This window comes from Diceros bicornis, chromosome 9 (assembly GCF_020826845.1).
Source record: "Diceros bicornis minor isolate mBicDic1 chromosome 9, mDicBic1.mat.cur, whole genome shotgun sequence".
Lineage (NCBI taxonomy): Eukaryota > Metazoa > Chordata > Mammalia > Perissodactyla > Rhinocerotidae > Diceros > Diceros bicornis.
This window is the reverse complement of record NC_080748.1, coordinates 20,651,086-20,723,174: the sequence shown is the minus strand read 5'-3', so window position 1 is coordinate 20,723,174 and position 72,089 is coordinate 20,651,086. Positions and strand designations below refer to the sequence as shown.

The 72,089-nt window shown below is 36.4% G+C and overlaps 1 protein-coding gene across 1 annotated transcript; it reads right to left on the bottom strand.

Annotated features, from left to right (window-relative positions):
* Positions 1-39,830: 39,830 nt before the first annotated feature.
* Positions 39,831-53,338, bottom strand: UFM1 (ubiquitin fold modifier 1). Its single transcript, XM_058548053.1, has 6 exons — positions 53,064-53,338; positions 52,932-52,988; positions 48,566-48,623; positions 44,545-44,584; positions 43,449-43,481; positions 39,831-42,019 (listed from the first exon to the last, which is right to left on the bottom strand). Coding segments are annotated over exons 1-6 (258 nt in total). The 5' UTR covers positions 53,066-53,338; the 3' UTR covers positions 39,831-41,951.
* Positions 53,339-72,089: the final 18,751 nt, after the last annotated feature.

The window sequence follows — 72,089 nt, the reverse complement described above, 5'->3', positions numbered from 1 at the left end:
TTTTCTTCCATTATATCTGTCTTTTCCTGAAGACTCTTTGACATATTTGTAATAGTTATTTATAGTTCTTGTCTGTTAACTTCAATGTCTTAGCTATTTGTAGGTCTCTTTTTACTGATTAATTTTTCTCTTGATTATAGGTCATATTTTCATATTTGTTTTGCATGTCTACTAATTTCTTATTGTATACTCTACATTATGTATGACACATTGTAGCAACTCTAGATTAATTTATCCTCTTCTAAAGAGTGTTTTGTTTCATTCTAGAAGGCAATTAAATTATTGAATCACCTTAAATGTGTAGAAGTTTTGTTGTACTTGTTTGGATGAGTCTATTTTGGCTTTTCCCTTAAGTGAATATCTTGTTCTTTCGATCTAGTCTGTATTTCTATGGCATAGAGTTTCAAGTGAAATCCCAACATGTTACAAATACTCCAGGACTTGAATTCCAAACTTTGTTTCCCCTGCAATGGGCAGCAGCTGAAGTCTCTGCTCACCTCTCTCAGTCTTCTACCTTTATTTTCCCCCACTGGGATCCTTGGAGTACCATCCATGTAAGCACAGTTCAGAGATCCACCAAAAATTTGATGACTGCTTATGTGTATATTTGAGGGCTGCTTCTCTTCTAGGTTCCTTCTCACTGGGATTTCTCGTCTTAACTTCTAAATGTTCTGTCAGTCCCAAATTCCATCTCCTGACTTGATTTCTGCTTAAGCTATAGCTTTCCCACACATCAGGTCTGGAAAATTTCCTCAAGAGGAAATCCATATAAAAGAGTTATCACTCACATAAACAGAGATAAATGGTTCATGTTGTCAGTTCTTCTTTTCATTTTGTGGTCGATCATTGACCAATCTGATTATGTATGTATGTGTGAGTGAGCATGTTGAATGTTGTGAATATGGTAAATTTGACTTTAACTTTATACCAAATAAAATATATGTATTTAAAATTACATTCTATTTTAGGTTATTGATATATAGAGACACCATCAACTAGATAAAAATAAAATTGATTATTATAACTTTATGTGTTGCAGAAAGAGCATAAAGATTGGAGTCAATAAATTGTGTTTTACTTCTGGATTTTTCAAAAAAATAGCTGCATGATTTTGGGAAATCACTTAATCCATTTTTCAAATAAATATATCTTCTTGTACTCTAAAGGATTATAACTTTTCTGCAGTAGAATCATTGCCTGCATAGGAATAATTCAATTATTCATTCAAAAATATTTTCTGAATGCCTACTACATGTGCCAAGCACTGTGTAGGCACTAGAAATAAAACAGTGAACAAAATCCTGATATTTTCCTTCAGCATGGAACTAAATTTAACTTTTAATCTTAAATTCAATATGGTAGGAACATAAATTGATACGCAATTTTGTAAAGGAGTCATGCATTATGTATCAAGGATCTTTTTTAAAAAATATATTTTTGACTGAGTAATGCTTTTTTTGGGTTTAAGAAACTAATTAAAATGCATTGAAAGATTTATTAATAATAGTAAATGACAAGAAGGAACTCACATTTTCATAATAAAGTTATGATTAGTAATGAATTTTATGATCATATGACAATGAAACGCAGTCATTAAAAATATTGTTTACAAGGGATGTTTAATGATGTGAGAAAATTCTTATAATGTAATGATAATTAGAAAAAAGTAAGATGGTTTACACAGTTTGATCTCAGAGATGCAAAACAATATGTACAGAAGGCAAAAAATACACCAGAATGTTAATAGTGTTTATTGCTTGGTAGTAGAATTATTGATAATTTTATTCTCTATTTCTTATTTTTCTATATTTTCTCCAATTTTATTCAGGCATCACTATTGTTCAGACTTTTAATTATAATGTAATATTTCTTGTATAATAGATTTCTCATTTCATTTTTATTTTGAATCATTTTTAATATATCACTATGTGATTTACTCCTTTAAATTAAATAAAATAAAAGTAGCTACTGAAATATATTAGTTATTACAGTAAATGGAAATAGGGAAAACTTCCTTCTTAAGAAGCCAATACTGTCATATTGTTTTTATAAACCAAATTCAATTCTATATTTCTTACACAATAACTGTGTTGAAATAGTAAAAATAAAATAATGGGAAGAATTATTATAAGCTTCAAGCAAAATAAGGCAGCTGTAGCAAGAGTCAGTTGAAGCAAAAAAATATTCAAAAGAAAAATTAAATTGGGGCAAAGGGAGCCATTCTACACTGACAGAATATAATAATATGCCATGGAGATTTAATAACATAGCATAAAAACATGTAAAGAAAAAAACCTGTAAATGCAAAGGAAAATTAGCAGAAGCAACCACTGTGAGAAACTTTAGCACAATTATTTTAGCTCCTGGCACAGAAATAAACAATAACAAAAAATATGTATAGAGAAATGATTTGAATAATATACTTCATGAAGCTTAACATTTTAACCTTGTATCCTATGGAGAATGAATTTTCTTTTCAAGCATCCTTGAATCATTTTCAAAAGCCATCTTTATGTTACACTATAAGGAAAACTGCATTATATTCAGGGAAGCAGGAATTATAGAAGTCATATTCTCCTACATATTACACAATTAAACAACAAGTTAGTGCCTGCAGGTGACTGAAGCCTCCAGCAATGTTATAATTCCCAGCAACAGCAGACAGGGAGGCTTTTTCTCAGAGGTAATGCTTTTAGCAGCTTATCAGGAAGCACATTTACTCTAAAAGATTTGTAGATACTTGGTCATTTTATGTGGGAAAAGGATTTTAAGGGTTCTAGGCCAAGAAGGAAAGGATATAATGTTGAATCTGACTGATTTTGTTGATATCGATGAACCGATCAGAGATTCTAAATTCAACAGGCTAGTTCAAGGAGCCAGGAGTGGCACCAACAATTTGAGCAAACGATTGACTAGAACCTGGCCTGAACTGAGGACTCTATTAAATGAAGTTGAGATGCCAGTAGAGAAAGGAATCTTAAGGCTTAGGGAGGTAGAAATATTGGAGTAAACTGCTTATCAGTTTTCTAATTGGAAAAGCCCAAGGGAGGCTTCTTTCACTGAGGCATTGAGAAATACGATGACATAAAAAGTACTAACAATTCTAATTGGAAAGCTCTGTAGTAGTTGTGCTCTGCATGATGAGGAGGCAGTTCTCTGATTTCAGTGGGGATGATGGGGTCCCAGAGTGATACAGGCTGGAGAGCAGAAATTAACCACCAAAGAAAAGGTGGACATTTACATAAATGGGCAGCAGCTCCAGAGTAGTATCCGAATAATATGACCCACAAAAATCTTGGTGTTGGTATCCTATAGACTTAAAATAGATGAGTAGACTACTAAAGTTTCATTTTATATGTAAAAGAAAAAAGCTTTCTGTTAGGTGAAGATACTTGACTTAAAGCAATCTCAAGGGGTTGAAGAATCCTAGAATTCCCAGAACGGATTCAATACACACACCCAGAACCCCATGGATAAGGGGAAGATGGGATGAGTTTTCTTGAGAAAGAACATTGAGACAATGCCATAGGTGTGTAACTGAACCTTCTTCCTGTAGCCACCTATCATGGTAACTGGTGGGAAACTGGGAAAAGGAAAACATACAGATTTGTGGGAATTACTAGACACTGGTTCTAAACTGACACTGATTCCTGAGGTCCTAAAATGCCACTGAATTTCATCAGAACGATAGCTTATGGAAGTCAGTTTTGGTCTATATCTTTCTCATAGCGAATCAATTGGGTCCTTAAACCCACTCTGAATATATAGTTGGAATATACAGACTCAGTAGCCAGCAGAATCTCCAAATGGTTCTCTGATACATGCAGTGAGGGCCATTTTGTAGGAAAAGCCAAGCAGGAGCTTCTGGAGTAACTTTGCCCTATTAAAAAAAGTCAATCAAAAACAGCTGAATACCTGGGGGGACTGCGAAGTATTGAAAGATGCAGGAGTGGTGATTCTTCTCAGATTCTCATTTAACTTGCCTATTTGGCTTATGCAAAAGACAAATGGATCTTAGATAATGATGGTAGAGAACTGTAAATTTAATCAGGTGGCTACTCTGCTAGCATCAACTGAGTTTCTTTACTGGAGTAAATCATCACAGCTCCTGCAATCTGGTATGCAGCTATTACTTTGACAAATCACTTTTTCTCTATAGTAATTAGAAAAATGAAACCAAAAGTAATTTGTTTTCATCTGACAGAAACATCAGTCCATTTTCACTATGTTACTCGGGGCTATATCAGCTCTTCTCCCTGCCATAATATAGTCCACAGAAATTTTTTATCAGTTATGACATCTGACAGAACATCATGGTGGTCTGCTAGTCACTGATGGCATGCTGATTGCACCTGAAGAGAAGGTTGTAGGAAACACCCTAGATGACTTGGTAAGACATACAAATATCAAACGGTAGGTGGTAAATCCCATTAAATTCACAGCCTGCCACCTCGGTGAGATTTGTATGGTCTGTAGTCCAGGGCATACATGTCTGGTAGTCTTGGGGTCTAGTGGCCCAGTGCATTGAGTCTAGGGCCCAGTTCATCCAGTCCAATAGTCCCTCTAAGTGAAGGTCAAGTGATTACACCTTGTACAACCTGCCCCCAAGAAAGAAACACAATGCTTAGTGAGCCTCCTTGGATCGTGGAGGCAACAACACTTGAATGTGCTTCCATGACCCCTTTGCCAATTAGAAGGCTGCTGCTTTTGAGCAGATGCCAAAATGAAAGAAGGCTTTGCAACAAGTTCAGGATTCAATGCAAGCTGTTCTGCTAGTTGGGCCTCATGATCCAGTAGATCCAAACGTTCTCAAAATGCCTTCTCCTCACCAAGGCTGATTTTGCTATTGCCGCTTCTGAATGCCTAGCCAGACAGCACACTGAGCCCTCAACATGGCACCACTACCGAGGGGATGGGGGGGTGGCTAGGCAACTAGCTGCCAGCAGGTTGAGTGCCGTGAATCCCTAATATCTTCGAGTGGGACATAATTCATCTTCACTTTAATAGATACTCTAGATTCTATCCAAAATCATGCCTCCAGCTCTCTTATTTATAGCCTAACTAAATTCCTTGTTTATTTTCATGTTATCCCACATAGTATTGCTTTTGACTTCATTTTGTAGCAAATAAAGAAAATAAGTTCATTCCCAAGGTATTCATTGGTCTTACTATGTGCTCCATCATGCAAAAACTTCTAGCCTGTTAGAATAGTGGAATGGCCTACTGCAAACTCTACTTGACCAGCTGATAACATGTTCCAGGGCTGAGATCATATCCTATACAGTGTCTATGTGTTCGAAACCAGCAACAATATATGGTACCACTTCTCTCATATCCAGAATACATGAGCCCAGGAAGCAAGGTATAGAAGTAGAGTGGTTCCTCCATTAATCCTAACGTCTCAATTTCTTAAAAAAGTTTGATTCTTGTCCCCTCAACTTTATGTTTGGCTAGTAAAGAGCTCTTAGTTCTCAAGGGAGAAATGCTTCCACTTGAAGACAAAATAATGATTTCAGAGCATTGGAAGTTGGATATTTTGAGATTTTCATGCCAGTGACCTAACAGGCAAAAAAATAAAAATAAAAAAGACGACTACCATATAGGATGCAGTGATTGATTTCAAGCTTCAATAGGATGTGGGTTTGCTATTACAAAATGGGAGAAGTGAGGACTATGTCAAGAGTATCTTGTAGCGCTTAAGTGTCTAGTAGTAAAATTATTGGAAGATTATAGCACAAGCACAAAAAAAACATTTCCTTTTTAAAGACTTGAGCACTTCGAGAACGAAGCTTTGGCTCAAGCCATCAGGGAAAGAATTCTGACCAGCTGAGGGATGCTTGAGAGAAGAGGCAAAATGGAATGAGAAGAAAGAAGACATTATTAATATTAATCATGACCTTGCGACCGGTTAGAGACATGAAGATTTAGCCATTGTGCATATTTCCTCACTTGTTATGCCTACATTGGTATATGTTAACTGATATTTCCTGCCTTTCTCTCTCCTACCAAGTAATAGAAAGGAGTATTGGTGGTGATTAATATTAGAATTTAATCTTTATTAAGGATATCAAGGCAATTGACAGAACTAAAAAAAGGAAGTATTACTTAGATAAGGATACTGTGACTGGTAGGACTTTCTGTCATCCCTTTTTTGGGAAAGGATGCAATTTTCTTTAATTTTATCAGGACTAGTTGCATCATGATGTCATTGCTATTTCTGCTGTTTGGCAGTTAAATATGGATAGAAGTTAGTTTATGGATGCAGAGACAACAGAGTGGACTGTTCCACATATGGTCCTTGGTTACTCAGCTCCATTTTTCCTGTTTTCTTTTGTATTGCAAGGAGCTGGAAGCCTGAAAAGAACAATTCCAAGACTCCCTAGGCAGCTGGATTATGACGCGGTTCCACCAATGGAGGCCACAGCTCAAGTTTTAAAATACGAGGAGAAGTAAGATGTTATCCTGTTCTATAGGGAGAAGCAGCAGGCATCTGAAGGTGACTGAGGGCACCAGAAAACTTCAACTTCAATAAGTACCATCATAGCTCCTGTGCAAATGCAGAAATTGTGTCAGCAGCAGCAGCAGCAGCTACAGTTTCAATAATTTCAGCAGCAGCAGCGGCAGCAGCAGCTGCAGGTGGCTCCTGCTCTGCATCAGTAGCAGAACCTGCAGCAGCTCAGTAGGAGGCGTGGGCTCCTGAGCTCCAGCACAGGGGGGAGAGCAACTTCCTGATCTCTGGGTGATACCTTCTCCCTTTAGAACTTTCAGTCTTTCCTACATATAACTTTCTGATTTCTATGTTTCGTCTCTTTGTCCTTTACTTATTTTCAAGCACTTTTGCTGCCAGTTCCCAGAATTAATCCCTGAAGTATCTAGAGTGAATTCTGTCTTCCTGACTGAACATTGATTGATACTTACAGTTTCCAACCACAAGAGAGGACTGGGGATGGTGATGGGTAGGGAGGGAGGGATTGCAGAAGGGAAAGAAACAAGTTAAAGAGCCTATAGCAGAATTCTTCAGAAGAGCAAACTTTCTTTCTGCAGCAAGATATCTTGACGAGCCATTTGGTTATGTAATGATAGCCCTGGGCACACAGCAAGGTGGGCTAAGAGTGCGACCATAATAAATAAATTCTAGAGCACAGTAATGAATAAAAGTATTTTGGTATTTTGCCAATATCCAGAGATGGAGGCTGAGAGGAAGTCAAGAAATTGGAGAAGAGCTACTTGAGCAAGAAAATTCTGGAAAAATGGTGGAAATACAAGACCCAAGAAGGAAAGCAACCAACTAAGAAGTTTTTCATGCTGAGAATGGCAAATGGACAAAAGTGACAAGTGACAAAAGGCAAAAACAGTTCAGTGTCCCCAATATTACATATGCCAAACATTCAATGTTAAATTCTTTCTTGCTGCGCAGTAATGTAACATCATTCCCCCAGATCTGTTACATGATCCTTCCACCATTCCCACCACATTTTCAAGTAAATCTATTATCCATAACTACCTAGTGCTTTGGGAAAAACAAGGAATCAGTGCTATTTTCCACATTTGGATTGATAGCTAGAGAAAAAAGACCATTCTCATAGAGGCATAATGTGAAAGGGATTATGCATTCCAAGGAAGCAGGAAATCAGAACAACAGAGAACTAAAAGAACCATAAGCACCACCAGAAAACCACAGATACTAGGAGAAATAATAGATTTCCTATGGTGCTTGGGGAACGGAGATTCAAGTTAATTTGATTTGAATCTTAATTAATAAGTATTAGGAGATGCTGACCCTGAGGTCACACTTTCAAATAATTATTTGAAGAAAGAGAAAATAAAAATTCTACTTTCCAATTTCATAAATGATGAAAATGGTAATTATTTCTATCAACATTTAAGGGTTGCCCTACTCCTTATGTGTGGGCTGCACATAGCGATTTCCTTGCAAAGATCACAGAATGGAGAGGTGAATAAAGAGTAACTTAGTAGTGGAAAAACTTGATACACATTATTTCAGCCAGGTGATCAAAGTTAACATTAACAGTGATAAGTCATGCTGATATATTATGTACCCTGTAAATGATGTGATGACAATGGTAATTTCTCTCTCTAGTCTCTCCCAACAAAACACATAACCCCAATGCCATCATGATAAAAACATCAATTAAGAGACATTCCACAAAACATCTGACCAGTACTCCTCAAAAGTGTCAAGGACATGAAAAACAAGGAAGTCTGAGAAATTGTCACAGCCAAGAGGAATCTAAGGAGACCTGACAAGTAAATGTAATGTGGGATCCTGGAACAGAAAAAGGACATCAGGTAAAAACCAAGGAAATCTAGATAAACTATATACTTTAGTTAATAATAATGTATCAATACTGGTTCATTGATTGTGGCATATGTACCGCATTAATTTAAGATGTTAATAATAGGGGAAATTGGAATGGGTGTACGGAAGCTCCGAGAACTATTTTTTCAATTTTTCTGTAAATATAAAGCTATTCTAAAATTTAAAATAGATTATTATTTTTTAATGTATGGACTGCACTGTTCCACAGAGAAGTAGAGTAGGCACTCTAGTATGCCAGCCTGTGGAGTTAGGGGACCTCTCTTTAGAAAGATTCTGTGTGCTGGGCTCTTGGTAGACCCGCTTCCTAATTGTCATGAATCCCTGTAGCAGCTTCTAATTGTCACAGAATATTCAGGAACCCTTAAAACAAATATTGTGCCATATTCTCTGATTGTCACAGGACCCAGGGGCCTCATGAGAAAGAATGTGAATCCTGTCAGAATGTAGAGTTCAGACAAATATTGAATATTCAGGCAAATACTGAAATGTCCAACTACATGAGCTGCCCTCAATTCCCTGCCTTACCTCTTTTTCTCATCTACGACTATACGCCTGTCATGCATTCTGTGTCAACCACTCTGGCCAGCTGGATCTTTCCTCAGCTTCCTGACAAACTTGATTTGCAAGCCCAGGCTGACTTGTGGACTGGGATTTGTACTCGCTACATGGATCTCACACACAGTTAGTCATCTTGGGCATTTCTGGAAGTGATAGGATTTTCTGTTAATCACAGACTTGGGTTTCAGTGCATTGAGATTTGGGGAATTATTGTTAATAGTTAACGTGACCACTGCTGTACGTATTTATGATCCGACAGCTTCTTGGGTATTTAACTTACATCTTTACAAGACCACAGCATACTTTAGCTTCCTCTGATCCTGCACCTCATATGGTCAATCACAGATTCTCACAATTTATTGTTATTTCACTACATTATTGTACAGTTTGGTGTCTAGCACAGAAAAACTTGCCTATTTTCTCTTGTTTCTCTGAATGAGCATTCTTTTACATGAACCAAACTAGATTTTAGGGTCAGTTCTTATCCCTACTGCCTTCGAAGGTTTTCTTTTCTGCAGCATCATGCATAATACAGAATGATGCTTATATCTCAATGATCTTTTTAAAGCTAATAGTTCCTATCCATTTGTGACACCACCTAAGAAACTATTTGTCTTTGAAGCATCACAATATCAGTCTTCTAGATGAAAAATAATTAGAGGCTTTAAAATTAAATTATTTAATCCAAAATGCATAATGCAAAAAAAGTTGTTGTATACCACTGTGAAAATAAAGGTAGATACCCTCTTTGTGTGTGTGTGTGTGTGGTGTGTGTGTGTTTCATTTGATATTGACTTTAAATAAGTCACATCTCAAATCTCAAACAAACCTAAGTGCACTGAACAAATCCATTTTTCGTACTCAAAGTATGTTGCTTCTAATACCACTTGAAAAATATGTACCATTCACCAAAACTAGAATTTTTGTATTTTCTTTCGGGTAAAAGACTAGACAGATACTAGATAGAAGCATATAAAATTACTCTGACTATATTTTGTTTTATATTAATTAATTTTATATTAATGTGACTATATTTAAACACTTATTTAAAACATTTTTTCTATCTTATTTTTATTAAGCTTTCTTATTATGGCTTGAATGGTGAAAATGCTGCCTAAAATGTGACTGTTTAGATAAATCATGGTAAATTAGTTATAGTGGATGTTCTATGGTTCTATGCAAATAGAGTGCGGTCATCTAGTGTTGTACATATTCATGAAGTTCCCTTTTTTAGAATTGTAACCATGACAGGATCATTACAGGTAAAACTTCCTAAGTGGCTTCATGGATTTCTTGCTGTGAAAATTCAAACAACTAAGGAGTAGTAAGATGACAAATGAATTACTAGCTAGTAGATAACCAACTTCAAAGAGACAGAAGTGCATCAGAGATCAATGTGGCGTAGCTGTTGTATGTTGGAAAAAAACCTGCAGCAGATAGACAAGTGGGAGGGGGACAACTTCTTAGTCTGACAATTGCTCTAAGGGCAAGATTGAGTTGATATGACCCAAAATATTAGATTAGATTAGAATGTAAAAAATCAATCAAACATCCAGATGTTTAATTTACTTGAATTCGCAATTTCTGCATGTTTGGCCTTATGTAAAGTTACAGACTAAGCATTTGGATAAATGGTGCACTGTCTTTTCACCCAAGTTATTTGGTGTCCTGCCAGAGATGTGGGAGTGCCATAAACATCATCTTTCTCCCAGATGGTGAACAATCACAACATGTCTCTCTCTTGTTTCCCTTTCAGATAAGCTAGAATGTACACTATCTGGTCACAGAGCTGAAGGGAATCTCACTCGAACGGTCATATCTCAGAATATCGTGTTTATTGGTAATGAAAACATCTACTGACTGTCAACAAAAGCCAGCTTGTCTTCTATAAAACTGAAAACATTACATAGAATTTTATTCTATCTATTCCTCAGTGCAATATCAATTGTTTCCCTTCAACAATTATTTTGTATTGCGGAGGTCTTAAAGTGCAGTCCTTGGACCAATAGCATCTACATCACCTGGGAACTTGTAAGAAATTCAAATTTCAAGCCTCGTCCAATATCTACTGAATCAGAAACTGGGGATTGAGGATCAGTCATCTGTGTTTTCACAAGCTCTCCAGGTGATTCTGATGCACCCTAAAATATGAGGACCATCTCTGTAATAAAGTCTAAACTTCCAGATCTGCTTCTCATCTTTAGATTAATTGCATTTGTAACTCTTTGAACCAAGAGAAATAACTTATTTTTTATTTTCTCTTTTATGTCTCTAGGTACAGACTTTTAGGCTTTTTACCCATTTTAAACCTCTATGCCCTGCTAACAGCAATGTAATAAAGCATCTTTTTTCCCTTTCCATTCATCAAGCATTTCATTTCCTTCATTATTTTTTGTTTTCTCACATCTTCTGGACATTTGGGGAATCCAGGACTGAAAGCATAATTCCAAATGTAGGCCATTTCTACATGAAAGTGCTGAAATTCTGCCAAACACAGTTCTATTTTCAGCCAATCACTGAGCAAACTTTTAAACCAAGTTTAACATCAATATTTGGTCTATCTTAATGTAAAAATGCTCAAGAAATATCTCTCCCTCAGAGAAAGTTGAGAGTTCTAATGCTGAATTATATGCTCCAATCTTGGCTAAATTATTTGTAATTTCTAAAGTTGGCCTCAAAGGATGGTCACACCACCTGCAAGATGTAAATTCTTCCGTTGCTCTAGAATTATAGACTTATTCCTCCTTGGTAGTCGTTCCAAACGGTATTTATTCAGTCATTGAAAATAAATGAACCTTAATTTAAAATCTTGCATGGGGTAGAAGATACATGCATTTCACAACTGATTACTGATGTACTCAGTTCTTTCTTTCTTTTTTTTTTTTTTTGTGAGGAAGATCAGCCCTGAGCTAACATCCATGCCAATCCTCCTCTTTTTGCTGAGGAAGACCGGCTCAGAGCTAACATCTATTGCCAATCCTCCTCCTTTTTATTTCCCCAAAGCCCCAGTAGATAGTTGTATGTCATAGTTGCACATCCTTCTAGTTGCTGTATGTGGGATGCGGCCTCAGCATGGCCGGAGAAGCGGTGCGTCGGTGCGCGCCAGGGATCCGAACCCTGGCCACCAGTAGCGGAGCACGTGCACTTAACCTCTAAGCCACGGGGCCGGCCCTCAGTTTTTTCTTAACAAGGAAACAATTAAGAACACTAAGACTTTACATAGCACTCAGAAAAATAACTGTGGATTTTAACTCCATAAACAGGCTCTTTGTACAGACTAATCTTTCACAATAGCAGAACTGTTATTAGTGTTTCTTCAAAGATTATATTTAAACAATTCAGGCAAAATGATGACAAGCAGAAATCTTCCCATGATACCATTCCAGCTCTAAATGGTTATAAGCAAGGCTGTGTCTCAACCCCTTTTCTGCTTACTTATATGACAACACACTGCAGTTAGACCATGAGATAAGATGCACGGAAGCCTGAGTTCCAGTTTTGATTTAATTACTTACTAGATACGAGGTACTAAGTGTAGCAGAGACTGGAAGTTGATCCTCTATAGAGATTCACTCTTGTTTTCATGGTAATGAAATCCCCCATTTTCAGCTAGACACATGGAGCTCAGAACAAAAAGATTTTCCAGGCCATTTTTCAGACAGATTTGGCCATGTGTGATCTTGTCAGCAAAAGGAGTTTATGATTTCCAGAAACTACTCTTCCCTTTCTTTGTTTTTCCTTCTAACTGGGATGTGATCATAATTGCTGGAGCTGTAGCAGCCCCCTTTGATGATGAGGTGACCTTGGGAATGAAAGCCTTACCCTGTAGAACAATAAGATAAAAGGATTTTGTATGCCTGACCAGCAGCCCTGGGCTTGAGAGAGAAATATAAACGTAATGGTTTAAGAAAGAAAGACATTTCATTTTGTTTAAGCCAAAGTGTGTTGTGTTTCTCTTTCAGTAGATCCTAATCTCAACTAGACATGATATTTAATTGCTTTGAGCCTCAGCAGCCTTACTTGTAAAATGCAAATAGTATCTTATTCACAGAGTGATTTTGGGGATTTATCAAGATAATTTACGTAAAAGTACTCTAAAGCAATATACAAAGGTAAGCTCTTACAGTGAATTGCATAATATTTCGTAGTAGCAATTTGATTGTAGTAGAAATCAGAAGCACTAATGCTTTTAAAAATATATATATTAATAACCTTTTCTCCTAAGTAGAAACATATACAAGAAGATTCTTGGTCAATAATTGTTAGCATAGTTGGACACAAAACACATTTGAACAAAAGTCTTTGCATTTAATATTTTCTAGTATCTCTATGAACAGTTTTCATCAACTATTATCTAAATGTAGGTTCTGAAAACTTTATGAGCTTCATTTTCCAGATAAGTTATCCAGGAATATCATGGATGCAAGTCAGATAATCTTGTATGTCAAGGCTTTTGACTCACAATAAATGCCCTTAAGCATTTTTGGGCAAGAATGTTTATGTTATGCTAAAACTCAGAGGTTTTGATTACACACTGTTCCAAGTGCTTGAGAAGAGCCCAAGTTCATGTGGGAGGAAATCCCTGGACTTAATCAGAGGTACTCCTGTGACCCTAACTCTACCGAAGCAACGCTTCTGTAGTTGGACTCCAGTTTTCATGAAACGAAATTTTGTGGCCTGCAAAGATGCTTGTGAAACATACGAAGCTCTTAGAAATCAATAAAATAGCACATAGGCACTTATGGCATTCATCAGAGAAACCAACTTTGATTTGATTGCAAAAAATTTGTCCCACTCATTGAATATATAAAATACTTGACATTCGCATTTGGTGACTGGCATTGCTGCATTCAGTGAGAACAGGGGAGCTTAGTGTAGCTGTGTGGGAAGAGGAGGAAGACTTTCACTGAATTATGATCCAAGGTTACACTCTCTGTTTTATGAGGGGAAGTTTTTATTTGATAATTGTGTTTTGTTTTGGCCACACCATTTTTGAAGATACTGCTTATTGTTTTATCAAGGACTCATAAGAGAAATTTATTATTGAATTAAATGCTATGAAAAGTGTTTTTTTCGAGATGAAGATATATGTATGTATCCAAATATATTTTATGTTAAATATTGGTCAAATATATAGTTTCATTAGAAAAATAAAATTCAGCTATTCTATTTTTCTTTATTCTTAGAAGCCAGGAAACTCAGAATTTAGGTTTAATGCTAAACTGACAAATAACTCATTTCGGGTTCTGAATAAGATCTAATTCGCTGTTCCTTTAAATTTACTATTTTTTATCATTATGGTATTGTTTTGTACCTTAATTAATTTAATATACACTTTAAATGCCTTCTAGATATAGACAGAATGTTGATTAAAAATTATTTAAATGAGTGAAGTGGATTGGATAAAGATGTCATATGCTGATTATTGACCTAAAAAAAAAACATATTTATAAGAAAAAGGCAGAGATCATTGGGATTTAGCTTTGTCTGAGATTGAAAGGAATACAAATCTTAAAAAACAGAATTAAGTTCCTAATATAGAAACACATAAGATTGTTTTGGTTTTACACAGATAAAGCTTCAAATAGGGCTGGCCCCGTGGCCGAGTGTTAAAGGTCCACGCACTCTGCTTTGACAGCCCGGTGCAGACCTGCTCCACTTGTCAGCCATGCTGTGGAGGCATCCCACATATAGAGTGGAGGAAGATTGGCACAGATGTTAGCCCAGGGCTAATCTTCCTCAAGCAAAAAAAAAAGAAAAAAAAGTTCAAATAAAACATAAGATTCTTATCTTGGTGGAGGAAAAAAGAACTGACAAATCCTGACATATTTTCAACTAATTGGGTGACCCTGGGGAAGCTAGCTAACCCATTGGGGTCCTAGTTCCTCAGCTCCAAAATGAAGAGTTTGGACAATATGATTTCTGATTTCTCCATCACCAAAATTCTCCAACTTTATGACACTACACATTTCTGTAACTCCATGACACAACAAACTTCTACAATTTCATAATTGAACAAACTCCTCTAACCCCACCGTACAACAAAATTCTAAAACTCTATGATATAACAGCACTCTCACATATGGATCCAACCAGAGCAAATGTTAATTCCTGGAAAGACCTAATTTTCTCCTAACGAAGTGTACAGAGAAAGCTGCTTTCTCGCTCACCAGTATTTTGGATAATTGTTGTTCATTGCCTTTGCTCATGTAATGATGAAAAAGAATTTTTCACATAGAGGAAAAAATGATAATTAGGTATAGTTATTCTCTAGTTTGATCATTCCTTGGAAATAACAGTTAATTAATTAGATTGTGCAAGATTGCACACTACGAACAATTACTAGTCAGCCTGGATTAATAAATTTTTTTGTTTTTTCTCCTGAAAGGTTGACCTGTAGTCCTTTTACAACAGTTGCATAACAATTCTGTCTTTGTCTATAGGGTGGAAAATGCACTCTTAATATGTAATTCATTTATATTATTTTTTACAGAGCAGAAAGGCGAAAAAGGATAAAATAAACTCACAACCCCTCCCCCCCGCCCCCCAAAATACTGACTATAATAGAATTCATTTCAAACTTTGGGTTGAATGTTTTAAATGGAGATGTAAAGATTCATATTTAAGTCAACCTCCTCATTATATTTTCCCCAGTTGCTCCAACTCATACCCTTCTCTCTCTCTCTCTTTGTTATGCTTGTTTCCCTTAAAATCCAGTCTACAGTGTTCAGCATCTAATAACCCTCCAAATGTATCGTAAAGTTAGTTCTGATGCCATAATGTAATTAAAAGGCTCTAAAGAAAAGGCCCCTGTTTTATATATTCATTTATCATTTATCATGCACTGATTTAATAAACATTTACTAAGCACTTGTTAGGCATTTAAAATATAAATGATAACAATGAACATTTTCCATGCTCACAAGTTCATAATTTTATATGTTTTATATCTTAGAAAGTATTTAATTAATATGAAGAGCATTTACTTTTAATTTAAAAAGAAGAATACATTTATGTCATAGCGTCACAAAATGACTTAGCAAATAGAAAAGTGTTGCATATTAGCAGGGATTAGTAAGGTAGTTGGTGAAATAATGAATGAATTACGTAATAATTAGAAGAATTCTTCATCAATGAGTTCAAAGTATAGAATAATCACTTAATTAAAGGTAAAATATAGAATTATATAAATTTCTTTAGAAATTTATTTGGCAAATTTCCCATCTAGGAGTTCTATGTGTAATAAGAAATGAAGTTGAAACCTTAGTTCTTAGATGTCTTCCTTGTTCCTCCATACCCCTATTAATGAAAAAAATATCTGAATTGTTATAAGCAAAGCTTTCTCATTGTATTGAGTTCACCCTCAAAGCTACAGTCCCCAAGTGGCAGGATCTCTGAGGTTACGCATACTTGCTCTGCCCAATAGATTCTACCCAACACACACTGCTTCTCCCTCCCGTGCGCCTTCCTCTGGGGCTCCATGACAGCCTCTGCAAGGACAGCACACTCCTACAGAAGTCTAGAGCTTGGTTGACACATTTGAACAGGCAGAAATCAGTAGGCCTCACGTAAGTTCTGGTTTTCTCACTTAATTTCTCTGTAGATTTGGGTCCTGGTTTACTCATTTGTGAAATGGAAATAGTAATAGGGTTGTTGTGAAGATCAAGTGAAATTAAGCGTGTAAAGATACTTGGAAAGACTATAAACAAACCAATGAAATTTAAGATGGTGCTGCTATTAGAACTTCAGCTCCTAAGAGCCAGGGTCTATGTTTTGTTCAGTTTTTCTTTTATCCTCCACAGCATCAAGCACAATGCCTGGCCCAATGTAAATAATCAGTGAAAATTGCCTGAGTGAATTAATGACCTTTACAAGTAAAATGAATTTCTCCATCTGGAGCTTAAGTCAAGATAGATTAGGTCTTGTTGTGGTGTGATATGACCCCAAAACTCTGAAGAGTTAACCCAATATAAGTGTATTTCTTTTTCATGCAGAGTTTTCTGCTCATCCAATGACTCAAAGTCAGCCATCCTCCATGGAGTGATTAGAAATCTCTGCTGCTTACAGTTTATGATTCCTCCATCTAACGCAGTCCTCTTCCAGAGAAAGAATGGGAATCAAAGAAGGATTTTTCTACGCCTCAGTTTGGAAGTGACAATGAAACATATCATTTTTGCTTATATTCCACTAGACAGTAACTAAATCACATGGACCCACATAACAGACTGGTAATGTAGTCTCCTATACGCCAAAACAGGGAGGACTCACATTACTGATAAATTAGAAATGCTTGCCCATTGAGAATGATGTTCATGACGATTTACTAGGAGTCTTTGGAAGAAAGTATATGGAGTTGTGAGAAGGCCTTACTCTAATCAACTCTAGTTTACTATAGAACAACTATTTTGTAGATAATCATATTTCCACCATAACTGATAATGTATATTTTCTTGGATCATGAGAATAGGGGACAACATTTCAAAAAAATCAAATAGGAAAAATAAGAGGAGATAAAATAAAAATTTATTTGGCCAGGAAGATAAAAAATAGCATCCCACAAAATTTAACATGTGATTCAGAGGTTTTATGGGAGTACAGATGGTGAGGGAATGGAAGAGGTTTGTATGTTTTGAAATGAGAATACAAATGTCTGTTGTTGTATCATTTTTGTAAGAGAATAAAAATACAGCCCTTGTTCATTTTGTTGGGAGGAAGGTAGGGCAGAGAGAGATAATGGTAGGGCAAAAAAATTAAGCTAACTTTTACTGAGCACCTTTCCAGGTAATTCCATATGTACTGGTTCATGCTTGGTGTTGTTATTTTTTTAATTTATATTACTGAGAAAGAAACAAAAATAACCCAGAATTTGAATCCAAATTTGCCTGTCTTTCAATTATGCAACATTCCTTCTCCATATAAGTAACATAGGGGGACAGCTCCGGCCTGAAAAGTTAGACTGATCTGATGACAAGGATTGTTCTCCAAGTTTTGGATACAGCTGTGTCATAGTTGGCCAAAAATCAAGGATTCAATCAAAGTATAGACATCTTGAATCAACTGTACTCACTAAAATTATAAAGGAGAATCAATGTTTGGAAATGAAGGCTAATCTTTACAAAAGAAGTTGGATTTTTATATATAAAATGCATGGGCAAATAATGGAAAATCAATGTAAAGAAATTCACAAATACACACAAAAGCCCATAAATGCTCTGATAATCCCCCTTTAGTAGAAAGATAAATCCATCCCAATCTGTTACAATAAAATGTGTAAGAGGAAGAAAAGATTTACAGTAGTGACAAATAGTAACTGCTTCTGTCAAATACAACTTAATAAAAATGTGCCTTACCTCAAAAACTGAGACTGAAATCAGATGTTCTCTTCTTTTATGATAAATCTCTGTATAGACAGGTCAACTCAGATAACTTTTTACTTCTCCCTTGTCTTAATAACTGTGCTGATTAATCCCAGGATATGGACTTTAACTTGGTGAATTTATTTGGAAATACAATATAAAAAGAGAATATATAGCTAAAACTATTCAAAGATTTCCAGTATCTTTATAGGCAGAAATATGTTCCTAATATGAATGTATATGTACACACATGTATGTGTATTTGATATGTATCTGATAACATTTCCTGATCAAGGACTTAGTGGACTCCAAGTTGTCTCCTGTCAGAAGTACTAAATAACATTCTTGGCAGCATGAACCCATTTCAAAGGTCAAAGATATAGAGCTTGATTCTTTATTTAGCACTAAAAAAATGTTCTCTAGGGACATAGCCTTTCTAACACCATACATTCTCAAACAATTCTCTTGAACTTTGGCCCAGACCAAAGTGAATTTTTACTGCTGTTGGCATTCTTTGAGCAACTAGCAGAAGAAATATTTCCCTTGGAAATTACACAGAAGAGTCCCATCTGTAGTGCCATAACTGCAGATGTAAGATGTTCTGTGGAATCACCAATCTAATAGACACCTTTCTGGTAGCCTTTAAAAACATTATCAGGATTGTTCCCATCCCAGATGAGGATTGGTTCCCATTCCATCCCAGACGAAGGCGTGAGTAGTGCACCAACTGATCTTGCCAGATGAGTAAGTGAAGATGGCACACCATTGGTCTGCCAGCAGACCATTAAATTGTCTTTCTAGGAAGATTTGAGACCAGAGTTGCAGAGACCAGAGAGGGGCAATGTAGGAGCAAAGAATGTAAGCTCTGTTGTCAGATTTCATGGGTGCAAAGCTTGACTCGCAACTAACTTGTGGTGAGACCTTTAGCAAACTGTTTAACTTTCTGTTCCTTAATTTCTTCATCTGTAAACCACGGATGAATATAATATCCAGTGTGCAAACCAGATGAATTAGATAGTCAAATCAGACTCACAACAAATGGTAAATCTCAACCAGTACCAATTTTACTGATAATTTAAAAGAGAGAGGCAATATCAAGACTAGGTAAGCGTTCTTTTCGTGGAGACGTCTGAGACTGTCAATGTAGAATCCCAAATGTGCTTTCTCTTACATAAGTTTCACATTTAACATATAAGTCATCAATGATTCATCTCTTTTTCTCAACAGATTCTGCTGGTTCTACATTTAAAATATATTTAGAATAAGATTACTTCTCATCACCTTCATTTCTGATCCGAGCCGTCTTATTTTGCCTGCACTGACACAAGAGCCTCTAAACTGGCATTCTTCTTTCCTTGCACTCTTCTTCTTCTACAATTTAACCTCCACATAACAACCAACATATTCTTTAAAAATGCAAATCAGATCATATTGTTCTCCTACTAAATTCTTCCAATGACTTCCATAACACTAGAACAAATCCAAAGAACTCAGCAAACCCTCTACCATCTGGACACTCCTCTGACCTCATTTTCTCCTACTCTTGTCCTCATGCCCTCTACTCCAATTGCACTGGCCCTTTTGCTGTTCCTCTAGTATGTCAGTTTGTATCTTCCTCACGGACTTTGGACCTGCTTTTCACTCTGCCTGGCATGCTTGTCTCTCCATCATGAACGTGGTCATTCCTTTACCTCATTCATGTTTCTGCTGTATGACTTCTTCTCAAGGAAGCCATCTCTGACCCCCTTAATTAATAGCACTCTTCCCATCACTTATTATGCTCCTATCCTGCTTCACTGTTTGTTTTTAGTACTTATTACTTCTTAAGATTATTTTATGTATTTTTTTGTTATTTTTATTTGTTACTCCACTAAAATCAAAAGTTTGTAAGGGTCAGGGATATGATTATTGCCAATGTCTCCTCAGTGCCTAGAGCAGGAATTAGAATATACACATGTTCAATAAATATAATAAATATTTGTTTAAAAAAATGATAATTGTCAATTTCACACACACACAGAGAAAAGTTTGAAAAGAAACAAAACACCAATAGCAAAACAACTTGAAAATTAGTTTACAGGAAATTTCAACTTTGTTCTTTACATATTTCAAAATTTAAAAAAATTTCCATGAGCATGTATTACTTTATAGTAAAAAAAATCACTTGATTAAAGACAAAAATAATGATCAAGTGGGATTTATTCCAGGGAAGCAAGGATAGATCAACATTCACAAATCAGTCAGCATGATACACCACATTAACAAAATAAAGGATGAAAATCATATGATCATCTCAGTAGATGCAGAAAAATCATTTGACAAAATTCAACATCCTTTTATGATAAAAACTCTTTAAATAGTGAGTATAGAGGAAACATACCTCAACATAATAAAGGCCATATATGACAAGCCCACAGCTAACATCATACTCAACAGTGAAACACTGAAAGCTTTTCTTCTAAGATCAGAAGCAAGACAAGGATGCCTACTCTCACCACTTTTATTCTACATAGTACTGGAAGTCCTAACCAGAGCAATTAGTCAAGAAAAAGAAGTATCCAAATTAGAAAGGAGGAAATAAAACTGTCTCTATTTGCAGATAACATGATATTATATATAGAAAACCATAAAGACTCCACCAAAAATCTGTTAGAACTAATAAACAAATTCAGTAAAGTTGCAGGATAAAAAATTAATAGACAAAAATCAGTTGCATTTCTAAACACTAATAACAAACCATCAGAAAAAGAAATTAAGAAAACAACCCCATTTACAATTGCATCAAAAAGAATAAAAATACCTAGAAACAATAAAAAAAAGACAAAAAAATGCATCTAGAAGTAGCTTCTGACCTAGTGAAAAATATTAGCTGATTAGATACTCAAACAACTGAAGCATTGGGAACTGTGTAAGGAAGTACAAGAAAAGAGAGAACCTTTGGCATTTTCCTCGTGAATAAATACTTAAGGGTCATATATTAAACATTTTTTGTCTCTAAAATCTTAAGATACTCTCGACAACCTTTATTCCTTTGGTATTGAACATTTGATAACAGTAATTTTTAAAACTTGGAGATTAAACACACACAAACACACACAAAGGGAACACATGCTCTTTATAGGAAATTCGGATGATATAAAAATTAAAATTATCCAACCACTGTTAAAATTTAAGTACATATATATATAATATTTAGCATATTATATATACAACCTTATACCCTATTTTTATTTAATTTAATGTTATATCATGAATATTTTCCAATGGCATTACTCTATTTTTTGGTATAAAACACTTTCATACCTGAATCTCTATTGTTGAACACGTAAGTTATTTCCTTTTGTTCTGCTTTTGCTTTTGTAGATAATGCTATGATGAATATCCTCGTATAGAAACCTTTGAGTATATCTCTGATTACTCTCACTGAATAAATTCCTAGAAATGGAGATACAAGGTAAAAGGGGATATTTAAAACTTTTGATAATATTACCAGTGGCCCTCCAGAAAGATCGAATCACTTTACATTTACATGAGCCCTATGTAAGAGTGTCTATTTCTCACATCTTTGTCAGCTCCGAGTATCATCCTTTAATTTTTCTTTTTAATCAGGGCTCCGATTCTTTTTTTTTTTTTTTTTGTGAGGAAGATCAGCCCTGAGCTAACATCCATGCCAATCCTCCTCTTTTTGCAGAGGAACACGGCTCTGAGCTAACATCTATTGCCAATCCTCCTCCATATTTTCCCCAAAGCCCCAGTAGATAGTTGTATGTCATAGCTGCACATCCTTCTAGTTGCTGTAAGTGGGACGTGGCCTCAGCATGGCCGGAGAAGCGGTGCGTCTGTGCGTGCCCGGGATCTGAACCAAGGCCGCCAGTAGCGGAGCGTGCGCACTTCACCGCTAAGCCACGAGGCTGGCCCCTCATCCTTTAATTTTAATCTTTGGCATTTTGATGGATGAAATAGCATCTGTATTATTTTGCATCTCTGATTTCTGGTGAGTTTGAAAATGTTTAAGTATACTTATAAGTCATTTGAATTCCTTTTTTATGAATTTTTATTCATCAGTGAGTGCTTTTTTTTCTTACTGAATTGCAAAGACCCTTACATATTAACACCATATATATATACCACACCATATATATCTAAAACAGCTTTTTTTTTCCTGTTTGACAGAAATTCCTGGAGCAGAAGTAACTAAGATAAGAATAAGCAGGGGCCGGCCCCGTGGCTTAGTGGTTAAGTGCTCGCGCTCCGCTGCTGGTGGCCTGGGTACAGATCCCAGGCGTGCACCGACGCACGGCTTCTCCGGCCATGCTGAGGCCGCGTCCCACGTACAGCAACTAGAAGGATGTGCAACTACGACATACAACTATCTACTGGGGCTTTGGGGGGGAAAAAAAAAGGAGGAGGATTGGCAATAGATGTTAGCTCAGAGCCAGTCTTCCTCAGCAAAAGGAGGAGGATTGGCATGGATGTTAGCTCAGGGCTGATCTTCCTCACACACACACACAAAAAATAAGCAACTGCTCCAAATTAATTATCAGAATTGGGGTTGATTTGACCAGAAGTAATTCAACAAAGTTTTATCTCTTTCCGTGTGCCAAGCATCACACTGGGCACAGGGTGACAACACATGGACCTGTGCTCCACTCACACACAACACGGGGACACAGGTGCATAACCAGCTAACCATGAAAAATGTACTAAGGCTGGAGACATTGACCTGCTGTGCGGCTTCCCTGGGGAAGTAAAGGGAGCTTGTGTTGTTCCTGAATTCCCTTCCAATTTTTATTTTGCCCAGAAGATAGACACACACACACACACACACACACTACACAGACACACACACAGAACATGCACACACGCACACACACGCACACACACACCCTTGTCTCATATATCCTTTTTACAGAGATCTTTCTGCCCATTTTTTACAGAAAAGCTTGCTTGGCAGGCAAAGAGAAAAACAGAGGACCAGACAGGTCTGTTAGAGACATTATTTCCCTCATGCAGCCCCTTTGAAATTCATGTTCCGGAGACATTGTTCATGCAAATACAGCACTCGCTTCCCAAGTTCTATCTGGCTTCCTGCCGTGCTAATCACACAGGAACACAAACCAGGCTCAGCTGTTAGGTAATCATTCCACATCCCACTGACTTCCATGGAACTTCCAAAGAAGTGAAACAAGGGCACAGCTTGGGTAGTTTGCAGATTAAAAAATAAAGTAATAAAGCTTGTTTCCAGGAAAATGTAAAATGGAGGTCTCTCTGTCAAAATAAGAAAAACATTTAAATACTTTTCAGGCTTATAATAAAATATGCATTTATGTTCAGAGGATAAGCAACATTTATCTCTGGAAAAGCTATGGACACCTTCTTTTCTGATATTTTCTGGCCTTTTCAAAAGTGCTTTCCTTTATACAGATCATGAAATATATTCATAGAGGTTAAGTGACACAGGAATCAAAAGCAACACTGGAACTGAATCCAAATATTAAGATCCTGGCATCAAGCTCATCTCAGCACATGATGTTGCCTTCTCATTTGTGTATAAGAAAGATAGCCTTGATTTGCAATCTACTTATCCAAGACAAAGTATACGGGCTGTGTGGGGGGATATTAGGTGGATGCTGGAAGGAGGGGAGTGAAAGGTAGGGGATTCAGTGCGGACTGGAGAGGACATTCCACAACAGACCATGGCAGAGATGGTGGTGTCCTGGTTCAGGCAGGCCTCTGTCATCATCACCGTGGTTATCATCCTCCTCAAACACTTCTCTTGCTCTGCACTACCACAGCCTCTTGACAGCTGTCACTGTTGTAAATCTTATTCTCCTCAGATCAGCTTCACATGGATGCCAAGGTGATCTTTGTAAATCTCTTACTGGGGTCACCCTTTGCTTAAAAACCTACGACCTACAAGGTTAAGTTTAAGCTGATTGACATGGCTCCTCTATGACCTGTCCTGTCTCCTCTCCAGCCTCATTGTCCGTTGCCCCTTGCCTTGAACTTGAGGCTCCAGGTTTAGTTCATCCTCTTAGGAGGCTTCCCGTATCCCTCTTAGCTGGGTTAAGTATCCATTTTTGGAGTGCCTATCTGTTACTCCATTACTGTACTTAACAGATTTATTAATATTTTCTAAGAATCAAAGTCTTATTTTTGTGTTTGATCTGTAATAGGCACTCAGGACGCATTTGTTAAGTCAGGCCACTGAATTTGGTAGTTAAAAGCATCGGACTGTGGAGCCAGACTCTCTGGGTTTGAATCACAGCCCTGACACTTGTTAACTGTGCAATATTGTGCAAGTTACTCAACCTTGCTGTTCTTCAGTTTTTCTGTCTATAAAACGGGAATAATAAGACTCTATAGGGTTATCGGGAGAGTTAAATGAGTTAATATTTACATAAAGCACTTGAAACAGTGGCTGGCAAATACTTGTTACAGAAGCTATATAAATATTTGCTATTATGTTTGTGAGTAAAGGAACATAAAATATGTGCCTGCCCCAAGGGGCATAAAAAGAACTGTTAGAAAGACAAAGCATATATATAACAAAAAACATAACTAATAATTGAATTCAAACTACATTAGCACTAAACACACAAGCTAATAGATAAGAAGTCTTTCTGAATTTCTGAAAAGGGACAGACTATTTCAGGCCCAACGGTGGGGGACATCAAAAATTCATGGAGATGGCCGGCCTGGTGGCATGGCGGTTAAGTTCTCATGTTCCGCTTTGGTGGCCCGGAGTTCGCGGGTTTGGATCCTGGGCATGGATCTATTCACTGCTCATCAAGCCATGCTGTGGTGGTGTCCCACATAGAAGAGCCACAACTCTACAACTATGATACACAACTATGTACTGGGGCTTTGGGGAGAAAAAAAGAAAAAGAGGAAGATTGGCAACAGATGTTAGTGCAGGGCCAATCTTCCTCAAAAACAAAAAATCATGGAGGTGGCGGGGCTGGAGGGATGAGTGAGATTCAGGGTCAGCGTTCTCAGTGGGGCTCTGTGAGCATTTGGCACAGAGTAATTCTCTGTTGTATGGAGCTATCCACACAGCGTGGCCTTGCAGACTGTGAAGCAGCCCTAGCCTCCGGGCACTTACTGCCAGTAGCACTCCCATTGTGACAACCGTAAATGCTGTACACGCTTCCAAACTTCTCCTAGGAGAGTGGTATTGCACCTGGTTAAGAACCTTGCAGACGGAGAAGAGTAGAAATGGACATTCCAGGCAAGAATAGCATGACCAAAGGATAGATACAAGAACGTCCATAATAGGTTTATGGATCAGGGTGTAGGGTGAGGCGTAGCAGTGATAATTCTGATAAAGACACCAGGGACCAGAATGTGAAGAACCTTGATGACAGGTTAAGAAATTAGACTGGCAGGCTCTGCACATTCTCTTCCTATGCCTCAGTTGCTGGAACCGAATGGAAGGAAGATAAGCTTTGGAGTCAAACAAACATGGTTTTGAATCCTACTTTTACTATTTTCTTGGTGTGTAAGTCATTTCATCTCCATCATCCACAAAACAAGTACATAGATGGACCATTGTGAAGAATTAAGAGATACATTAGATAAAGCACTCAGCAAAGTGTCTAGAACATATGACATGCACCCAAAATGTGAGTTCACTTGTTGAAGCCCTCCTCTGTTCTGCCATCCTTCCAGGTTAATGACTTGCACCTGGATAACTTTCCACTTCATGTTATTTTTAACTCTCACTCAACACACCTAATTATCAAGTTTAGAGATTGGGAAAGAATGTATTTTGCTCAGAGTGTCTGGAACAAATTATAGTTTCCAGGCTCAATGGAGGATTCCTAGGGGGTGCTCTTGAGGGGGCCACCGGAGAGTGGTTTATTTAGAACACTTGTAACAAAGCATTGCGGAGAGGCAATTATCCTGTGCCTGGAATCTGGTAACAGGAAGAAAAGGATTACTTTGGCAGGCAGGATGGATGTTCTTTTTTATATATGGCCTATCATAATTTTTTCAATTTTACTGGAAAGAAAGCCTGTAGAGGCAAATTTTTAAAAACGTTCTATTTTGAAGTCTCTTCCACAAGCAGAAATGTACCTGTAATTGGCTCTGCTGCTTCCATTTCCCGTTTAATATGAAGCCTCCACGTTAACTGCTTCTCCCTGTTTACAGTTTGTTCCTTTAGAGGATACTTCGGGCGCCCACACTTTTGTATCAAATGGGTAGTTGAAGGATGGGTAGAGTTGTTCGTAGCTTTGTAAGCAGTGTAGGCAGTGGAAAGCAGTCTGGCTACTGAAAAGAAAAACAGAAAACAACTTTTCATTTGTTTGAACAATATGGTTGTCCCTAGTAAAACATCCAAGGCTAACTAGTCTCACAAACACCACCTTTAAGCCACTGTCAGAAACTCGAGCTGATACTTATAGAGGGAAGAAGATGTGAAGAGACACAGGGAAAACGCTATCATCTATAAGCCAAGGAGAGAGGCCTGGAATGGATCTTTCCTTCATAGTCATCAGAAGGAAGCAATCCTGTGACACCTTTTGTTTGGGGACTAATTATTAAGGTGTCTGAATTACTAGCCAGAACTTCTGTGCCTTTCAGCTGCCCACCTTTAGAGAATTACTCTGCACTCTGTGTTTGCAGGGGAGGACCTAAAGGAAAAAGAAACTCAGTGTCATTTGCTGCCTAGCAGCACTAGGCAATGGATTGTTGGGAGAAGTTCAAGTGAAATTTGGGTATTAATAATGCATTTCATTTTCTCTTCTATTTTCCCTTCTATTTATTCCAATTTATTCATCTGAGTTTTTAAAAAATGATGGAGCTTTATTCATAAATTTTTTTATTGGATTTGTGAATTATAATTACACATGCAAAGATTTTTTTTTAGAACACATTTTGTAATTCATATATTTCACCTTATAGCCTTATCTAGAAAGCTGCCACTGATTAATAGCATAAGGTCATCTGTTATAAGTTGAGTTGTATCCCCCCCGCAAAAAAAAGATATGTTGGAATCCTAACCCTGGTATGTCAGAAGGTGACCTTACTGGGAAATTGGGTCTTTGCAGATGTAATCAGTTTAGTTAAGATGAAGTCAGCGTGGGTCCCCATTCCAATATAACTGGTATCCTTATAAAAAGAGAAAATTGGAACAAAGAGACAGATGCATATAGGGGTAAGATGATGTGAAGAAACACAGGGAAAATACCACCATCTATAAGCCAGTGAGAGAGGCCTGGAATAGATCTCTCCTTTACAGTCATCAGAAGGAACAAATCCTGCTGAAGCCTTGATTTCAGACTTCCAGGCTCCGGAGTTGTCAGATAATAAATTTCTGTTGTGTAAGCCACTCAGTTTCTGGTACTTTGTTATGGCAGCCCTAGCAAACTAATACATAGGCTTACACTTCAAAACTGGTATGTCTTTCTTTAGAGATCGTATTTTTCATTGATATTAATTTTTAATTGATATTAATTGATATTAATTTTTAATTGATATTAATTTATTATAAGAACAATTTCAGTTGAAAATTAATTTGAAGACACTATTATTCTACTGATAGCTTATTTTCAGTGAAGTTTCTAAAAGCATAATTGTTTGCCAGCATCTGTATCTATCCTGACTGACACCACACTATACTATATTCAGCCTATTGAAGCATCTTCCTAATGTGATTTTTTAGTTCCCATGAGGAGACATTGAACAGATAGGTCCTTGAGTTTTGATTTCTTCCTGCTTTTTAGCTGGGACAGTAGTTGTCTCAAATTTATGATTTCTGAACATCTTCTGAGACACACATACACCAATTTACCTGTCTCTCTTGCCACCTCATACCCCAAAATACCCACTATGCCTCGAGCATTCTATTACTGATGAGATTCCTGATTCTTGACCAGACTTTCAGTTTAGAATTTTTAGTTCCATCTTCACTGCTGAATTCTAAGCTCTACCGATTTTTGTCCCTCTCCTTTGGTTACTACCTTGCTTCTTGGCCCTGAGTTTTTTGCTTTACTTGGTTTCTCACTCTCTCCAGATTCATTGACCTTGGCCTCAGGGATCCTCTGCTCTTTACTAGACACCATTTGAATTATCCAATGTAGGCCAAAGTTTTGTAAGTAGGAACCAGTAATGGGGGTTTGTCAGGCCTTAAACAAAGGTTGAGAACAGCCAATGAGACCAACAAAAGATGGCTGAAGTAGTTAGAAACTGCCGCCAGCACACCCTGCTCCCCAAGCCTCAGGAGGATCAACTTTTAACTCCAAAGGGCAGTGAACAGGTCTAATTCCTCTTTGTACTCTTGGTAATGAAAGAGTTTCAAATAGATAGCTATGAAGCAGTGTGAAGAAATAAAGATGAAACTGGAGAGGTTTCTGTTCATGTCACTCCCCTTTATCATTGGCTTTAAGATATACGGAAGGGGTAGAGAGTAGGTCAGGATGAATAAGGAAGCAGGACATAGAGAGAGAGGCAGAAGAGGTGACACCGTGGGAAATACCAGCTTTCTGAGTTTTGAACTAGGCTAACTTAACCAGGGCCCCTATCAGAGAGGCTGTGTAGTGTATCTGCTAAGGCCCTGGGGGCATTTGAGTTATTAGCTTTGCTGAATATTAGCTGTGTAACCTCAGAAAATTTACTAAATCTCTTTGAAAGTTCCAACTTCTTACTCTAAAGCATGATAAAAAAATTATTGACCTCATAGACTATAATGAGGATTACATAAGAATGTAAAACATAAAACATAGTGCCTGATCCTTGCAGGACATTTGGTCCTATCCAAAACGTTCATGAGCATATTTGGTCCATGCCAAATGGTCTTGAACAGGACCAAATATCAAAGACCTTTTGGTGTGGACCAAATGTCTCCATGGGCGTTTTGGACAGAACTAAATATCAAGGACCTTTTGGTGTGGAACAAGTGTCTCCATGGATGTTTTGGACAGGACCAAATATCAAGGACATTTTGGCATGGACCAAATATCTCCATGGGCATTTTGGACAGGACCAAATTTCAAGAACCTTTTGGACAAGACCAAATGTCTGCTATCAGACAACAATAGTTGTCCATGTGGGCTTTTTCAGGAAGAAAGAAGCTAATAGTGATTATTCCGTTACGAGACTTTAGATTTAAGGCTCAAAGTCCCAGATGTATCCCTCCCACATCCCAAGAAAACAAACAAACAAAATGATGTATTAGTTAAACAAATTTTTTTTTTAGGCATCTTTTAACACTATGGCAAAACTGCTAATGTTGAGTAAAACTATCTAGCAGATAATATGAATTTATGGCAGAAGTCAAAAAGGATTAAGACCTCTGTGACTCACTCATTTATTTATTCATTGACTCTTAAGTTTCATTCCCACATAATTTGCACACCTAAGGATCATTCAGAAAGCCCTAATCCGTCCACAAGTTTATCTAGAAAATCAGAGAAGCTAGTATCTCCACTTAAGACGTCAAAATGTTTGTGGCACTGACAACAAATATCACATACAATTTATTTCTAAAACAGCTCATCAGTTGTAAATTCTGCATTTAAGAATTAATTTATTAAATCCACAGTGTAACTCAGCCAAACAAATATTGACGTGATGTATCATCACAATATGCTCTCAATAACAGCTTTTACACTGCTAATGAGTTTTGCCAGAAAATCAGAGATTTATGCCAAAAACTGCTCTCTGTACTTGTCTGCCAACCTTGGCCAGTGTTTTGCATCCAGTGACAAAATTACCATGACACCCTCTATATAGCAAAGCAGATAATAGAGCCATAAACCTACTTTTCAAATGTTCACAATTCTCTGTTGTTATAAATGTATATATATATATATATATATTTACGAAGAGAGAGTCTATAAGTGTTTATGTAGATTATTGAATGTTAAAGTTTCCAAGCAAAGCGAGATCACAGAAATGTTCAATAGTAAGCTATGAGGCCCCCTCCAGAAGTGTCTTTTTTCATTTCAGAAACATATTTGAATATAATTCTAGGAAAATGATGGCAAACATATAACGATTTGCAGGGCAGACTTTGTAATCATATAGACCTAGGAGCAAATCTCATTCTAACTGTGGACACATTAACCTAAATCTTGGGTTCCTTAACAGCAAAGAGAAGAAATAACACTGGCATTTTGTAGAAAGGTTAAGTATTAAAAGAGATAATGTGTGTAAAGTGCCTAGCACTGTGCCCAGCACATTAAAAAAGGATTTGATACACAGCTTCACTTCATGTAATTATTCCTTCAGTAGATTTTGCTGTTTTTGAAATGTATACATCTGCGGAATCCCAAGAAAAGGGAATGAGTCTTAATCACATTTCATCTCCAGTATTTAGCAATGTCCATGATAAAGCTAATAATTAATATATATTTGTTAAAAAATGGGAGAATGTTTTGCACTTTTAAAAGAGTGATGAATTCATTTCTGAGATACAGTAAATTCCCTGCTACAAGAAATGGTGAGGAATCTGAGTATATTGGTTAATCAAATATTCTGGCTAAAGAAGTTATTAGGTATGAGCCACAAATACTTGCAATTTTAGAAGTTTTCATTCTTTCATGTAGCCTTTTGATTATAAAACACTTACTGAGTGTCCATTATGAGCAAGGCAATTTGGAAATCCAGTTTCAGTAACGATCTTATGCTTTTATAAAATTTGTAGTTGAAATCCAAGATAAATAGAGAAGTCACAATGGCGGCATAAGCAGACTCGGAACTCACCTCCTCCCGCAGACACAGCCAATTTACAACTACTCGTGGAAAAATTACCCCGGAGACAGAACTGAAAACTGGATAAGAGGAACTCCTGCAACCAAGGACAATCCTAATTGAGGTGGAAGAGGCAGAAACTCCCTTCTGGAGAGAAAAAACCCCGCCTTCACAAGCCGCCAGCTTCGTGGCCACTGGGGAGCAGCCCAGAGGTCCACAGCCTCCCTGGAGGAGCAGGGCCCTGAGCTGGGGAGCGGCCCCGCTGTGGGCATGTTGTGGGCCCAGCACAATCGAGACGAGTGGCATAATATCTGACTTTGCTTGCTACTAAAACATTGGGGAACACCCCCAGAAAAGCTGGGTCACAAAGAAATTACACCTGGCTTTTAAAGGGCCCACACACAAACTCACCTGTTACAAAAAGCAACCTAAAAGCACCAGAAAGAAAGGTGCATAGTGCTGTGGTGAAAAGACACTCAACTGATAGGCTCTGAGTGCATCTCGGTGAGAGGTGAGACCTCTCCAGGGACTGGGACATTGGCGGCGGACATGGTTGTGGCCTGATGTTGGTGTGCTGACACAGAAGCCATTGGAGTTCTCCCTGGGGCCTGCAAGCCCAGGATCTGCCCTACCCACTAGAGCACTGATTTAATCCAGCTCAGCCAGGGAAGGCAGCCCACCCTAGAGACTGGCCCCACCCAACATCTAGCCCTCGGGCAATTTGTGGGCCTGCATAGATTGGTGACTGGATTCTCTGCAGCCTGGCAACTGAGCCCACTTCTGTGGGGCAGGGCATGCACAAGGAGCAGGTGGAAAGTGTGGGGCAGAGGTGGAGTGTGTGGGGCTCCCGCCATGGAGAGACTGGGTCCACTTCAGGTCAGGGCATGCACACGGGGCAGGACTGTGTTGACTGTGTGTGTGGACCTCTGGGCGGCAGGGTTTGTCAGCTGCAGAAGACTTGTGCTTCTCAAAGACCCACATAGGGGGTTTGCCCCACATTCCAAAGCCTGAAACAAGTGGGAGCGCCCGTGCCTGAGGCCAGCCCCACCCAGCTGCAATCTTAAGAAAGCTGACAAGAGACCTAAAGGCTTGAGGCTTATAGCAATTGTAAGCCCCTGAGCCCAACAACCTGCAACGCCGGGGGCCTACTCACTTAAAAGAAATACTGCAACACAAATGTGCTATCAGAATTTGCAGCCAACTGTGCTGGGGCTCCCCACACCTGATAAAGAGACTGAAGGGCCCACAACAACTACAAACAGCTGAGCATTACAACAGCTGGCCAGAAGCATAACTCAGCCTCCCTGGGCGCCTACAGGGAGAGCAAACAGGCCACAACAGAAGGACACACGTAGCCCACATAGAGGTCACCCTGGAACATTGAGAACTGAGGGAAGCACCTTGAAGGCCTCCTAAGGCATCACTTATATAAGGTAACCTATCCAAGAGCAGGAGACGTAGCTGACCTACCTAATATGTAGACACAAGCACAGGGAAAGAGGCAAAATGAGGAAGCAAAGGAATACATTCCAAGTAAGGGAACAGGACAAAACCCCAGAAAAGGAACTAAGTGAAACAGAAATGAGCAACCTACCCGACAGAGAGTTCAAACTAAGAGTGTTAAGGATGCTCACTGATCTGGGGAGAAGAATAGATGAACTCAGTGAGAATGTCAACAAAGAAATGGAAGATATAAAAAAGAACCAATCAGAAATGAAGAATACAATACTGGAAATGAAGAATTCACTAGAGGGACTCAAAAGCAGAGTAGAGGATACAGAAGAACGGATCTGCGAGCTGGACGAAAGACTAGATTACCCAAGCTGAACAGGTAAAAGAGAAAAGAATTAAAAAGAGTGAGGACAGTCTAAGGGACATCTGGGACAACATCAAGCACACTAACATCTGTGTTATAGGTGTCCCAAAAGGAGAAGAGTGAGACAAAGGGGGCAGAGAATCTATTTGAAGAAATAACAGATGAAAACTTCCCTAACCTAAGGAAGGAAACAGACATCCAGGTACAGGAATCACAGAGAGCCCCCAACAAGATAAACCCAAAGAGGCCCACACCAAGACACATCATAATCAAAATGTCCACAATTAAAGATAAGGAGAGAATCCTAAAAGCTGCAAGAGAAAGACAAATTACATACAAAGGAAACACCATAAGGCTATCAGCTGACTTCTCAGCAGAAACCTTACAGGCTAAAAGAGAGTGGCATGATATATTTAAAGTGCTAAAAGGAAAAAACTTACAGCCAAGAATACTCTACCTAGCAAGGTTATCATTCAAAATGGAAGGAGAGATAAAAAATTTCCCAGACAAGCAAAAATTAAAGGAGTTTGACACCAAGAAACCAATGCTACAAGAAATGTTAAAGGAACTGATTTAAGGGGAAAAGAGAAGACCACAAAGAGGAAAAATTATCTATTTCCATGATAAGAGGGTAATGGATACAAATGCACAAAAAAGAGGTTAGATATGATATCAAAAACATAAAAGGAGGGAGGAGGGGAGTTAAAGAGTACAGCTTTCAGACAGAGGTCAAACTAAAGAGACCATCAATTCTGTATAGAAGGAGAAAGGAACAGAGAAGGACTAATAAAACATTGAGGAAAAAAAAAGTTAAAAAATGGCAGTAAGTACATACTTATCAATAACTACGTTAAATGTCAATGGACTAAATGCTCTAATTAAAAGGCATAGGATGACTCATTGGATAAAACAACAAGACCCATATATATGCTGCGTTCAAGAGACACACTTCAGACCTAAAGACACTCACAAACTGAAAGTGAAGGGATGGTAAAAGATACTCCACGCAAATGGCAATGAAAAGAGAGCTGGGGTAGCAGTACTCATATCAGACATAATAGACTTTAAAACAAAAACTGTAAAAAGAGAGAAAGAAGGACATTACATAATGATCAAGGGAACAATCCAACAAGAGGATATAACACTTGTAAATATCTACGCACCCAATGTAGGTGCACCTAAATATATAAAGCAATTATTAACAGACATAAAAACAGAAATAGACAGTAACACAATAATAGTAGGGGACTTTAACACTCCACTTACACCAATGGATAGATCATCCAAACAGAAGATCAATAAAGAAACATTGGCCTTAAATGATACACTAGAACAGATGGACCTAGTACAGATATACAGAGCATTCCATCCAAAAACGGAGGAATACACGTTCTTTTCAAATGCACATGGAACATTCTCCAGTACTGATCACATATTATCCTACAAAACAAATCTCCATAAATTTAAGAAGATTGAAATAATACCAAGCATCTTTTCTGACCACAACGGTATGAAACTAGAAATCAACTATAGGAAGAAAATCAGAAAAGCCACAAATATGTGGAGATTAAACAAAATGCTACTGAACAACGACTGGGTCAACGAAGAAATCAAGAAGAAATAAAAAAATACCTGGAGACAAATGAAAATGAAAATACGACATGCCAGAATTTATGGGATACAGCAAAAGCGGTTCTTAGAGGGAAGTTTATAGCAATACAGGCCTATCTCAACAAACAAGAAAAATCTCAAATAAACAATCTAACAATGCACCTAAAGGAACTGGAAAAAGAAGAACAAACAAAGCCCCAAATCAGTAGAAGAAGGGAAATCATAAAAATCAGAGCAGAAATAAATGAAATAGAGACTAAAAAAAAAAATAGAAAAAATTAATAAAACCAAGGGCTAGTTCTTTGAAAAGATAAACACAATTGACAAAAGCTTAGCTAGACTCACCAAGAAAAAAAGAGAGAAGGCACAAATAAGTAAAATCAGAAATGAAAGAGGAGAAATTACAACAGACACCTCAGAAATACAAAAGATTATAACAGAACACCATGAAAAGCTATATGCCAACCAATTTGACAATCTGGAAGAAATGGATAAATTCTTAGAATCATACAACCTTCCAAAAGTGGATCAAGAAGAAATAGAGAATTTGAATAGACCAATCACCAGTAAGGAGATCGAAACAGTAATCATAAACCTCCCCAAAAATAAAAGTCCAAGACCAGACGGCTTCCCTGGTGAATTCTACCAAACATTCAAAGAAGACTTAATACCTATCCTTCTCAAACTCTTCCAAAAAAATGAGGAGGGGGGAAGCTCCCTAACTCATTCTACGAAGCCGACATTACCGTGATACCCAAACCAGACAAGGACAACACAGAAAAAGAAAATTATAGGCCAATATCACTGATGAACATCGATGCAAAAATCCTCAACAAAACACTAGCAAATCACATACAACAATATGTTAAAAAGCTTATACACCATGATCAAGTGGGATTTATTCCAGGTATGCAGGGATGGTTCAACATTCGCAAATCAATCAAAATAATACACCACATTAATAAAATGAAGAATAAAAATCACATGATCATCTCAATAGATGCAGAGAAAGCATTTGACAAGATACAGCATCCATTTATGATAAAAACTCTGAATAAAATGGGGATAGAAGGAAAGTACCTCAACATAATAAAGGCCATATATGACAAACCCACAGCTAATATCACCCTCAATGGTGAAAAACTGAATCCTATCCCTCTAAGAACAGGAACTAGACAAGGATGCCCACTGTCACCACTCCTATTTAACATAGTACTGGAAGTCCTAGCCAGAGAAATTGGAGGGAATTTATCTCCAATTTCCAAATTGGAAAGGAAGAAGTGCACTATTTGCAGATGACATGATTTTATATATAGAAAACCCCAAAGAATCCACCAAAAAATTTTTAGGAATAATAAACGAATACGGTAAAGTTGCAGGATACAAAATCAACATACAAAACTCAGGTGCATTTCTATACACTAACAATGAAGTAGCAGAAAGAAAAATTAAGAATACAATCCCATTTACAATTGCAACAAAAAGAACAAAATACCCAGGAATAAACTTAACCAAAGAAGTGAAAGATCTGTACACTGAAAACTATAAAACATTGCTGATAGAAATTGAAGAAGACACAAAGAAATGGAAAGATATTCTGTGCTCTTGGATTGGAAGAATTAACATAGTTAAGATGTCCATACTTCCTAAAGCCATCTATAGATTCAATGCAATCCCTATCAAAGTTCCAACAACATTTTACACAGAAATAGGACAAAGAATCCTAAAATTTATATGGAACAACAAAAGACCCCGAATAGCTAAAGGAATCCTGAGAAAAAAGAACAAAGCTGGAGGTATCACACTCCCTGATTTCAAAATATACTACAAAGCTATAGTAACCAAAACAGCATGGTACTGGCACAAAAACAGACACACAGATCAATGGAATAGAATCGAAAGCCCAGAAATAAACCCACACATCTACGGACAGCTAATCTTTGACAAAGGAGCCAAGAACATACAATGGAGAAAAGAAAGTCTCTTCAACAAATGGTGTTGGGAAAACTGGATAGCCACATGCAAAAAAATGAAAGTAGACACTTACCTTACACCATACACAAAAATTAACTCCAAATGGATTAAAGACTTGAATGTAAGTCCTGAAACTATGAAACTTCTAGAAGAAAACATAGGCAGTACACTCTTCAACATCGGTCTTAGCAACATATTTTCAAGCACCGTGTTTGACCGGGCAAGAGAAACAATAGAAACAATAAACAAATGGGACTACATCAAACTAAAAAGCTTCTGCACAGCAAAGGAAACCATCAACAAAACAAAAAGACAGGGAGAAGATATTTGCAAACCATACATCTGATAAGGGCTTAATCTCCAAAATATATAAAGAACGCATGCATCTCAACAACAAAACAACCCAATTAAAAAATGGGCAAAAGACCTGAACAGACATTTCTCCAAAGAAGATATACAGATGGCCAACAGACACATGAAAAGATGTTCAAAATCATTAACTATCAGGGAAATGCAAATCAAAACTACAATGAGATATCACCTCACGCCCGTCAGAATGGCTACAATTAACAAGACAGGAAACAACATGTGTTGGAGAGGATGTGGAGAGAAGGGAACTCTCATACACCGCTGGTGGGAGTGCAAACTGGTGCAGCCACTATGGAAAACAGTATGGAGATTCCTCAAAAAATTAAGGATAGAACTACCATACGATCCAGCTATTCCACTGCTGGGTATTTATCCGAAGAACTCGAAAACACCAATGCGTAAGTTACATGCACCCCTCTGTTCACTGCAGCGTTATTCACAATAGTCAAGACTTGCAAGCAACCTAAGTCCCCATCAAGGGACGAATGGATAAAGATGTGGTATATATACACAATGGAATACTACTCAGCCATAAGAAACGATGAAATCCAGCCATTTGTGACAACATGGATGGACATTGAGGGTATTATGCAAAGTGAAATAAGTCAGAGGGAGAAGGTCAAATACTATATGATTTCCTTCATTAAGTAGTAGATAATAACAACAATAAACAAACACATAGAGACAGAGATTGGATTGGTGGTTACCAGAAGGGAAGGGGGGAGGGAGGAGGGCGAAAGGGATAATTCGGCACATGTGTGTGGTAATGGGTTGTAATTAGTATTTGGGCGGTAAACATGATACAATCTATGCAGAAATAGAAGTACAATGATGTACACCTGAAATTTATACGTTATAAACCAATGTTACTGCAATAAAAATAAAAGATTAACAAAAAAATTCAGAGATAAATATTAGAATTCTATGTTTAATAATTGCTATAATGGAGGAATGTACAAATGCAATGGTTGTTTAAACAGCTAACACCTAACTCTGCTTGAGAGGAGTGACGAAATGCTCGATGGCTTTTAAACTAGAATGAGTGCTAGGTTTTCCAGGCAGACAAATGGACAAAGTAAAGGCATGGCGGCATAAGAACATGGCACATCAGAAATATTAAATATTTGTAGTTTTGCAGTGTGAACTGGAGAAGGAAACTGTAGAAAAGAGAGACGTGATAACAGATGACTCTGAACAAAGACCTATTCATGAAGGACTTCATATGTCATGAAAAGTACCGATTTTTATTCCTTTTTATTCTGGATTTTGACTACTGGAACTACGTGATTATTCCCATGTCAAAAAGCTCATTACAACAAGAGTGTGAAAGAGGAAATGGAGAGACTAGAGGCTTTTATAGTAGCATATACAAGAAGATGAGGTTTTTAATTAGACAGTGGAGGTGACTATGAGATATATTTTGTGAACAGAGTAGAATTTTGTGATTGATTTGCTATGGCAAGAGAAAGGAAAGAAATCTAGTGAATTCCAAATATCTGGCTTAGACAATTTAGAGGATGTGGGTAATAGGTTGGATAGACTGGGCCTTTTGAGAATGTTTATTTCAATTAATGGTTTAGATAGCCTGGTTTAAATAATGATTTACCTATCTCCAGCACTAAGTATCAGAGGGTAATTCCAGAATTTCTGTGTTGGAGGGGCTTATGGGCAACATCTGGCTGAAGAGCAGGTTACTAGGGGACTAATCTTGTAGCTGCATCTGGAAGATACATAAGATTAGAAAATGTAAGCTGTCTAACGGGGCTGAGGAATATGGGGCCATAGTCCGACTCCCACGGTGCCACCCTATGGAGTAGCACCAGAATCATAATTACCTTTGATTGCTTTTTACTTAATGTCCTCTAATTTTACCAGATTTACACCATCACATTTACACTATGTATTAAAAAGGAATACCATTCATGATCATTACATGCATATTCAGTACTCTGAAATGAGAATTGAAGCCTCACACATTTCCTTTATACTTTTAAATTGATAATTCAACACAGATCTCATATATTGTCAAAAAAGACCACTAAAAAATTCTCCCAGTATGATGGGGAGAGTTCCAAAGTCAAACAAGGGGCCAAATTTCAAATCTCAACCTCTTTAAGCCTCTTCTTCTGTAAACTGGGGATAATAATTTGGCATTGTTGTGAAGAATAAGTGAAAAGTATCTATCAAAATACTTGACACACAGCAGATGTTCAATACGTTTCTTTTGGATGAACTACATATGTAAATCATATACACATGTAACCGCAAATTACATACGTAATTGTGTGTATATATATGTATATACACATGTGTATATATATATGATTTATGTATGTAATTTGGTTTTATAAATAGCCTTGGGAACACTAATATACAGTCAGTTAACTTAGAATTTCTCCAACAAAGTATGTTAATGCCTCTAAGTCGCAAATATTTCAAACTCCTTAGGTAAAAGATATGGTAGACAATTTTAGTATCTTAATTTGGGTAGAGGGGATTAGAACTGAATTTTTTTCCCATTGACTTTTCTTTCAAATAACCAATTTTAAGAAATAAAACATCCACAAAGCAATTGGACTTGAAACACTTTATGAAAGGTAGTACTAGTGAGTGAGGGAGACTATTAGCTAGCATCTTTGCACTTAGTCAGCTACCAGAGAATCAAGCAGTGGAATGTAAACTTTCCAAGATTCTAGAACATATTCTAGTTACTTTGACTCCTTAGGCTTCCTTTTGTTCATCTACAAAGTGAAAAAGTTGGCCTTATCATTCTCAAACCCAGCTGCACAGCTGAAACCAGCAGGACTACTTTTTGTAAACAGAGATTATTATGCACCATTCCAGATTTAATGAGTCAGAACTTTAGGAGTGGTTTCCAGAAATCTGAATTTTTAATTCCCTAGGTGACTCTGATATCCAGGTTTGGGTCTGAATAGCCTAGGCAATTACCTTTTTTTTTTTCTGAAAATAGACTGGTATTTGGAGGTATATATTAATTTCTATGACTATTAATCATCTTTACTCATTTTTTTGCTACAATTGTTATACACTGGCTCAATAGGTGTGTTGATTAAGAGCTTTAATAATAAAATAAGAGTAGACAATACAGTTTATGGTATAACAAAATGTATTTTCATAAGGTATTAATTATGTATCAATAACGCACTTAAACTACAACACTTCAAAACATTCTGCACAAAGAACTTACAGATCACATTTATTTAACAACAAAATGTCTAGTTCTTTAAGAAAATGTTTTTAATTTAAAGAACTTACAACAAAATTTTCAAAACCAAAGAACAAAAACATTAAACAAATTACTTTATGTCACAGGACATTATAAACTTATTTACGTAACACAGCAGGAGCTTTTGTGCTAGAAACAGAATAGGGCAAAATCTAAATTAAACAAAAATTTCAGGGAATGGGTATTCATAAATTTCTAGTTAACTAAGGCTTAATATCGTTAAGGACCAGGGGGTCTTCGAGCATCAAATTTTGCTTATAAAAATAAAAAATTTCCCAAACATCAGAAGCATACTCTTCTGCTACACCTTAGCAAAGATTCTTTTCCTTTACAATTCAGAATCTTGCTGTTCATCTGTCAAGTATATGAACAATATGTGGGTAAATTCTTACACTTAACCACCAATGTCACCCTTCAGATGCTGATTCTGTTGCATTTCCCTGTAATTTTTTTCCATTGAGCCCAGGGCCTGTGGTAGGGAAGATACTGAAACACAATTACATAAAAATTGGTCTTAGAGATACTTTATTTATGAATAATTCAGCATGTATTTACTGAAAGCCTACTAGATTTCCAAGTCCACAAAGAGCAAGACAGACACAATGCCTGCCTCCAGAGAGCTCATCATCTAGAATACAGCAGGTTGAGCACTGGTCCTGAATCACTACGAGCCTTCATTTCATCTTTAAAGATTTGCATAGATATTGATTTCCTCTGTAAGGGCAAATAAAATCTTCCTTTATGCATATCATTCTTTAGATTCTCATAAGGGGAACTTTGAAATCTGTATGTTGATAAAGCCTATACGTTGCTTTCTCTAATTGCCTTCTGCTCCTTATGACGATGTCAAGTATTTTGTTTTCCCCTTCAGTTCTCTCCAACATAGCCTCTGCAGTTTTGCCCACCCAGTTAGCATTTCTGTGACATTTCGCTCAAGCTTTCTGTTCCCTTCCACTGTTGGCTTTTGTTTCTTGCCTCCTTACTAGAGGCCTGGTCATGTGGCCTTCCCCATCTTCCCTTTCCTGGTTTCATATTCACTTGATTCACTAATCTTAACACTTCCTTAAATGTTCGGTCTTCAGTAAGTATAATTAACCAGCATTTCCAATTAGCATTTCCTTGAGCTTTGTTGTGAACTTCAGATCTTCTTTACAATACTCTCTTCCTGAATGCTCTTTAGAAATACTATACTCAAAAAGACAATGGTTTCTTGAGGAATCTTGTTTTAAAGGATGTATTAAAAGAGATTGAGAAAGGAATGCATAACTCAGCAAAGGATGCTCCTATTTTATTGTCAACTCTCACCATTACAAGTAATGGATTTTGCAAGATCATAGATAAAACTCTTTAGTGTGGGATATCAATTTTATACATAGGGGCTAGATCAAAAAATTCAATTTCTGGCTCTTTGATATTAAACTAAAATTTGTATGAACACATAAAGTTTGAAACTTAAAAAAACCTAAATGATAGAAAGTTAAGATAGTTAAGTATTTATTGATATTTCTATATCTTTTATAATAAACAATATATAATTAAGAATTCAACTATTTTTGAGTCTGCAAGTCAGATGCTATCAAGCAAACCACCACGTACGATCTATAATCCTTTTAAATTTTTAACTCAAAGACAAATAGGAAGATTCAGTAAATTTCAATTTTTCACATGTTCTCAGAAAGAATTATCAGAAGCATCCTCCAGTTATAAAACACAGTTGGATAATCCATTTACCCCAAATGAACTACCTGTGTGTGTTGTGAGGTAGCAATGAAAGACTATGATCTTCTGTGGTGATGATACCCTCAATGCTTAAGCCTTCCCTCTTCACATGAAGAATGTGAATAACAAGAAGGGATGGAGAGTCTCCTTTCATTATTTCATCAACAATTGCTGTTTTCATAGTATTTTAAACGCCTGATTTCAGTTTTATAACAATACCAATATTTATTTTGAAAGGTAATCCTATGCTCCAAGTAGTGGATATTAACAACTTCCAACACGATCTCTTGGAATAATTCGCAGTTCTGAACCATGCTTTAGAAAAACATTTCCTATACAAACAAACAAAACATAGTTAGGTGTTTAAAAAACAAGTTAACTTTCCAACAATTATTATATATAATAAACAAAGTAGTGTACAGTAAGTAGGCTCAAACATCATCAGAACCCAATTCCATGATTTTTAAGGCCTGTTCCTATTCCTCTCACATCTTCACAACCAACCAAATGTCTGAAAATTTTAAATAAGAACACTAGCCATGAAAATGCTAACAAATGCACTCAGCCAATAACAATGTAAATTAATTTAACCATCAATACTTGCTTTAATACACAATAAAATACCTAAGGACAGAAAAAACAATAAATCTAAATTACCACAAGTGACAGTTTAGAAACCCTGTCCTATTTTGGCTCAACTGCCTGCTGAGATTTATTCATGCGCCATGATGTGCACAATTCAACTTTTAAGGGTAATACAACAGGCAACATATTAGAATAAGAAGTGATTTAAATTAATATAAACTACTGAACATTTCTAGAGTAAGAAAAAACAAAACCTTTAAACCTAAGTTTAAAGGCATCTATACAATAAAATGCCTCATGATTTTCAATGAACAACCTTTCTTATTTCATGAAATATACTTAAAACTGATTTAAGCAAAAAAAAAATTACAATTTTAAATCCCTCTTCATTTTCTATATGTCTGAATTTTAATACCAAGGTGTATGAGGACAACATAATTTTGTCATAATAGAGAAGCACTCCACAATATAATAATTTAAACATAACTACTGCTTAAGATTGAGGTAATATTATATTAAAGTACACTTAATTTCAAAATATTATAACTAGATTATAAGCCAAAAAGAGCACATCTAAAAAATAGAAAACTATTTGTTAAAAAGTTTAAGATTACCTTTACCCTGCCTGCTTGTCAGGACATCAATATACAGCACAGTATACGCTTAAGTTTGAAGCTCTGAGTGTGGACTAAGTTCCTTGAAATTTAAATGACTGTACTTCTTTAAAATAATAACAGCTAGCTCTTATTGAATGCTTACTATGGACACTGCAAACTTTTAGGCACTTTACATGTACTACCTCAAACTAGCTTATAAGGTAGGTCCAAATCATCATTCTCATAAGAGTACATCTTTTTACCTTCAGACTTTTTGTTACATGTTTTAATCAGACTTTTTGTTACATGTTTTAATTAAATACCTTTAATGCTTATTAGTCAGGTTTTCTCTTTCTTGTAGCCAAAAGCATACATAACTAAGACATATAATGAAACAAATTATTACTTAGACACACAGGTAAAGACGGCTACACAATCCCTAAAAAACAGCTATTATCCTGGTAAAATCCTATCAAGTCTAATTAGAATAAATTAAATACTCAGTATCAATTGACACACACACACACACACATATATATAGCCCCACCCACATCTCCATGATTTTCAGAAAGATACTCACCAGCAGTCTGTGCAGGATTTATTCCTATTCCATCTAGAAAATAAGTTATAAAATCATTTAAGTTATTTCTAAAGCTAAAATGGTTTAATAGTAACAAGAAGAGATTTGCCACTGCTGGGTATATGGGCACAAGCCCAACAATTTAAATCCAAGAACATGAATGACAACCTTTCAGGTAAGTTATCTGTTGAAATCTGTTACTATTATGCATTTATGCACATTGCTGGATTAGACAAAAACATCTATGAATGCAATGATCTTGGTAAGTTCTACAGAAGATAGTTTTTTATTCTATTATGCCACACACAGTGAAAAATAAAGCCAAAAGCACCTTAAGTATGTCACTAATCATTTATATATTGCTCCAAGGCATGAAACCTTAAGGCCTGAGAGCCTACAGTCATTTAACTCAAGTTTCACTGACACGTGATAAAAGTTTACATCCTAACTGCACACGAAACCACTTTCAGCACCTATAAATATTACTTTGTATTTTTGAATTCTTTGTATTCTTGAATATTTAAGCCCTCCCTGCAATTTTTACTCCTCACCTTATTTCAGTATTTTCTCATAGGGCTAGTTCCATCAAACTTAATTATTAGCAGTATTCTAAAATACTCAGAATTTAAATTACATATTTAATTGAATACGTAATTCATTGAAGATATAATTTATTCAAGATAATTGAATAAAATCTTCATTATTTTAAGCCTCATAAGAAATAGTTTTCTATCAGGAAAGCAATAAAGAAGTATAGCAAAGGTATATTTTTGCTTGATTTCCTGTATTCTAAAAGCATTTACAATTATTAAAATAAATTAAATTTTGTTAAATAAAAGTTATTTTCAGTAATAATCGGGTATGAAGTGATAAGGACACAAGATATTATAAAGTGCTATACTATACCAAAAGCATAAAGAAACTGAAAAGAGCTAATTATGGACAGTAACCTTGACTTAGTGTTTACAATTACATATATATCATTTATGTTGATATAAATTTTGGGCTTTTTGTATTTAAGTCAATGTTAATTAATCTGATTTCTTTTAAACAATTTCTACGGCTCTGAGGTAATAGTTTTAAAATGAATTCTTACCATTGGTAATAATTGCACTTGTTGCGGCAGGAACTTTAAACTAAAAGGGAGGAAAAAAATATATATATATACACACACACACAGTCTACAAAAGATGGTTAGCAAGGATGAGGTACATATAATCAATTCTATAATTCTAAAATGTGATTTATCTTTTAGGATAAGTAACGTCATCAAACAAAGTACTTAACTTGCTTTACTTTTAAAGAACAACACTGTTTTCTAAATACTGCATTTCACTGTATCTAGGTCACCATGGATTGTAAAATGCACCTTATTTTATGCACTACAAAAAAAGAAAAGCACTGTCAATGAATCTATGACCCGATCAATGATTACTCTTTCAGACTTAGATATGTTACTTTTATCATATATAACTCTCCTGCATAAGCAAAAATAAAAGCAAAACAATTGCTTAAAACATTTGTAAAATTTCTTTGTGGAAATAATAAGTTCAAACAAATGCTCTCGTGTTTAATGGGAGGCCAATCAAGGCTCATATTCCTTCCTCAAATTCTTTAATGTACTGCTGATTTAAATCTCATGGTGTAAAAAGATGTGTTTTCTGAATTAATGAAACGTGGTATGGAACTTAGTGGTAGCTAAAAGGTAGAATTCTTGTCTTAATGCTCTAGAAACCAGCAGTTGTCAAAGTGTGTTTATGTCCTCATTCATTTACCCAATGAACATTTATTAAGCACTTCTATGCTATGGATTAGTTTTATAAATATCATAGTTGAGTTCTGTGATCAAATAAGTTTGGAAAATACTAAGGTAAACTACTATTCTTGTCAAAATCCTTTAACATGCTGCTACTATAATTTATTTAACTCTAAGAAGGAAATAGTGAATGAAGTGTTTCCCATACTTTTTGGCCACTGACCCAGTTTTTCATGGATTTTTTTTTTGATGCTTCTAGTGGTCTGGGAAATGCTGCTCTAGGTATTGATAATGGTCACATATGCACAATTAAGGAAAACAACCAAAAGCTTATTTTATTTGTGAATTGAAGAACCAAGTTTTAAAATAAGAACTTAACTACGCAAAAGAACAATTACCTGTTACAGGATTATGTACCTAATAAACAAATAATTTTACTGTCTGCACAGTACATTCTTAATTGTAAATGTCCTTTTAAAGATGTAAAAATTTTAAATAAACCTAATTTAAAATAACTTCAAAATGTACTTTAATAAATAAATTTTAAAATACCTCAAAAATGATGCATAGAGGTTGTAACACTTAATAAAACTTTGATCAAATACGCAAATTAATTACAGGACATTTCAGATTTCCAAAACTTGAATATTACGAAGTTTCTAGTTACCCTACAGAGTGTCTTATTCTTAGATTATGTCCATTTTAAGATAAGCTATGCATTTTCTTAGCCACATCCATACAGTGGCAACATATTTTATCAACATTAAAAATCAAAAGCAACTGCTGACATAATTTTTCCCTTTTCCAGAATGTAGAAGCAACGGGTAAGTTGAAATGTGGAGAGGCATCACTAGTGATGTAAAACGCAGGATCTACTACTGTCGTCCTACACTGACAAGGCTTCTCTGATGCAGGGTATTTTATGCTCCTCCGTTGTCATTTGTTTACTTTCTGAGATCCCGTAAGTCTTATACTTTAGGGTGTTAAGAGGCTCTTCCTAGACTTTGACAACTCGCTATTCAGTTAAATTAATTCACAGTCATGTGGTGGGGAATTTTATTATTATTTTTTATTAAGAGAATTTTACTAGGGATTTAAATCCACAGACTCTTCGTTTGTCAAGTTGACTCCTGTTCTCACTGGAAGACTCTACAACGTCATCTTGTGAAAGCCCTTCTCACTGTTGCCTGAAAGTTATAACCTGTCTAAATGTGTAACACTCGTGATTCATAACAGTTATAAGCTACCTTAAAATTTTAATCAATGTATGTAGTTGTCATGAAAACACTAAGTCAAAAAGATATTTGCACCCCTATGTTCATCGCAGCGTTCTTTACAATAGCCAAGACTTGGAAACAACTTAAGTGCCCATCAATGGATGAACGGATAAAGAAGCTGTGGTATATATACACAATAGAACACTACTCAGCCATAAGAAACGATGAAATCTTGCCATTGGCGACAACATGGATGGACCTTTGGGGTATGATGCTAAGTGAAATAAGTCACACAGAGAAAGTCAAATACCTATGATTTCACTCCTAAGTGAAAGACAAAAACAACAACAAACAAAATAAATAGATAAAGAAATCAGATTGGTGGTTACCAGAGGGGAAGCGGGGAGGGATGAGGGCAAAAGTGGTAAAAGGGCACATCTGTACAGCGACCCACGGTAATTACTTTTTGGGTGGTGCACATGATGTAGGCTACACAGAAATGGAATATAATGATGTACACCTGAAATTTATATGTTATAAACTAAATGTTACCTCAATATATGTACATATATGTGGTTGTGTGAAGTTTGTTAGTTTATTTTTTATTGCATGTCTGTTATGATTTTCTTATACTTTCACTAGAAACCCAAAATCACAACAATGCCTTTGCCTTATAAAGTACACACTATAACTACAAAATACAATAATAAATATTAATTATAGCTTGAACATATCTACTTCATATGTTCATCTTGGAATGTGTAGGATGCGCTATGACTCAGGCCAGGAATACTTCTTGCAAGTGACTTGTGCAGCAAAAACTAATGATGATGCCGTATTCAGATTTGTTTCCCATCTCTTTTTACTTATTCTTTCTGCATGAAGAATAGATCAAAATTGACTATAAAACAAACACTACCACCTTTCAGTTTAATTCTGAATTAGTGGTAAATGATATCATTGGTCCCTGACAATAGTTTACGAGGAATTGTGAGTGCTAATGGGTTGGCTGATTTTCCATTAATCATTAAGCACAGGGCAGGATTATGGGTTAAGCTGGCTTCTTCTTTATTTAGTTACTAAAATTGTTTTTCAGTGACTACAAACTTTTCTGAAGACTCTGAACCAAAACATTTGGATTTAGGTTACTCTTTACCTGTATAGCACTTTTAACTTCACAAAATTTCAGTAAATGCTATTATATTTTTATTCAAAATCACTTAATCAGATAGGAAGGACAGGCATTAACTACTCCCATTTTATAGATTAAGAAATTTGAGGAAGAGAAAAATTGAGAGGCTTGCCCATGTCACATAGATAATTAACGACACAACTAGAATAGGAACCCTAAGTCTCCCAAGTCACATTTTGGTGCCATTTCCACCAGACAAAGCTACTCTTGCATTATAGATGCTTCTGACGATGATTCTGGACGGAAAAATTTTATTTCTTAAAAACAGAGAACCTAAATATGTTCTAAAAAACTAGATACTTTTAAAAACAACAAATTTTACTGACAGTCCATATGCTCACACAGAAAATTTTAAAAATATGCTCAAGATATAAAAAAACTATAATTCTAGAATCAAATGTTGTAAAAATATGAGTATCCAGACTGCAGTGTGATATGTTGCTGTTTAGAAAAATTTCCATATCACTGTTTTCAATTTCAATAAAAATTTTCCCCAAAATTTTAAATAGGTGCATTAACTAGATGTGTCACTTTGTTTAACTCATTCTTCTTATATCTGTAAGTCAGTCTTAATTTTCCTTCTACTTATATCTGTAAGGCTTAACTTTTTGATAGCATAAACCTACTACTGAACCCAAATGGAAATGATGGGTCACAGCACATGCAAAATTTAAAGATTTTTTCCTTTTTTTTTTTTTTTTTGGTGAGGAAGATTGGTCCTGAGCTAACATCTGTGCCAATCTTCCTCTATCCTGTATATGGGCCACTGCCACAGCAGTGGGCCCGACAAGCGGTGTCCAGGTCCGTGCCCGGGATCCAAACCCGCAAACCCTGGGCCGCTGAAGTGGAGCGTGTGAACTTAAGCACTACACCACCAGGTGGGTGCCTAAAGATTTTTGAGATACACTGCCAAACCACATTCCATACAGGTTGTTCCCATTTCTATACTTACTTCTTCCGCTGCAAACTTTAAGACTGCTGTGAAAGGGGTACTTTCAGGAACACTGAGTCTGCAAGAAGAATTAAAAAGAATTTTTTTAAAAGCTGATTTTTCTTTTGAAGCCCTTGTTCCTTATTTCGGCTATTGTAGCAGACCTGGACCAACCTGTCTTTTGAGTCTGAAGGTTGTATTTTAATTGCACACTGCTCATTAACTCTAAAATGAAAAAAAGCAATTAGCCTTATAGCTGAGATGGTGCCCATAGCTTCAGCTGAAAATTAATAACCTATACAGGTGCAGATTTATACATTTTTAATACTTTGATACAAATGGGTCTAGTATATAGGATGATGCTTGTTTCCAGAGATGGATTTCAAAAATTTGAATCTCTCCTGACTCTTCAGTCCTCTTTACCACCTCCAGTCCAAACATCTTTTCACCTGATGTAGGAATGTCATCATTTTCATTATAAGAAGAGGCTACCTGGGAAGCATCATCGGATCATAAATTTTTTCATGAACCTTCCTGTGCACTTTTAATAATCAAGTCTAAAATAGACCAAGTTGATGAAAATCAACATGTTTACTACAGCAAAATGTGAAGTCCTTTTCCACTTTTTATATCATCATTAGAAAAAGGGCTTAATACAATCTGAAATAACATTTTGGAGAGTTATGTGTGATTTCGTTATTGACTTGTATAGTGTCAAGTATATTAAAGATTACTAATAAATGGTCAATCTGTATGAATTTTCCAATTTAAAAACTAAAAAGGAATTGACATTGTATCCTAAGAAAACACTTAAAGATGTAGAAAGAGGTTAAAAAAGGTAAAATAAATAATATTCCTAACGTAAAATAACTTACAATGACTAAAGATAGAAAAACATATACTCTTTCAAGGCAGGCAAGAGAGACTGGAAAGCTAACATTTCGCTTTGAAACTTCGCTATTTGTCATCACTGTATTGTTCTTGAATGTTTTAATACCAACTACCATTATGTAACATTCTCATGTACAGGTCCCATTTCTTCACTTACTCTACAGATTGCTGAATATAAAAATCATTACATCTGCCACAGCACACTATAATGACTTCCAGTAAGCGAAATGTGAACAGATTTCTTGGTTACCGCTATTCCAATCCTCCAAAGTACCACTAAAGAGGGAAAATGGATAGCAGTTTTTTTCCTTTTGTTTCCCCCTTTTTCTTTTGGAGAGAATAAAAACATATTTCTAAAGGATAGTCATTTGTTTAAAAAATATCTACTAAATAGGCAATGTGATAGTTTATAAAGCAGGAAGCAGTACTATGCGAGTATTTCTGCAGTACATTTATAGTTTAAAACCTGAGATTCATTGTCCTAAAACCTTGCCTCAAACAGAGAACTTCTAAAACCTTAGGGCTTCAATTCACTTTTGACCTGGAGACTCGAAATGTCCCCATAACACGTAACTAGAGGTCACATTGATATTCATTAAAATAAACTTCTACCTGCATATTAAGTCGGTGAGCCTGCCCAAAGATAATCCAATAAAACACAAATTGAAAACATATTTTAATGCATGTTCTAAGTGGCAGAAAACCACAGAGGAACTGGGAGCTACTGTGACTCCACAGACTATAGATCTGAATTTGTTGTGTTTGCATCATTTTGTAAATTTGGCACTTACATTATACTAGTGTTTTGAAAAAAATGGAAACTATCCTGTATACTAAAGTAAACTTTTAAAGTAAATTACTGGCAAAATTTATTTTTTTAATAAATAGTTCATATAAACAGAACTATGACACAACTTGACAAGTGCTGTTACAAAGAATAAGAACGAAGTTTCTATAGGAAACCAAAAAAGGGCAAGATGACTCCCTGGACAATTAAAGAAATCTTCAGAGAGGTGAAATTTTGATTATTAAAAGGTGTCGTTTGTCAAGAAGTGGTACTCATGAGACTACATTCCAAGCTCAGAAAAGAACAAGATTGAAAGCAGGAAAGATCAAAAGGGCTTGCTTGTCAATTTGGGAACAGGGCAGCTGAACCTCTGATTAAGTGACGGTGGTAGTAAGGAAGTGGAGAGGAGATGAAGTGGGAAGTAAGACTGGAAAGATTGGAATCAGACGGAAAGAGCCAAAAGTGTTTCTAATTCATTCTGTATATAAAAGAGAATGTTTGATTTCAACATTTCAATATGTCGCAATACCAAGAGTGAATCTATCAACAAACAAAAAACAAAACAAACAATAAAAACTCTGACACCCCCCAGAATAAATTTAGAACTGAAACATCCTTTCTAGAATTGAACTATTAGTAATGTTAGAAACTCAAAGGAAGCTTCTCTGTCACACGTTTACCTGCTTCACAAGTGAGAAGTGACATTGAAAAGTTAAAGCATGTTCTCCCACAAATCTTAAGAGTTGCTTTTACTAGTACCCAAGTACAAGTTACTATTTGCTTTGAATAGGAAACACAGCATAACTACCTTTACGGACACATGTACATGTGTTATGCATATTTTATACATACACTCATATATAGATTATACATATACACAGGACTACACACACACTAAACAATAGGTATGCCTATTCAATTCATTCAGTCACCAATATTAACTGAAGTGGTATAACGTTCCAGGCACTCTATAGATACTGATGCTGTCCTACTCTGTCCTCCCTCCTTCTCAGTCTTTCTTTCTACAGCATATTTACACATTGATGGAATAATCCAGTATAGAGGGAGAAATTAAACATGATGAGACAGGGATCTCTGGACTCTACGGTAATCTTGAGAAGAGAGATCCAGAGCCCGAGTGGTACAATTGGCTTTTCATAGGAGTAAAGCCATATTTTCCATTATAACACAATGGTAGACAGAAATTATAGGTTTATAGATGTGGTGATGGAAAGATGAGAGAACTTTCCTCTAACAGCTTGAGACAAACAGGGAAAGGAGTTGTAGGAAGTGTGAAGAGAAATTTTTAAAAAATCTTTTCAGAGAATAAAGTAGAAAATAAGCAAACTTGAGAAATGTAGCAGTGTTTGGTACTATTGAGCACAGTCATGAATTTTACATAAACCCATCAGCCTCACCGTGTAATTTTCTCCAAGGACATTCAGCTCTTTTCAGAGAATACAGTGGTTGCATTCAGAGTTGGTATTTCACTAAGCAAAATGTACTGCAGAGAGGAGGACACCAAAATTAAGGGTGTCTGCAAGAGAGTGACTGGACCTTGGACTCTGAGCTGGGTAAGGAAAGGAGTGGGGTAAGGCATGGGGGAGAGAGAGTAGTGATAGGTTCAAAAGCAGGCTGCTCAATGAATAAAAGAAATATTTTTACAGAAGAGATATGAGTAAATCAGCTGTAAGAAGAGAATATGGTTATCCACAGGAGAGCGCTTGAAAATTACATTTTAGAGGTGGAGCAATTACTGGAGATCTTAAGGTTCTAGGCTGTAACCATGAATACTTGAGACTGAAAAAAGACTCATCTGGAGATGAAATGATCAAGACAGCAAAAGGCTAGAAGGTTGCATGGGTCACAAACAACTATGTCACTGAGACTGACGACAGCTGTTACGGTTCAATTAGGTAGGCCACGATACTAATCACACTAATTATGCATAAATCCTATTGAAGTCCTGTTCTTTGCTACATTTCATGCGACTTCTGACCGCAATAGCCTCAATAATGTTCATCTAAGATCACAGGACGGTCCGGACGAGTATGTAGTTGGACCGGTGCTAACCCGTCATTCAACTGCTAAAGGATAAAAAAAGGCGCCGCATGGATAAACTGCCCAATTTCTGCATTTCCCATTCCTTCTAAACATTCTTTATTAACATGGGAAGTGTATGATTTGAGACTCATTCCTTTGTGACGCCCAACTGTTGAGTCACGCACACACAAGTATTAGAAGCCCGACAGTAACAAACGTTCAGGTAATTTCGGAATCGAGTGGGATGTGTTCCCTTACTTCCTCCAACAGCTGGTCAAAGCGCTGACAGGCCTTTTCTAATCATGAGCAGACAGGGACTGTTTAAGGAGAGCCATGTCTACACGTCCTCCCGCTCTACCACCCACCAAATGAGTTCCGAGGGGAGGTCACAGATCAGCAGCAACGCATCTGTCACACACACACACTCCTCCCCCTCCCACCCCCCGCATCCTCGTGCCAGGAGCAAGATGACACTTAGAGGAGCGGACACGGAATGTCCCCTCTCGGGCTCGGGTGGGAAAGGAGAGGCTCCGGGAAAAGCGCATGCGGGGGAGGCGCGGGGAGCGAAGGGACGCAGGCTGCCCAGGTGGGAGTTGTAGGCAAGGCTCGGGTCACCCAGCCCGGTCCTGCCCCGCCCCTAAGGCCCACCGCAGCCGAGCTACTCACACTTTGTAAGGGAGCCGCGGGTCCGACGTCAGCGTAATCTTAAAGGAAACCTTCGACCTGAGGCAGAGAGCGAGAGAGTTAAGGTCGGCCAGGGGTACGCGGGATTGGGGCGGTCGGTAAGCAAAGACTTACATCGTGGAACCGGTCAGGACAGACACCGCAGGCCCACTCTGCCCGCTAGCCCCACTTCCTCTGCGATGGAGGGGATCGCCCCGCCCCACTCAGGTCCACGTCTCCCTCGGCGAACGGAGGACCTCCAAAGTTGCTGTTGTCCAAGGTACTGCCTGAAAATAGGCCCCGGGTGCTCATGCTAGGCGGAGCCTCCACGTTACAAATACCGATTGCTTTTGCATTTGTATCTCTGAGACGAAAGTATGGATCGCATGGAAAGAATATTTTTCTAATTGCAGATATTTGCTCCCGTATTTTCAATCAGGCAACACAAGAGGGGGCATAGACAGTAGGACTCTAGGTCCCAGCTGGAAGGTTGGGGCGGAAGTAAGGGTATGGGGCAGGCCGGTGAAGAGCGAGGGGTGGTGAAGGGCGGGGCTGTGGGCGGGGCTTGGGGCGGACCCTCTCCGAAGTTGCTAAGGCAACCTGCGTGCAGAAAAGCTCCATTGAGGCTCCAGGAGCTGGACTCTTCTTTACCCTGCTTTAGTATTAGTATTTTTCTGCCTGTCTAGCAACCCAATGCTGTTATGTCTTTTAGGTTTCTCATATTTTTTTTCTTCACAGTTTTCTTTGCAATAGTGACGTCTTACTATTTAATTGTAACAGATATGAGAGTTATCGAGTTGGTGAGAAAGATCGCTGCAGTGAGGAACTTCTGGTCTAGTTGAGAAGAGTCACTCATTAACAGGAGATTTCAATAGTTTATGTGGTCTAATAGGATTAAACCTGGGCACTAGGTTGCGGATCATCAGCCACATTTATTCAGTTTAACAACAAACTTTTAATCCTTTCTATGTTCCAAGCACTGAAGCTAAACGCTGGGTATGCCAGGATGAGTGAGATAGGCAAGTGCCAGCTCTATAGGATCTAACAGTCAGAAGTTATTATATAGTGAAGGAAGAAGACTGTATGTCCTCTAAATTTTATTACAAATCTAAGCGTCTGTGTTTTGAAAATAAACATCCCTCTCGCGATGTCTGTAATGCCCTTTTAAGAAACACTGCAGTGAATTGACAAAATAGGAAACAGGTAAGCACTAAAATAATGGGGAGATCTAGTTAATCTTTAGAATATTATGTTAGTTTTTTTTTTTAACATTACAGCCCTGTGATTTATTTATTTTATAACTGGAAGTTTGTGCCCTTTGACCCCCTTCACCCATTTTGCTCATCCTCCACCTCTGGCAACCACCAATCTGTTCTCAGTATTTATGAGCTTGGTTTTTTTTTTTTAGATTCTATGTATAAGATTAGATCATACAGTAGTTGTCTTGCTCTGTCTGATTTATTTCACATAGCGTAATGCCCTCATATTCCATCCATGTTGTCACAAATAGCAAGATTTCATTTTTTATGGTCGAATAATATTCCATTGTACATAAATACCACATTTTCTTTAATGGATATTATGTTAGATTGTTAAGGAGAGATATCTAAGAGAAGAATAGGGAAGAAACTGTAGTGGGAATGCTGAAGACCAAGTTCATCTTTGCCATAATTTTGTAGCAGACTGCTCTTCTGTGGTCAGGTCTCCCCACAGAAAGAGTGCTGATTCTGACTGTGGCTCCAACATTCTCACGACATTCATTGGCTTCACTCTTAAAAATGTAGGTCTTGCCATATATAAAATGAGATGGGGGCAAATGTTGATTGATAGATCTGGGGATCAACAGTTATAGCCTTAATAGCTGAAACTATGGAATTAGTTGGTGTGACTAAGATTTTTGAGAATAGCAATAAGAGAAAACTGTGTCTACCTGGTGTCAAAAAACAATGAAGAGATAGGAGTACATACTTACAGTCTCTATTTCTAAGATTATATATCATATATTTTTCAACAACATTTGCATCTTATTATTTATAGTTTTCTTTCTGTGCGTGTATAAACACATGTGGCAAAATCGTAAAGAGAAAAACATATTTTGATCAGAGAGTTTTTATGTTATGTGTAAAAAGTAGTGAAGACAGGATTCAACCCCAGGCAGTGTGACTTCAGTACTCATATTCGGCTGCCTCTTAAGAAAATATATTAATATAATGTATTATACCAAAATGACAACGGGAAAACATTGTGTTCCCAAGAGATATTGAAAAGTACCTATTCCTAAATATTTAGAATTCTTTCGCACCTCACTCTCCTAACTCTCCTCCCCATATATTTGTCTCCTCAGTCATAGCATAATTTCTGGAGGCTTCTGAGTTTTATTTTTCTTAGAGCAAGAAAAGAAATTATAAACAAATTCATTTACTCTCAATATTTTAGTTTTTTAACTTTGCTAAGACATTTAGCAAAATTTGGCAAGTATTATAACAAAAGAAGGACCTTCTTATTTACTAAAAATTGAAGTGCTGAAGTACATTTACTCACTGTAAACAAAAGCAAACTCTGGGTTTTAGGAGGTCATTGGCAAATGTAACATTCTAAGACAGCAAACAGTGTGAATGGTCTAATGTGTTTTGGAAGGGATCCAATTAGTATCACGTAGAGGCAGAAATGATTGTGGAAGTGCACAATGTGACCATATTAGAACTTGCTAAATGTCGATGAAACATACCAATATTCTGTTTGCAAAAGCATATAAATTTCTCATTATTAGAAAAGAGTTGGACGGAAATTAAATTTATATAAGGACTAAAAAGATTTTCTTACATAGTCATACAAATTCTTACTAGTTATTTCTGTTTGTTGTTAGTGCCCTCAAGTCGATTCCACTCCTAGGGAATGGAACCCAGCCAGGTCTTTTTGTGCCATCCTCTCACCTTCTGGCGCTATATCAGACAGTGCTCCACTGCTATTCATAGGGTTTTCATGGCCAATTTTTTCAGAAGTGGGTGGCCAGGTGCTTTTCCTAGTCTGGAAACTCCACTGAAACCTGTCCCCCATGGATGACCCTGCTGATATTTGAATACTGGTGGCATAGCTTTCAGCATCACAGTAACACGCAGCCACCACAGTATGACAACCAACAGAGGGGTGGTATGGTTCCCTGACCTGGAAATGAATCTAGGCTGGAGCAGTGAAAGCGCCAGTTCTTAACCACTAGACGAGCAATAGTTGGGGGTGTAAAAAATAACACATAATACTCAGATGATAATTTTGAACAGCTAGATTTCTCTTACATTTCTGGGTGAAAAATAAATTGGTACAATCACTTTGGAAAATGGTTTGACGGTATCTACTTAAGTGAACATATACACATAACCTATGACCCAGTATTTCCCCTCCTTGGAATATACCCAACAAAATGTAATCATATGTTCACCAAAAGATATGTCCAAGAATGTTCATAGAAGCACTATCCTCTAGTAGCCCCAAACTAGGAATTACCCAAATATTCATCAATAGTAGAATGCATAAATAAATTGTAATATATTCATGCAATGGAATACTGTATAGCAATGAGAATGAAGAAACTATGACTACATGCAACGACAGGGATGAATTTCACAAATATAATGTTGAATAAAAGAAGCGAGACACAGAAGAGTACATATTGAATGAGTCCCTTTATAGTCATGCACTACATAATGATGTGTCGGTCAACGACGGACCACATATGTGATGGTGGTCCCATGAGATCAGTACCATAGAGCCTAGGTGTGTAGCAGGCTATACCATCTAGGTTTGTGTTAGTAGATTCTATGATGTTTGCATAACTACAAAATCACCTAATAATGCATTTCTCAGAACATATCCCCATCGTTAAGTGACACAACTGTATATATAAGATTCAAAATCAGCAAAATTAACCTATGGTATTAGAAGTCAGAATAAAGGTTATTTTTGTGGGGCATGGGACTAGGATGGGATACAAAAGGAGCTTCGTGGGTGCTGTTAACATAATGTTTCTTGACCTGGGTATTAATTACACTGGTGTACTAACTCTGTGAAAATTCATCAAGTTGTATACCTAGGATTTGTGCACTTGTCTTTATGTGTATTCTATTTCAATAAAAGTTTATCTTTAAAGATTCCAAAAACTAAAAGAAGAAAATAATTACAAACAAAAATGACTGGAGGTGATACTGGAATTTTAGTGGGTAGGGTGCAAGGGGACCACACTAAATGCAAAGAGTAGGAAAGTGTAAAAATAGTATATTTTATATCTTTTGCAACTCATAAGCTTAGAATTATCTTATTTTGCTCTCTATCGCCTGCTGTGGTTTTCCTTTTCTCTGAAGTGTTGGAGTCCAAGTATCTTTGAGCAGAAGAAAAAATAATGAAGTAAAGTTAAAAAAGGAGAAAAAGCCTCTCTTAATACTTGAAAATAATTGCCTGATATCTTTCCAGTGAGGAATTCAAGGCCCAGAAATTATACAACCAATTTGGGGTAAAACAGACCTTCCAGGTTTCCTAGCTCCTTGTTCTGTTCTCTTTCTCGTACATGGTGATATACTCTTGAGTGTCTTAACTGATCTACTGATTTTACCATTGATGAAATCAGGTATTCTTTAAAACCTCACAGAAGCAAGGCTATCTTTATTGGTGTGATGGTTTCAGGGATGCTTACATCCTTCCTATTGGGTATAATCTAAAACTATTTTCTCTGGTATGCAGTCAGATTTTCTCCTTTAGTTTTTGCTGTCTTACTCACTGATATAGGAAAAACACATTCTAAATTTAGAGTTGCAGTTGAACTTTGGCAAACGATCATTCTCATGTCAAAATAGTCCTATAGTTAATCACTGGAGAGTTGCTACTCATGCATTGAGAACGTGTGCCACTTTGGGCTACACTGCACTGGGTAGGCAGGTTAGGTGGTGGTGGAGGGGGTTGGTGGTGAGAGTTTTCATTTTTGTCTAAAGTCAAGAGTCTTAATTTACTGAATTGTTTTCACATTAACCTATGGGAGAGTTTTTTATAATTAATCTATTATGTAGCAGAAATTAAATTGTAAAAGAAGTAAATGGCATTTAAACCACACTGCAAGTCAGTGAAAGTTTCTCTCCTTTAACAAAGTCCTATTCTTAATGTCAAATAATGGTCAAAGGCATTTAAGAAATAAAATTACAATGACATGAGAAAATAAAAATGGTAGTTAAAGAGTGATTTAAAAACAAAAAAATAGAAGACAAACATGGATAGATTAATATGTTAGAGAAGAAACCAGTTTACTTAAATTAAAATAAATTATGTTTATAAAATGAAAAAGAACAATGACATAATTGATATAAACATAGAGTTTACAAATAGAAGAGTGGAAATGTATTTCAAACTGAAGCATGTGCCTTCAAATGATCCCTCTTCTGGGTATATATCCAAAGGAAATGAAATCAGTATGTTGAAGAGATATCTGTACTCCCATGTTCATTACAGCCTTATTCACAGTCGCCAAGATACGGAAATAACCTAAGTGTCCATCAATGGATGAATGGATAAAGAAATTGGGATATATATTTGGGAGATAAACACACACACACACACACACACACACACACACGTGTATACTTTTTTGTTGTTTGCAACAATATCGATGAACCTGGAGGACATTATGCTAAGTGAAACAAGCCTGATATAGAAAGAAATAAACTATGTGATCCCTTTTATATGTGGAATCTGAAGAAGTTGAATACATAGAAGCAGAGAATAGAATAGTTGGTTACCAGGGACGAGGAGGTGAGGAAAATAGGAAGATATTGGTTAAAGGGTACAAAGTTGCAGTTATATAGAATGAATAAGTCTAGAGATGATGACTATAGTTAATAAAGCTGTATTGAATATTGGAAATTGGCTAAGAGAGTAGATTTCAAGTGCTCTCATCACAGAAAAAAATGGTAACTGTGTGAGGGCATGATATGTTAATTAGCTTGACTGTGGTAATCATTTCACTGTGTATATGTATGCCAAATCATCATGTTGTACACCTTATATACACAATTTTTATTAAAACAAAAAGATCATCTGGAGAGCTTTTGAAGGCTACTGATTTCCTATCACCCACCCCAGACCAATTAAATATTTAGTATCTCTAAGGATAGGGCCCAGGATAAAAAAAAGAATCGCATCATAATTTGCCATATTATGAATATGTTGCTTGATTGTCATTAAAATATTAATATTATTTTCAATTTGATACTGTTGGTCTTAGGTATATAAGAACAATTTTAATTTATAACTCTCTGCTGTGCCTAACCAAAGCAAGAAACAGCCATTGATAATATTCTCTTAAATTTTAGCATTTTGTTCTTTCTGAAGTGCTTTTACATTCACTACTTTATTTTATGTCTAAAATAAAACATACAAAGCATTCAGGATGGGTGTTAATCTATTATCTGTTTTAAAAATGAGAAAATGAACAAAAATAGGTTATGTACATGCCTAAGGTCACATATGTGGTTTGTGAGAGAATAGTGAAAAAACACAGTTATTGATGTTTCTTCACAAAATTTACCGAATTTGATCCTATATAAAGTTTATTTATAATATTTATTGTTTAAAATACAAAAAAATTGAATTGATAAACTCATTTGAGGAACGTCTCAAGGAGTTCTTACTCAATTTTTATTTCCCACCACCTAGAACAGTATCTGGCCTAAAGCAGGTAATTAGTATTGGTTGAATGAATTAATGTTAGCTTAAAAATATTATATATTGGAAATGCTTCCTAATTGCAGTAACGTTTTTACATTCCATTAACTGCAGTCATAAGGCTGTTAATGCATTTTGATTCCTGCCTTGTTCTTGTTTTAAGGGTTATCTTTTCAAGGGAGAGGACTACTCACTCAATTTAGTGCTACTGATGAAAGCACAGATTAGAAAAGGGTAGTTAAAGATTTTTATCAAATATAATTTAAAAAGAAGCCACTCAAATAAAAAATCATGTGAATATCCTCACTTGTTCCCTCATCATTACTTTATGTGACATATTTATTCTGAATCAGAGACCCTGCATTATAAATCTCATTATTGATTATTGATTCTTCTAGGATTGTATACTCAGAAATGAAGCATTGCTCTCTGATACTAACTTCCTTGTAGCTTCCATGGTGGTGGGGTGTAAAGCAGAGGTGGCAAGCTGGTGGTGAATGGCCCTGGGAAGTTTTGGGTGTGGTCTGCACAGTGCAGCCAAGTGACTATTACATTTGGTGCAGATACAAATGTTTCGGCACCTGTTGTCTTAATTGCACTTTCATGTTTTCTGTTGATCCCTTGCAGTCATTCGAGCTTATGACCCTTGGTGTAAATGACACGATCTGGGGAAAGCATTTGTGGTTGGAATTCCAGTAGCCAAAGGAACCACAGGAATACTTATATCTGCTTTAGAGTTATAATGCAGAAACTAGAGATCGTCAAGACCCAAATAGCTATGTGAAAACCTTACCCATGGTTTAAGAGGTATGTCGTGAAGAGGAATTGATTTTAAAAGTGTAGCTTGAAAGAACTACTCTAGATATTAAAATTATTTAATCTAGATAATTCTAAATCTATTAATTGCTACAGAATTTAAATGTTTCAAGTAACAATTTTAGAAATCTCGCGAAGAGGCTCAACCGCCTGCTGTGACCACGTTGTCATTGCCTGCAGTTCTGAGCGCCTTTCAGGCAGCCCTGTTCACCTCGGTTCAGTTGATTCTATCCCAAATCTATAATAATGCCTTTAAAATTTCCCGTGTTTTTCATTCATAGTTATTTTTTCTCGCTTTCTGAGGCATTAAAATAACTTCTGTCTTACAAAATTGTAGTTGTTTTTTTTTGGTTGGATTTAGTTATTTGCTTAGTTGTTTAAAGGTGGATTTATAAGAATAAATGAACAGGTTACAAACTTGACATTGGTGAAAATGTCTTCCAGAATTTAAATTTGTCAGACTCTTACAGAGAACTGGAATTTTTTTTTCTGCTTCTTAAGCGGTCACTAGGAATATGGTCTACTTCATTTAGAGGAGAATGAAATATTGGTCCATCTACATCCTACTTATTTTGTGGTTACTAAATAAACTTTACTCATAAAGTTTTATTTTTACACCATCAAAAATAGTCATTATCTCCTAAGAGATTTAGCAAAATCCTCACTTTTTTATTTGTCCTGACTCATCATTGATATGAACTTCAAATTTCTATTACAAGAAATATATGACTTTCTAACAGATATTTGCATAATTTAATTTTTTTCCTGCTCGTTTTTAGTTCTCTTCAACCAGAATACTTATGAATGTAGTCATTTAGCTTTTAATTTGACTTTTTTCTAGCATAAATATTGTCAAAGATGTTTATATCCAATATATCTTATCATAACATAAAATTCAAATATTGTTCATAATACATTAAAACATTCCTATGGGAAACATAATATGGAATGTTTTATTTATAAGCTAAGTAATACTAGAGAAAAAAGTATTGGCTTAGATGCTAATGATTATAATGATATAAGCTTACTATTGTTTTCCATCTTTCTGGAATATTTCTTAATCACCAGGTTATATCTCAAGAACTAATAAATACGCATTTCCATTTCTATTCATATTAATCATGTTTTCTATTTTCTGCATTTTATGTTTTGACATCTCGAAAAGCTTACTGGCTGTGGAGAGGCTGCCCTCCCAGAGCTCTCTAATTCTTAGAGATAGCAAAGGGCCCAGCTGGGAGTATACCTGTCATTTGCAAACCAACCAATCCCAAGGAGTCTGCAGCCCCAACCACCTCCTTATCTAACTCTCACACACCAAGCCAATATTTCCCCTGCCCTACCTCAGCCCAGGTACTAGGCAACTAGAGACCACTGCTATAGCCCAAAGCCCACCAGAATTATTTAAACTAGTCAATCCCAAACTGTTTCCTTTGCCCTGCCTTCCGTTTCCTGCAGAAATCCCAGTAAAGTCTCTGGCCTAGGCTTTCCCCCTCATTCCAGCTTCTGACTCCTGACCAAAACCTGGTACTTTCCACGTGGCCTTGCATGGTGTGGTGTGCCCCCTTCCCTTGAGAAATGTATGTAATAAAAATCTTTCCTACTATGATGTAAATTGGTGCAGCCACTGTGGAAAACAGTATGGAGATTCCTCAAAAAACGAAGAACTACCATATGATCCAGCTATAATACTTCTGGATATTTATCCAAAGAACATGAGAACCCTAATTCAAAAAGATATATGCACCCCTATGTTCATTGCAGCATTATTCACAATAGCCGAGACTTGGAAATGACCTAAGTGCCCATCAACTAGATGGATAAAGAAGATGTGGTATATAAATACAATGGAATACTACTCAGCCAAAGAAAAAAGATGAAATCTTGCCATTTGCAACAACATGGATGGACCTTGAGGACGTTATGCTAAGCGAAATAAGTCAGCTGGAGAAAGACAAAACCATATGATTTCACTCATATGTGGAAGATAAAACAACCACCACAACAGCAAACACATAGACACAGAGAATAGATTGGTGGTTACCAGAGGGGAGGGGGGAAGGGGGGAGAGCAAAAGTAGTAAAAGGGCACATGTGTACGGTGACGGATGGCAGCTAGACTGTGGGTGATGAACACAATGTAGTCTTCACAGAAACTGAAATACGATGATGTACTCCTGAAATTTATGTAATGTAAACCTATATTACCTCCATAAAAAAACATCTTTCAGTGGGATTAACCTCTCCATGTTATCACTCAGTCACCTCAATAAATTAAAATCCTGCGAGTACAATATTTGGAACATTGTTTGCTAAATGAATGAACTTACATTATCTTTAGTAAAGGAATAACATAATTGATTGTCTGGCAAAAGTTCCAAAATTGATTTCTGGGTTAAGAAAGTATAATGCCAGTCATCTCTTATGCAGCCTCACTAAATTTCCTGTAAAAACACTGACAAAGGCATTAAACAAAACATAAATGATGACTACATACGTAGCAATTTCACTGGACAGCAGTCAACAAATTTCACTGGACACCAGTCAGCAGTAAACACCCTGCTTTTCTTTTCTTTTTTTTTTTAAATTTTTTGTTTATTGCAGTAACATTGGTTTATAACATTGTATAAATTTCAGGTGTACATCATTATACTTCTATTTCTGCATAGATTACGTCATGTTCACCACCCAAATACTAATTACAACCCATCACCACACACATGTGCTTTATGACATTTTCCTTAATCACAGAGCTGGTGGGGCTGCAATGATAGATACAAGCCACCGCCTGTGAATGCTGCACATCTAAGCCAGAACATACAAATGGAAACAGTAGGATGGGGGCTTAACCTATTCCTCCTCTCATATTTTCTTAGTTGGTTAAGAAGTTAACTAGGTCCTGGTGCTCTTAGTTGGTCAAGATCTGCACCAACTAGAACTATGAGAATCTGTCCTCCCTACTGCAAAGGCACTATGATTTCTAAGGTGGTGTCTTCTTTGGAATAGCGCAGAACCCACATATGTTCTCTCCCAATCCCACCCTAGGGAAAGGGCTGGTCTCTCCTACATCTCCCTCCTCTCTGACTTGAAAGATATTTGCCTCTTTCTCTTACCTCTCTAAAATTGTTAATGTAATCCTACAACTGGTACAGACTTTTACAAAAGATAGGAAGATGCATTGTTTTCAGACAGCTTCTGTTTTCAGCCCTGTAGAACAGACCACGCCCAAGGCAAGAGAACACGTGGTCCTAGCTAACTTCTTAGAGGAAGGAAGAGAAAGTTGGGGGAAAAAAATAACAGACATAAAAACAACCAATAACCTATCCTGCCCCAAATATAAGAGCATAATTAAAGTTTACAAGTACTGGGACATGCCTGCCACTCCAGAAAGTCTGACTGCTCTAAAGTTACTGTTGGGAGACTGGATCAAGATCTTGGATCAAGCACACGCTGAAGCCTTTCTTTCCCAATAAAGCTATAAAATGACAGATTTTATATACATATATATATGCATACACATATATGTTTAAATAATGTTTGTGTATGATTATATAATGTTTTTAAAATGTGCAAGTGTTTAGACACACAGCCACGTAAATACCATCGTGGAAAAAAAGAAGCACTGTCTTCAGAGTACAGTTAAAATCTCTGAGGAATCTCTGAAAGAAGGAAAGGAGCAAATGGATGACAGAACCCAGAGCTCAAAATGTGCCCGTCAATGTACTCTTGCTAAAGGAGAAAGTTTAGAAGTATTCCAAAGCTGGAGCATGCAATAAGAATAAGAAACATGGAACACTGGTGTAAGTGATAGAGCATCATGTAATTGCACCATCATTTTCCTAAGGAGAATTGAATATAGATTCTTAGGAGAAACTGGTGGTATTGATTTGGGGACTGGGCATACCAAGCAATAATGAGACCTCACGCTCAATAACAGAAGAACTCAAACTTGAATAAAAACATTTACATTACTCACATGGTCCAAGCTCCCATCCTGGATACTGGGACTCAGAATAAGATAAAAACAAATCTTTGGACAGTTGATTCTTAATTCAGGGCATAGAGGTGCTCATGTAAAAAAAAAAAGACTGTTAAAATGACCTTGCAATCAAAATTATAAGATAGGGAAACAAGGTGCCATGAGTGCAATTCAACAGGAATAAGCAAACTTAGCGTCCCTCAAATTTGAAAAGTTAGACTAAAAAAAAAAAAATCATTTTGACCCTAAAAAGAAGGGTAATGCATTATGGAAAGGGGAAATTATGAAAAAGGAAAATGATAAATTCTGAAAAGTATAGTCATTAATTTAAATTTTAAAAGACAGGAAAAATAGAAATGAAATGAGTTGAAATCATAATTAGTAAGCTAGAAATTCTGCTTCTGACAATAATGGAATAACAGGAACCAGATCTACTCCCCTGCATTAAACAACTAGAAAACTGGATAAATATATGAACCAACTATGTTCAAACACTAGAAAACAGGAAAAACTGAGAGAAGAGAAACAATCAGAGTGAGTTCTATCATGGCCCCAGCTTACTGCTTATGGGCCACAGCACGTGGAGAGGAATTCAAGCAGAGCCCAGTGGTCCCTATGAGCTCAGGAGACAGAGATCAGAACTCAAGCGGTCAAAGTTAGATAGCATTTTCAGGGCAGAAGTCAGAGAGGTGAGAGCTGCAAAGAGAAAGTCCCCACAATCTGCAGGGGTCTTTCACTGAGTTCTGATCTATACCTGCATGAGAGGAACTTCCTCAAAGCTAGGGGCAGAGGCAGAGGGGATGCGGACTGAAAAGCAGTAAGCCTAACAATTGCCAGTGCTCACAAAGAGCTGGAAATAGTTTGTGTTCCCACCCACCAAGTGGTGGGAAGATCTTAATACATAGGTCGTCAGGTAGACTCTTCCAAAGCGTTATACCTTAGTAGTAGTTCTAAATTAACTATAATTATAACCTAAATTTTATAGTTAGTGTCCTTTACCCACACCAATAAGCCTTGAAAGCAAGCCTCAAAAGGATCAAACTGATTCTAAGTAATTTCATTACATGCCATAACATCATTCAACACTATTTAAAGGAGTACAACAATATCTAGTGCCCGACAGGTTCAGCATCCAATAAAAAACTAACAGGCATTCAAAGAAGCAGAAGAATCAGTCAGTAAAAACAGGCTGAAATGTCAGAGATAGTGGAATTGGCAGATGGTGATTTTTTTTTTTTTTTGGTGAGGAAGATCAGCCCTGAGCTAACATCTGCCAATCCTCCTCCTTTTTTTTGCTGAGGAAGACTGGCCCTGGGCCAACATCCATGCCCGTCTTCCTCTACTTTATCTGGGATGCTGGCACAGCATGGCCCGACGAGTGGTGCATCGGTGCGCCCCTGGGATCCGAACTGGCAAACCCCAGGCCGCTGCAGCAGACCGTGCGCACTCAACTGCCTATGCCACCGGGCCGGCCCCCAGCAGATGGAGATCTTAAACAGCTGTTATAATTATCTCCATAAGTACAAGAAGATAGAGGAAAATATGAACATGATGAGAAGAAAAATGGAATACATAAAAAAGACCCAGATGGAACATCTGGATGGAAATGATTATCTAAAATAAAAATTTACTGGTTGTGGTTAACTGATTAGACACTGCAGAAAATTTAGCAGTAAAAACTATCCACAATGAAGCACATAAAAAAATGAATAAAATATCAATGATGTGTGGGAAAATATCAAATACATATATTAAATATTACAGAGAGGGGGATATCCAGGAAATGATGGATGCAGAAATGTATTTGAAGAAATAATGGCTGAATTTTTCCAAATTTGATGAAAATTGTAGGTTCAGAAATCCAAGAAGTTCAACCAACCCAAGTAGAAGAAACATAAAAAAAAAATCACTTCAACAAGGTACATAAAAATCAAATTGCTGAAACTACTAATAAATAATAAAATCTTACAAGCAGTCAGAGGAGGAAAAAGGCACATTATGTACATAGGAACAAGGATAAGAAAAACAGCCAGCTTCTTGTTAGGAAAATTTGCAAGCCAGAAGATAATAGAGTGGTGTCTTTAATGTACTGGAAGAAAAACTGTCAATCTAGAATTCTATACCTATAAAAATATCTTTCAAAAATGAAGGTGAAATGAAGATTTGTTTTTCAAATTTAACCCCAAAACTGGGAGATTTCATGGTGAAAGTCCTGCATTACAAGAAATACTGACGGAAGTGCTTATGGCAGAAGTAAAGTAATACCAGACACCAGAATGAAATTTGGATGTACACAAAGGAATGAAAAATACCCCAAATTGTGTCTATGTGGATAAATATATAAGACAATTTGTCTAATTTTTAAAAATTCTTTAAAAGGTAATTTTTCAAAAAAATAATAAAATTTTGTTGTGGTGGTTATAGCATGTGCAGAAACAAAGTGTGTGGCATCATTAGGACAATGAGCAGCAGATGGGGAGTGGAAGTATGTGTTGTAAGGCTCTTTCAATGTAAGTGAATGGTACAATATTATTTGAAAGTAGACTGTGGCAAATAAAATGTATATTCTACACTCTAGAGCAGCCACTAAAGCATAAAATAAAGAATTATAGCTAATAAACCAATAATGGAGATAAAATGTAATCATAAAAATCTAATCAGTCCCAACGGAGGCAGGAAAAGAGGAAAAAAGAAACAAAGCACAGATATGACAAATGGAAAACAAATAATAATATGGTAGATTTAAGGCCAACCATGTTGATAATTACATTGAATGTAAATGTTCTAAACACATCAGTAACAATGTAGAGATTAAGATAAACCTCCCACTGAGAATAGAATGGGAAATTTTGTGATCACTTTACAGAAACCTGTTTAGGAGAGTTTCATCATGTAAATGAATTGCTAAATTCATGTCTAAGAATTTATAGCCCTAATATATTGCCATTTAGCTCACAAATATTGTTTAAGCTTTTATTTGGAAGGAATTTATACAAATATTAAAGAATGAGAAATCTGAACATTTGGAAGGAGTGCAGTCGTTTTCTTATTTTGTTGTAATTTCCAGCATCATAATCTGTTGAGGACTGAGTGATGATCATTTTTATGATTTTGGATTTTGCCTGTAGCTAAGCAGGAGAAAAAAGAAATAGTTCATCTGTTCCATTGTTGGGATACTTTCCAGATACTTTGCTTAAGCCAAGCTCTTGACTAGAAATGGCTTCTAAAATTGAAATTTTTGGGACTGTTGAGCATTTCTTGACCAGCTGCTAGGCAGCTACTAGGTGATGGATTCAAAGATTTTACAAAGGACTTTTTTTTTTTGTAGCAAAGTAAACATGTTTAAACATTTGGCCAAATAGTATATTTTAGACTGAATATATACGACACAGAATGAATTTTAATTGATTTTATTTTCTAGGAGCTATGGAAGTGTGGTCTAGCAGTCTCAGATTAGAAATGCAAGCCAAAATTGTTAAAATTCTCTGGCTACAAAGATATTAATTGCTGTGCCTTCTAACACTTTCTTATTTGCATTTTCTTAATTTCTTTCCTGAATATCACAAAATTTAATTTCTTAATGGTTCATCTGCCCTGAACAATTCCAATATGCATGTAATTGCAATTCTAAAATTTCTTTTCTCAAAATTTTGATAAAATTTTTCTGCATTTTGGAATCCTAAAATGACTCACAATTTTCAGAGGAATGAGACTGCAATTCATGACTTGTTCACAGCTTTTAATAAGTTGTTTCCTGCTTTTATTAAGATGTCATATTTACCTTTTAAATATTTTTTGATCTTCTATTATTTGCTGGCCATTAAATAGGTACTGGTAATTATACATCGAAGAAGTGTGGTTTTTCCACTTGATAGGACACGAAAAGTAATCTTTTTAGGCCAGTGTAGCACACAGGTCATCATTGTCATAGGCAAAATGAGTCTTGGCAGTTTTTAAAATGATTTTGTTTGAGTCTTGTTTTACATGTAAATTTTACAAGTTAGTATGCCTTTATGTTCTTCATTTTAAGAAAATCTACCATGCTTTTATTCATGCTTGGGTTAATTGGGGTAAGACCACAATGAGTTAATTACCACAGGGTTTTTGGGTAAAGTCAACCTCTATAAAAATCATGCTATTCAACTTTGAGTGAATAAAACCAATTTCCTGCAACACTCTAACAAATATGATTTCCTATAACAAATATTTTTAGTGACAAGTTTCAAGTAGTAGTTCTCGGAATTTTCACTACAAACTATGCTGCAGGATATACTTTGGCTTTCTTGGTAAGCAGACATCAACATATGGACTTGAAATATATGTTTATATGTGTATATTATATATAGACACACACATATTACTTTGTTAAAAGAAAATTAAAAAATAATGCGGCAAGTCTCAGTTCTCATAGCCTTGATTAAAAGGAAACTAAAAATGAAATAAAGAGCTTTTATAGCTGAGCATCATTTCTGAAGTAAAGTTGCTATAAGAGTAAATTTAAGTACATCCTTCTTCAATATTTCAACTGACAAGGTTCCCTTTCTGTGTGAATTCTTTTCATCCAGTGCAAAGTGATAACAAGGTAAGAAGTTGACACTTATTAAAATTCTTTCAAAAACTGGACTGTTTTTAGGCACCTGATATGTAACTTTTTTTTTTTTTTTGGTGAGGAAGATTGGCCCTGGGCTAACATCTGTGCCCATCTTCCTCTACTCTATTATGGGACGCTGCCACAGCATGGCTTGACAAGCGGTGTGTTGGTTCGAGCCCAAGATCTGAACCTGCGAAACTGTGGGCCTACGCCACCGGGCCAGCCCCAGTATGTAACTTTTTAATGTCTAAATTTGAGCAAACTGTTTGGAATAGTAAAACAGAAAAAAGTAAATAGTCACAGCTCATAAAACACATGCATGATTATTTTCTCTCATATTATTAATGATATCATCAATGTAGTTCTCAATCCTTTTTTTGTTCTTCCAGAAACTATAAGAAATTAGAAAACTTGAAATTTCTTAAATGACTTCTGTGATTTGTCATCTCTTTTGGCAATTTAATTAAAGTGTTTCTGACAAATTCAGATTAAAGAAGGAAAAAAAAAACAGAGGGTGTTGACTATTCTTCAACTGACAGAAAGTAATCGTTGAAGACAAGATAGAAAATATAAATAGATTTAAATGTATTCTAAATAACATGTAATTATTCACTAACCTTTTTCCTAACTATAAACAAGGCATAATGGCTAGTGAGTGCTTATCTTCTAAAAATACTCTTTTAATATTTCTTAGTAAATGAGGAATTGTGGCTTGCAGGTTCTGGCCTCAGTTTAATGTCCAGCTATGAGTCAGAGAATATAGAGTTTATAAATTTCTTTTCCACATTTTAGTGAATAAGACTACAGCTTCTGGAGCCAGGCAGTAGATTTCAAGTCCTTTCTCTAGCACAGGATTTTTCAAAACATGCTGTCACTCACATGAAACCTATCTAAGAATATGTTCTTAAACTTGTAAAATAAAATACATGGAATTACAAAAGAAATCAACTATAAAGCTATATATCAACATATTTTGATAAACAAATTTATTCTATAATATTATATATGCTTTCTTAGCACATTGTATAAAAATATAATACACTTAAATATAGGTAAGGTAAAGTTAATGTTATTTTATTTATTGATGCAAATTTACATATAAATGCATAGATTTTAGGTGTACAATTCAATTAATTTTGATAAATGTATACGTTTGCAAAACCAACACCTCATAAAGATATAGAATATTTCCATCACTCTGGAATCTTTCTTGTGTTCATTTCCAGTCAATTCATCTCACCCAGAGGCAACCATTAATGTGATTGCTATTGTAAAATTCATATAATTGGAATAATATAGTATATTAACTTTGTGTCTGGCTACTTTTGTTCAGCGTAACAATTAATCCATATTATCAGCATACTGCATTGTATGGATATACATAATTTGTTTATTTATTCTTTTGTTTATGGATAATTGGGTTGCTTCTTGTTTTTTGACTATTATAAATAAGGATGCTATGAACATTTTTGTATAAGTCACTTTGGTCACATATATTTTATATATCCTGAATAAATTTCTAGTGCTGGCATTGCTGAGTAGCTGTATGTTCAACTTTAAAAGAAACTGCCCAGGAGATTTCCAAAGTGGTATTACCATTTTACAATCCCATCATCTATGTATGAAGTGCCAATTGTTCCCTCCCCTTGTGGACACTTGGAATTGTCATTTTTTAAAAAAACATTAGCCACTCTAATGGTTGTGTAGTGATACCTTATGGTGGTTTTAATTTGCATTTCCAGGATTACTTATGATATTGAACATTTTTTCACGTGCTTATTATCCAACTGCATATCCACTTTAATGAAATGGCTGTTCAAATCTTTTGCCTCTTTCCTTACTGGGTTAGTAAAGTCCATCTTTTTCCTCCTTATGGTTAGTGCTTTTTTACCCATATAAGAAATCTTTGCTTAATCCAAAATCAAGAGGATGTTCTCTTGCATTTCCTCTTAGGAGCCTAATAGTTTTAGCTTTCATATTGAGGCCCATAATCAGTCCCAAAGCAATTTTTGTGGGTAGTTGAAGGCCAAGGTGGAAGTTAATGTTTTTTCATAGAGATATAAGATTGTTCTAGTGCCATTTGATGAAAACAAAACAAATTAAATGAACAAAATAACCACCCTTTCCCCCATTGTATTACCTTGACAGCATGGTTGAAGACCAATTGACTGTATATGTGTAGGTCTACTTATGGACTCCGAACTTGTTCTTTTGTGCTATATGTCTATCTTTATGCTAGTGCCACACTGTCATGATAACTGTAGCTTCAGAGTAATTCCAAAGATCAGGTGGTGTAAGAACTCCAGCTTTCCTTTTTAGTTTTCAAGATTGTGTTGGCTATTCTAAATGCTGTGGATGTCCATGTAAACTTTTGAATTAGCTTGGACATTTCAAAAAATATTCCACTGAGATTTTAATTGGGATTATATAGTCTTTAGAGGAATGGAGGAGGATTGGCATCTTAATAATAGGGAGTCTTCCAATCCATGAACATAGTATATTTCTCCTTTTTTTATTTTGTGAGGAAGATCAGCCCTGAGCTAACATTCATGCCAATCCTCCTCTTTTTCTGAGGAAGACTGGCCCTGGGCTAACATCTGTGCCCATCTTCCTCCACTTTATATGGGACGCTGCCACAGCATGGCCTGACAAGCGGTGCGTCTGTGCGTGCCCGGGATCCGAACCCGGACCTCCAGCAGTGGAACACATGCACTTAACCACTACGCCATGGAGCCAGCCCCATATGTCTCCATTTTTTTAGGTATTTAAAAATTTCTCTCAGAAATGTTTTGTAGTTTTCGGTATAGAGATCTTTCACATTTGTTACATTTATTCCTAGATATTTTGTTTTGATGTTATTTTATATTTTATTATTTAAATTTAATTTCCAGTTGTGTGTTGCTAGGAAATAAAAATCCAATTGTTCTTTGTATGTTCATCCCATATACTGTGACTTTGCTAACTTATTAGTTCTAGTAGGATTTCTTTTTGTAGATTCCTTGGGATTTTCATATAAACACCATGTTCTTTATGAATAAATATAGTTTTACTTCTTCTTTTATAATTTTTATGTTTTT

Excerpts from the sequence above, each read along its gene's own strand:
- UFM1 (XM_058548053.1), bottom strand. Across the intron at positions 44,585-48,565 it reads TAAAGTTTGCAGCGGAAGAA|TTTAAAGTTCCTGCCGCAAC; the intron begins GTAAGTATAGAA and ends CCTCCCTTTTAG. Across the intron at positions 42,020-43,448 it reads AAATCCTGCACAGACTGCTG|GAAATGTTTTTCTAAAGCAT; the intron begins GTGAGTATCTTT and ends TTGTTTGTATAG.